The sequence below is a fragment of the Pinus tabuliformis genome, chromosome 8 (genome assembly GCF_031772625.1).
Source record: "Pinus tabuliformis cultivar Carrire ecotype Pingquan chromosome 8, CPIR1, whole genome shotgun sequence".
Taxonomy (NCBI): domain Eukaryota; kingdom Viridiplantae; phylum Streptophyta; class Pinopsida; order Pinales; family Pinaceae; genus Pinus; species Pinus tabuliformis.
The window spans coordinates 1,897,203,734-1,897,275,822 of NC_142294.1; the positions used below are offsets into that span (position 1 = coordinate 1,897,203,734).

Genomic DNA, 72,089 nt, shown 5'->3' on the forward strand with positions numbered 1-72,089 from the left:
CCCAACTTGGCCTCTTGGTCTTATCCCTATGACCTACCTCCTTGATATGAGGGCCTAATCCTATCTTTGGAGAGATCCTAACTCCCTTTCCCAGCCTATATATTCATCCTCTCCCATTCCCAAATGATTGGTCTATGTCTGTTTGCACCCTTATGCTAAGATTGTGCCTATATGCTACTCATTTGGCTTGGAGAATGAGTGCTTGGGGAGCTTAGCTTGGACTTGGATATTCATTCAAGGAGAGCCTATCAACATCAAGGCTTGGTTGTATGCTTCCCTTTATTTTCTATTAATATACAACTGCTAGTTCATTTTCCCTAAATGTGTATGCTCATGTATCATTTAACTTAACATTCCTTGATCAATTAAGTAGGTTACTTTTGAATATGATATTTGTATTTACATGCCTTGTTGTGCCTTGATCTCTTGTGCAGATGCATAAATGTTGTGAATAGTAGGAACGAGCCTGTGATGTAGGTGATTCAAGATCTTCAATAAAGGAGATCGAGATAGCATCAGAATGAGGTAGGCCATCTTCTTCGTTTCTCTTTTCAATTGTAACTTAGGAAAGTGTCTGGTAGATTGTCACTTCGGTTGCTAGACCCACTCATTGGGCTAGAGGGATCATCTATGTCCGTAGAGAGGATTTACCTAGACAACAAAATGGTGACTCCATTGGGGAAACTATAACCCTTTCCATTCAATCCTTCATCCTTCTTCGTGTTGAGTTTGACCAACTGTTCGTTTTCAAGTTTGTTTGTTTTTTTGTAACCTTTTCACTTACTGGTAATTGCTTGAAGGTTCTTTGTTTTTTGCTAATCTTGAAGATTTTTTGTTTTTATCTCATCTTTCTTGACCATCGTAGTTTTCTCTCTGACAGTCGTGATGACATCGTGGATGTTTTAATTATAGTCACGATTATCGCTAGTTTTTCCTTGACAGGTGCGATGATCCCAGAATTTAAAAAAAAAAAAGGTTTTTCTTCTTGATTTCAATATTTTTTTTAGGTCCCTATACTACTAGTGTAACCCCTTATTTTTATTAGTGCAACCACATTATTGTATTGTTGTGCCCATGTAGTCCCCATATTGTTATTATTGTACCTCATAGAAGCCCACTATTTTCATTGTTGAGCCCTTAAATTATTATTGTTATGTCGGCTCTGATTATATTATGACCCTTTAGACTCCTATATATAGAAAGGAGGTCTTGTCATTTCTATCATCCAAGAATTTTTCATTTGTGTAATGTAAAGGAGGTTGTCCCCTCGAAGAGGCAGATTTTTAAGTCATTGATATATCTTTTCTATCTTTTTGTGAGTTGGTTTCATAACATTTAGTATCAAAGCTTTGGATTCTAAGGTTTTGCTGCTCCAAACAAGTCATCGTGGAAGTTTCGCTATAACTTTTTTCTACAACGTTGCAAAAGCTAAAAGAAAACCCATTTGAGCCGAAATCTTGGTGATGCTTGAGCCTGAATTTCAGATCTTGGTTCGCTATATTTTTAGAGATATAGTCCAAGGCATTTAGGGATTTTGCAGGTTCCCGAATTACATCCCAAACATGTGAGCTTGGGAAAATCGTCATAACTTTTTCTCTGAGCATCAGATTGAAATTTCATCAGAAGTTTCAGAAAGAGGACGGATTGTATTTTTCTATGTATTGTTTTTAGGTTCGAAAGTCGAAACAGTCACACGTGGCACTTCGTACAAGTTCACTCTACTGAAAAAGTATATAATCAGATCATATTGGGAGATTGGGCATAACCCTTTCTTGGAGAATCCAATTTCGATCAGACTAGTGGCATTGGAAAGAGGACGCAAAGGCCTACTATAGGTCGCAATTTCCGACCTTCTAGATCTAAAATTTCATATATACAATAAATTCAAGATTGAGCTATGAAAATAAAGAAAAAGAATGACTTGAATCAAGAAAATAGAAACACCTAGTAAGCAAAATTGGATGGATGATTTGAAGAATGTGATCGAAGATAAGATAAATAGTTTTATCTATGCCATGGAAGCTGATATCGATGGTATGGAATCATATTGGAAGAAAGGCATGGAAGATTTGAAGAAATACATGGAAGGTTTGAAGGAAGGTGGGACAAAGCTACTATAGGAAAGACCTCCTAACGGCAAAAAGGTAGTAGAGGAAAATCATGATGAGAAAAAAATTCATATTAATCATGATTTCATAGAATATAACGTTGGATTGAAGGCCCGACATATTACAAATATAGATATGATCAAGTTTGATGGCAAGGGTCCAGTAACATGGATACGACATATGGAGAAATATTTTGATCTACATAATGTGCAAAACACACAAAGGGTACATATTGCATCTTTATATTTAGAAACGAATCAATTTGTATGGTATAGAGGGATTTGTTCTCGTAAACAACTTGTCACCTAGTTAATTTTCATGGAGGAAATGATAGCACATTATGAGGATACAAAGAGAAACACCTTCTTTAGCCAATTGATAAATCTCAAACAAAAGGGTTCAATGGCAAAGCATATTAAGGACTTCCAAACATTGAATATAAGGGTAAATGATATTCCAAAGAAGCATAGGATTAAAGTCTACATAGGCACTTTAAATGATAACATCTAACATGAGGTTTGCCTTTGGGAACCTGATTCATTGGAGAAGGCATATAGGTTGGCAAGAAAAATTGAAAGCAAAATTATGGCAACAAGGAAGCCTACCACTCATAAGTATAAAGATGGAACTTTTGTCGCTCCTAGCCTTTCACCAACTATAAGGTTGACACCAAAAGAATTGGAAGAAAAATAAAAAAAGGGCTTTGTTACAATTGTGATAGAAAATACATAAAGGTCGTAAGTGTGTTGAGAAGAAATCAATTTACAGATATGGGGAAGATGAGCAAGAAAAGGGACAAGAGACGTCAATAGAAGAGGATATACACTAGGAACCAATCCCAGAGAAAGATGAAATGAATCTAACCATATCTTATAATGCATTGAAAGGAATTACCACTCCTCAAACTCTCAAGATAGAAGGGCATATCAAGAAGAAAAAGGTAATAGTGTTGATTGATTCGGGTAGTACCCATAATTTTATTCATTGTAAGATAGCCAAGGAATTGAATTTCTTCCTATATCCAGCACCAGAGTGTCAAGTAATGGTTGCAAATGGAGGAACCATAAATTGCTCTGGAAAGTTCCATAATATCAAGTTATCCATGGGAGAATATGTCTTGAATAGTCCAATGCTTTCCATTCCAATGGGTGGTGCAGATGTTGTACTAGGAGTCCAATGGCTACAATCTTTGGGTACGATAGCTTTTAATTTTCAAGAACTTTTCTTGAATTTTTTTTGGGAAGGAAAGGAAGTTGAATTAAGGGGTACCGCAAGGTAACCAAGAAATATAATCAGCTCTAACAGCATGAAAAAGATTTTAAATAAAGAACAACATGGTGTAATTGCACAATTATGTTCATTAGAGGTTCGCACATCGAAATCATTTATTTCTCTAGATCTCCAAAACAATTTGGACAATAATTCCAAGGTATTTGAGACTCCCAAAGGCCTCCCACCTATTCGTGATCATGATCATGCTATTCATTTGATTCCAGAAAATGTTCCCCCAAACATCAGGCCTTATAGATATCCATATGCCCAAAAGAGTGAAATTGAACGTATGGTTGCAAAAATGTTAGAGGTTGGTATAATTCAACCTAGTCAAAGTTATTTCTCTACTCCAGTGGTATTGGTACACAAGAAGGATGGATCATGGTGCATGTGTCCAGATTATAGGGAGCTCAACAAGCTTACTATTAAAGATAAATTTCCCATTCCTATCATTGATGAATTATTGGATGAATTACATGGAGCAATTTACTTTACCAAGTCGGATCTTCGTTCAAGATATCATCAAATCAGAATGAAGATTGAAGACATTCCAAAAACAACATTTAGAACTCATGAGGGTCATTATGAATTTTTGGTCAAGCCTTTTGGCCTTATCAATGCACCTTCTACATTTCAAGGTTGGATGAATTCCATTTTCAAACCCTTCCTTAGAAAATTTGTGTTAGTATTTTTTGATGATATACCAATCTACAACAAGTCTTGGAGGGATCATGTTCAACATGTTGACAGGGTGCTCAAACTATTGGAGGAGAAAAAATTATATGCAAAAATCTCCAAATGAAGACTAAAGACATTCTGAAAACGACATTTAGAACTCATGAGGGTCATTATGAATTTTTGGTCATGCCTTTTGGCTTTATCAATGCACCTTCTACATTTCAAGGTTTGATGAATTCCATTTTCAAACCCTTCCTTAGAAAATTTGTGTTAGTATTTTTTGATGATATACTAATCTACAACAAGTCTTGGAAGGATCATGTTCAACATGTTGACAAGGTGCTCAAACTATTGGAGGAGAAACAATTATATGCAAAAAGCTCCAAATGTTTCTTTGGAGTACAAGAGGTGGAATATTTGGGTACTTAGTTAGCTCATAGCTCATCTTATCATCCTCAATCTGATGGGAAAACTGAGATAGTGAACAAATGTTTGGAAGGATATCTTCGTTTCTTTGTATCTGATAAACAAACATAATGGTTCAAGTGGTTGTCTCTGGCTGAATGGTGGTATAACACTTCCTTCCATACTGCAGTAAAAATGACCCCATTTATGGCACTTTATGGATATCATCCACTGTCCATCACATCATCTTTAAAAGAAAATTCTAAGGTTCAAGAAGTGGAAGATCACATCGAGAATCAACAACAAGTTCTCAAAGTCTTAAAGCATAACCTCACTTTGGCACAAAATATAATGAAACAACAGGCAGATCAACATCGCAGCAAAAGAAGTTTTCATGTAGGTGACTAGGTATTTCTACGACTACAACCATACAAACAAATGTCCCTAAAGCAAGCTAAGAAGGATGACAAATTATCACCAAAATATTATGGTTCCTACAAGGTGTTACAAGAGATTGGTACTATGGCATACAAACTGGAGCTTCCTGCATCTTCCCGAGTGCACCCAGTTTTCCATGTTTCATGCTTAAAGAAGGTTATAGGTGAGAAGATTCCAGTTCAAACAATATTGCCAAAACTTGACGAGGAAGGAAATCATATTGTAACTTCAAGCAGTCATGGAAACAAAACCTGATAGCTACGAAATCGATCAATTTCAGAGTATCTCGTCAAGTGGAAGAACTTACCCAATAAAGATTCCACATGGGAGGACGAGAATTCTATACAGAAGCATCAAGAACTACTCAAGTGTTGAGGACAACACTTTTTGAAGGAGAGGGGCACGTTAGGTCCCTATACTACTAGTGTAACCCCTTATTGTTATTAGTGCAACCCCCTTATTATATTGTTGTGCCCATGTAGTCCCCATATTGTTATTATTGTGCCCCATAGAACCCCACTATTGTTATTGTTGTGCCCTTACATTATTGTTGTTATGTCAGATCTGATTATATTATGACCCCTTAGACTCCTATATATAGAAAGGATGTATTGTCATTTGTATCATCCAATAATTGTTCATTTGTGTAAAGTAAAGGAGGTTTCCCCCTCAAAGAGGATGATTTTTCTGTTGTTGATCTATCTTTTCTATCTTTTTGTGAGTTGGTTTCATAACAATTTTGCCTCCTAGAAGTGGTTTGTCAGTGTGATTATAGTGTCATTTTCTTGGTTGACATGTTTGTCTGATTACAATTGCCTCTTGATTTGGTTTAAGTGTGTTTGGAGCTTGTTTTGCTTCCTAGGGTTCCTAGGGTTTCTAGGTCACCCTTCATTCACTCATTGGTCCACTCTTCAGAGATCAATTATCTTTGTTCAAAGAGTTATTTTGCATCTGGACATCTTTTGCAAGTCACTTTTGGTTCTTTGGTATAAAGTTATTTTCATTAGTGTCGAATTGAGTAGATGCTTTGAAAGTCACTTTAGTTCCATTAGCAAGAAATAGATTACAAAATTGTTTGTCTTTTGATTGAATCGAAAGGAAGTGTTTGTTGTTATTCTTGTGTTTCGGAAAGTGAAAGTGTATATCATTGAAGTATTTTCGAAACATTTCTTGCATTCAAATTGGAAAGTGAAAGAGATTTTCATGATTAGTGAATTGTTTGCATTTTATTTTGCTCTTTTGCACTAGTTTGCATTGATTGCATCTTTAGTGAAAAGGAAAATATTTTCATCTTTATGGCATTGCATTTGTTAGTAGAATGAAAGATTAGTTTTCATTTTATTGCATTGAAAAGTTTGTATTGATGTTTTTTTATTGTTTGATGCATTGATTGGTTGTTCCTCTTCCTTTGTTAGAATAGCCTTCATCAAATGGAAAGTTTCATTTTCATCATTTAGTTGCATTCTAGGAGCAGGTGACATCTTTGAGCCCTCAAAATTGAAACTTAATTCAAAGATTAACTTTAAAATTTACCTCAATAAATCTAAGGAGCATTTGAAACATTAACGTTCATACTTAGTGGTCTAGGCAAGAGACGTATTCTGACGTCTATAAAAATTAACAGTTGTCGTTTGCAATACTCTTGCATTAGACAAGTGCTAGCACAGACTTGTGCTCCCCGTACCGTCGAGTATATGAAGGGAGACCCTCATAGGTTGCAAAGCTTTATCTATAGGAAGCCGAGTATGCAGCCCTGTAAACGTGATGCACCAAACACAACATTCGGGGAGATTGCCTGCACATACGTCAAGTCCTTGGTAAATTTATTTGCTAAGGTGTATATTGCAGTTCACGGTTACTTGGTACTCCTTTTTTCCTAGAGTTACCTGAGTAGTCATTTCAATCTTTTCTAACTCCTTAAATTTGAAAAGATCATCGAGCACTTGTCCTTTCAACCTTGCTAAACCATCGAAAGCGATTAGAGTCACCTTTTCATCTTGTTCTCAACTCTTAAAAGATGAAAAGACAAGGTTTCTGTTTCTAAAAATAACTACCTGTGATAACATGTCGAACCCATGCAGTTGCTTCTTGGCCCGATCTTGAGTAAATCATTGTAAATTTTATTTTTAACTAGCCCTCAATGAATCTCCTTTCCTTTTCTTCTCTTGAGAGAAAGTCATCGTGGCTAAACCATTGAGTTCACCCCAAATTTCCCTTTCATTGTCTGATACTGAAGGGTCCTCCCAAGGAGTTCATCCAGAGCTTCCTCAGTCACTTGAAGATCAAGGTTTTGAACTTGGGATTATTCCAAGTATCTAACCCCTGTCTTCTCATCCACCACCATCAGATTCCTAGTCACCCCAAGAATCTGATCCTGAGACCCTTGACAATCCTATACATGTTGAAATGTGGCAACAAGAATATTCCAATTTTAATTTGTCCTTGAATTAAAATTCGAATTTAGTCTCACCAACTGCTTCAAAAATAATTAATTAATTCATCTTGAGTTAATTAGTTGGAGAAATTCAAGCTAGAAGTCTTTGTGAATTCATGCAATAGTTATCCCTTAAATTAAGGAGATTATCCCTTAATTAAGGAGATAAGGATGAGTTGTAATTAGTTAGCTCAGTTAACTAAGTTAAGTCCAGTTAAATTAGTTCCAAACAATTTGAGGAACTAAATGTGAGTTTAGTCAGTTAATGCATGCAACTAGTGTACTCTAGATAACTGAAGATTATCTCATAAATAACTCATGCATGTCTATTTAGACAAAAACCAAGTTGAGATTAAAGACAGGGACAATGTACTATCAGTTGAAAGAATTTTCCTATAAGAAAATCTCTTGCATGCAGAAGGAATTCATTCCTTGAGATTTGCGCAGTTTTACAATGTGTTGGAGCAGTGTGTGAGATCAGTGTCACACAAGGTTACAGCTGGATCACCCAGGGAAAACTGCGCAAGGAAATAGGAGGCTTGGAGGGTAGAGGAGAAGGCATATGAGCAGTCTATTATGTCTATGAGCAGCAGTGAGGGATTGTACTGAGAGCTGGATAGATGTGAGAGCTAAAGCTTTGTGTAATCTTGAGATATTTCCACTTGTATGATAATACAGATAGCGGGGTTTTTAGTTGAGGCTTTCCCTAGAGTATTCTTTTGTGTTTCATGTGTATTGATTCTTCTTCTCTGTTATATGTGTTCTGCTTGATCTTGCTCAAATCGATTAAGTTTCTGCAAGTTTGATTATAGAAGTAGATTAAGTATTTTTCTTTATTTATATTGCATAATCATGTTAATCTACAATCAAAATTTCTACAATATAGTCCCCTAAGAGTCTGCAAACCCCTGAGAGTTCGCAGAGGCTTGTTGTTTATCTACCAAATCTGTTATTCAATCCTATTGTGATATCTCCTCAGCGTCCTTACAGTCCTTACGACCGAACTAGTATTCCTTTGGAGTTATCTCCTCATACATCTTGGATTCCTCCTCGCCAGTTGTTTCCACCCATGGATTCAGAAGGTGAGATCCCAACCTCTTCTCTGGGTCATTTAGAAGTTTTCGCTACTCATACTCCTCATGTCGATGATGAACAAGGGTATGAATTTCCTCCAGAAGGTTTTCCTTTTATAGGAAGAGTCCCATCTCACACACTTCCTGAAACTAGTGGACCCATGTTTCCACCTGGTTATACAACCCTAGCCCAGTTAGTTTCAGGAACTCCTAGTGCTTCATCTTTGTATCAATATTCCATTTGGTCTTCCAATGTCATGCCTACTTCTGGTCTGTTTATTCCAAATGCGACCTCTCAAATTTATGTACAAACTGTTGTCACGTTAGTTCTTGTTCAACCTACGATTCCATCACAGCCTGTACCGTCGTTTCAACCATCTATTCTGGTACAACCGACTATTTTAGGTCAGGTTTCAGTTAGTTCTTCCACCCCTTCGTCAAGTGGACAAAATGTGCCACCGCCTAGGGGGAAAATCTGAATATTCCTCTTGTGTCAGGTGAAACCAATGTGAGTGGATTACAAACTCACATGGTTGGAGTCAATCAACCTTATTATGGTAGCATTCCTAACCCTATTGGTCTATTTGGGTCGGGTAATATCTAGTATCAGCAGTCTTATACGGCTCAGATTCAACTCCAACAAGTTTACATCCCATATGGTTCGCAAGCCTTGGTCAATACATATTACACTCCACAAGCAAGAGCTTATGTCCAGCCTGGCCAATCCACTATTCCAGGTGGATATGGTCAGATTCAATTCAGAAATTTCCAATACCCACAGGTATATCCCAAGGAACTATCCAACAACCCTTGCAGCAGCAAGGGAAACCATTAGAGCAACAAGGGAAACCTTTGTAACAGCAAGGGAAACCTCTGCAGCAGTCTCAGTAGCCTTTGCAGCAGCAAACTCAGTTTATTTAGTAGCCTACTCAACCTTTGTATCTGCAAGGCCAACCTTTGCAGCAGCAAGGTCAACCTTTATAGCAGCAAAGTCAACCTTTGCAGCAACAAGGTCAACCTCTGCAGCAAGCTCAATATGTATATCAACAAGGTCAGCCCTTGCAAGCACAAGGTCAACCCCTGCAGCAGCAGGGCCAATCTCTTCAGGTCCAGGGTCAACAGGTCCAACAACCTTACAACCCATATGCCGCATATAATGCTTATCAACGACCTATGGTAGGTCAATATCAAACCTACCCTAGACCAAATCCACCTTATGGTCAAGGTAACCCTCAGTGGGGGCAAAATCAAATCCCGTATGGTCAAAATCCTCCACTGTGGGGGAAAAATCCTTACTAGCAAGGTTGGAACCCGTAGTTTGGGCCTCCTCAAAGGCCCTACATGTCATTCAATCCGCAATTTCCATTCTTGGCTACGTTGGAACTGCCTGATGTCTTGAGGCTCATAAATGATCTTATCTTTCATTCACCTTAATTGCCTTCGTTCCAACTAAAATTCCAAGCGATTTCCCTAAGTTTGAAGGAAAGATCTAAAAAGGACTCGCAAGCCCATGTGATGACATATCACTTATGGTCCTCTTCAAATTTATATGTTGACGATTTTATTCGTCTCCGCCTCTTTCAGAGATACTTAAGAGGTGTTACCGCAAAATGGTATATCGAGTTGCCTCGAGATACCTATGTTGACTTTAAATCTTTAGCTATGGCCTTCCTCACCCATTTCCAATTGTCAGTTCGGTATGAAATTGGCACTCATTTTCTCACATCCCTTAAGCAAGATACTGCGACCCATATTTTTGATCATATCTATGAATGGAGACATCGATATCGCCTCATAAAATTCAAGATTCCTGATGAGTTGTTAATTGAATGGTTCACGAAATCATTTGTAAACAAAATTGTTGCAGATATATCAATGGGTGGATGTGTCAAGGAGGACCAAGCTGTTGCAAGTGCTAAGTATCTAGACTTAGTCTATTCCCAATTTGGCACGTTATATGAGATGTTGCCTGATGCTCCAAGGCCATCTTCGGATCCGATAGCCTCAAAGTCTCCCGATGTACCACCTATTGATGGTGTCATTAGTTTAGTGTCTCAGACTTCCACTAAGACTTCTTCAAAGCAAAAATCTATTTCAGGCACTGGTTCCAATAATCCTTTTAAGACCTACTCCAAGGGGGGATGGAGGTCTCGCGCTCTAGCCGTAAGGGTTTCGGTTAACCCTCAGCTGCAGGCTCGAGGGAACTAGGGCATCCAGTTTTTGGACAGCGCAGTGAGGTTTTTATCTTTTCAGCGGTTTCGAACCTGACAGCGACGGAATTTTCAACAGTTGGCTAGAATGGAGTATAGCGAGGAGACCGAGATGGTCGACTATTCCGCCGACCCGTTGGAAGGTTTTGACATATTTGGTTATTCTTCTCATGCCGTTACCGGGTGCTCCACCGACTTTTCTGCTGTTTCAAGGGTTCCCATACTTTCATCCATCCCCCCGTTCTTACCTGAAGCTCCGCCTACATCCCCGGATCCCGCTGCCCTGCTTCAATCCTTTTCGTCTGCCGCCTTCACTATTGATTTTTCTCCCCACCAGAATGGTTCTCCTGAACAGCATATCCCTCATGATCCTCTCCCCGTCATCTCCGTAGGGATATCCCCTGCATCGAATCCCTCTATCCCCTCTTCGGATGCCCCGGATCTGCGGCCAAACCCTCCCGTCTCGTTGACAATCAAATCATCGGGCAGCTTCAGCACGTCGGCCCTCATCCCACAAGCTTTAATCCGCTCTCCCAGGGTTTCTGGCTCACACCCCCTTGCAGATCATCCTACTGCCCCGAGATCGAAGAAAACGAAGTGTGTCAGGGAAACGGCTAAGGATATCTCGGTTCAACTCGGTGATCCAACAAATTTTGAAGAATCCATGGCATTGGCTCGCACGACCTTAGTAGGGCACGTTCGTGGGCGATCTTTCTCGGCGGAAAGATTAAAGGCTTGGGCAAATGAAATCTGGGGAGAAATGTTCACAGTCATGCCAGAGGTTATTGAACTTCCGAGGGGATGGTTTTCAATTCATTTTGCTGAAGAAGAACACACCAATACTGTCCTGGCGCAATATTGGCATATTGAAGCAGCTCCTGTACTTCTGAAAAGATGGAGCCCTCTCTTCGACCCTGAGCGTGAGCAGATAGGGGCGGGCCCTATTTGGGTTTGCTTTCCGGGCCTTCCGATTCAATATTGGTCGGAAGAAGCTTTTATCAAAATCGGGAATGCATTGGGGACCTATTTAGACCATGATCGATCTTACATGAATTCAAATAAAAAGATCATGGCTAGGATACTGGTATATTTGGATACCAGAGAGGGTTTGGAGGGCAAGATGACATTGCGATGGGGAAGTTTCAGTAATGCACAGCTCTTGGATTACGAAGGGGTACCCTTCAGATGCAACAAATGCCGCCAAATTGGGCATGTTTATAAGGACTGCCCTCTGATTATCGGTCAGGAAGGGAGGCCGAAACAGTCAAGACCATCTGCTGGAGGGGACTCTGCACCTGCTCCTACTCCACCAAGAACCTCGGGGCGTACTATTGGAGCGCGATCGTCTGTTCATCAATCTACTCCCATTCCGCCAGCATCTGAGCACGTGCATCATCGGCCTGCGTCGTCGCCTCCATTGACCAGAGCTCGGGCAGCTGCAGCGGCCGCAAATATTTCGGGTACTCATCCTATCTCTCTCCCTATCACATCTGATTTATCATATGCGCATTTCTCATCTTCTGCATGCACTATGATACAATGTGATATCCCCATCCCGCCTCCTTCAATATCTTCTGGTTCGCCCTCACTTCCCTTCACCTCTCCGCCCTCCTCGCCGTCATCTTCTAGATCATTATCATCTTATCCATACTCCCTTCGTCCCCGTGCGCATCGACCGGATCCTCCCCCACCTGCGGGATTGGGTATTGTTTCTCTGGATCCTGGTTTCTCATCATCTCGTGGTCGCAAATCAAACCTTTCAAAAGCCATCAAAAATGCTAGCGCAGAAGTTGCCGCTGGGCGTCAAGCCACCATCACTGGGGTCCTTAGAGCCGATTACCCCCCTAAATCTGGTCCTCCATGAAAATTATCTCTTTCAATTGTAGGGGACTGGCTAGCACCCCAAAAAGGCTGGCCCTAAAACGACTTTTTGAAGTCGAGAACCCGGACATCATCCTCTTACAAGAAACACTTGGATCCTCAGAAGATTGTGTTCGGGCTCTATCCATGGTTGGAACAAAATGGAATTATATTGCTTTGGATGCTATGGGCAGGTCTGGAGGCCTGGCCCTCGGCATCAATCCTATATCTATCAAATTGGAATCTTCTTGGGGTGGTCAGGGATTCCTTGGTGCTGATATATTCTGTCGTGACCTTGGATGTTCTCTGAGAATCATTAACATCTACGGACCCTGTCACCACAGAGAACCCTATTGGAGCGACCTCCTTAGTAGAAACATCTTTGCATCGGATCGCATCATTATAGGAGGGGATCTGAACTTTTCCATAGGATTCTCCGAATCTTGGGGAGAGGCTGCTCAGAGAGACCCCATCTCAGACTACATTAGTGGACTATTGGAACAGCATGACCTCATTGATGTCCCTGTACAGAAGAAGCAGCCCACATGGCGAAACAGAAGAATAGGGAATGCAGCACTTGCTAGAAGGTTGGATCGTTTTCTGATGAAAGGACCCCTGATTCATCGGCTGCAATCTTTCAAACAATGGGTCTGTACTGGGGGTATTTCAGATCATCACCCTATTGCTTTGGAAATCCTTGGGTCCCATCAGAAGCCCAAAGCCCCTTTCAAATTTAACCATCAGTGGCTTCTTGATCCCAGTTTCAATGGATTGATCACATCATATTGGAATGCTCACCCCATAGACAGAGAATCTTCTTTTGCCAGGGGTTTTGTCAAAAACCTTACTGAATTAAAACATCTTGTGATAAACTGGGCAAAGGAGAAAAAGAAAGGGGAGGACGAAAGCCTATCTAAGATCGAATTGGAATTGGAAAATCTATTGGATGATAGAAACTTAGGTTTCATATCCCAGGAGGACAAGAATAAGCTGGTGGACCTGGAGAAACAAAGGAATATCATCCTAAAAGGGAGGGATGAATCTCTCAGGCTACGGAGTCGAGCCATCTGGCTGAAAGCGGGAGATGAAAATTCAAGATTTTTTCACAATTTTGCGAAGGGGAGGAAGGTGGCAAACACCATTTGGAATCTTCCTATGCCTGAGGGGGGCATAGCAGATACATTCAACAAACTCTCGAACCTGGGGACATCTCATTTCAGGAACCTTTACAAATCTCCGGCAGGCACAAACCTAGCAGAAATTATCAATGTGGCTGGTCACTTCCCTCGGTTCACTGAGGAGGATGATGCTGATGACCTAGCAGCACCAGTTACTATGGCTGAACTAGAAAGCACGATTAAATGGTTCAAAAAGGAGAAGAGCCCAGGCCCGGATGGATGGACAATCGAATTCTATGCTGCTTTCTTCGAACTTCTTGGCGAGGACATTCTTAAGGTGGTTGAAGAAAGCCGTTCTACCGGAAGTATATATCATGCCATCAACTCCACCTTCATTGCTCTTATTCCCAAAACAGATCACCCATCCTCTTTTGATGAATTTCGCCCCATATCCCTCTGTAATGTGCTCTACAAGATCATCTCTAAGATTATTGCAAATAGGATCAAACCCATTCTATCTCGGCATATATCTCCTCAACAATTTGCATTCTTAGAAAACCGGCAAATTCATGAAGCCATTGGATCTGCTCAAGAAGCTATTCACTCCATTTGGACCAAACGCCTCCGATGTATCCTGCTAAAGATTGATCTATCCAAAGCCTTTGATCGGGTTAGCTGGCTGTATATCAAAATGATCCTCATTCATACTGGTTTTCCCATCCCTTTCATCGATTGGATTATGGCTTGCATTACTTCCCCTACTTTTAGCATTCTGATTAATGGTTCTGCATCCCATTTCTTCCACTCTGAGCGGGGGCTTCGTCAGGGATGTCCTCTCTCTCCTTTACTTTTCCTCTTGGTCATTGAAGCTCTCAGCAGACTTCTCATCTCGGCCAAAAGGGAAGGAGACATCCGAGGTCTGAAGATAACTGATATCTGCTACCTTACCCATCTCCTCTTTGTTGATGATGTTCTCATACTGCTGGATGGCAGTATCCATGATTCTACTGCTTTCGCACGCATTTTATCTCTTTTTTCCAAGGCCACGGGTATGGAAGTAAACGCTGCAAAATCCACTATCACTCTGACTGGTACTTCTGTAAATGAATCTCACATTGCTAGAATGGCTTTCCCTTTCAATACTCAGCCATTGGATCGGGGGCTCAAATACTTGGGATATTGGCTTAAGCCGACCTGTCAAAAGATTGCGGATTGGGTCTGGTTAGTATCAAAGATTGAGAAGAGGCTGTCTTGCTAGAGCCACAGATACCTCTCCAGGGCGGGAAGATTAATCCTCATTAAATCTGTCCTCGAAGCTACCCCTGTATTCTGGATGGCCATGGCATGGATCCCCCGCAACATTCTAGCAAAACTGCAGCAACTCTGTAATAGATATCTTTGGGCTGGGAGTCAAGATAAACGTACATTTGCTTGGATTGGATGGCACAAGATTGCTATTCCAAAAAAATGGGGCGGCTGGGGATTAAAGGAGCTCTCGTCTTTTGCCATGGCTCTTGCTGCAAAAATGGGATGGGCACTTCTAACCTCTCATAGTCTATGGGCCTCGATCTCTTATCATAAATACATCTGGCCTATTTCCAAACTAGATTGGGCTCGACTACCAAATTGGAATAAATCTGGCATATCCTCGGTTTGGAAGGCTCTACTCCACTCTCTTCCCCTCATCAGAGATAACTTGGTATGGAGAATTAAGGCTGGAAACAGAATCAGAATTGGACTAGACCCCTGGTCCGGATGTGGTGGTCGTCACTTGCTTCCACAAGAACTCATCGACTATCTCTCGACCCTCGACATTAAGGTCTTAGCCCAGATCGCGGATCCGGAACATTCTGATATGTTTCGGCAGGCATGGAAAACCGCGAATCAATTGAACATCCCTCTGAGATGGCATGAGACGTGGGACAACTACAGAGAGGCATTATTGGAAGCACATATTCATATCACAGAGGGCTCGGATGAACTCATGTGGCACATAGCAGATCACGGTGTATATACACCCAAGGAAGGTTACCTACACCTTATTGAGGGCAAAAAACCACCCGACTGCGCTGGTTGGTGGCAGCTCATTTGGAAATTATCCGCATCTCCTAGATCTAGACTGTTCTCATGGTGCATATTGCGGCGCAAAGTCCCCACGGGTGACCAGCTCATGAAACGGGGGTTTCATGGCCCCAGCTGGTGCGTAATGTGTAACGCTGAATCTGAAACCATTGACCATTTATTCTTACAGTGTAGAGCGACCAGATCCGTTTGGAGCAACATTAAAGCGCACATTCAATTTGCAGGCGATTGGAATGGTCAGGATGTGATTCATGCTTGGACGGAATGGACTAAGATAAATGGTGGGACGAAACTGATAAACCTGCCTATCATTATAAATTGGGCTTTATGGAAATCCCGCAACTCCTGCATTTTCGAAAACAAGCCCATTCATTGGCCCTTGTTGGAAGCTCACATCATAGCTGCGTTTTCTGAACTGCCCGATCCACCTCCTCAGTGACACCGTATGCCTGGACCACCTCCTACCATAGACTCCACAATACCCTGGGCTTTCTTTGATGGTGCGGCAAACTCAAACAGCTGTGGTGGAGGGTTTATTATCCACATAAATGAACATCATCAGTATAGTATCAAAGCTGGGCTTGGGGCAGGGACAAACAACTTTGCAGAGCTCATCACCCTACGCCACCTTCTCCATTTCGCCCTGAGACACCACTGCACAAATATCAACATTTATGGGGACTCACAGCTCATCATCAGTTGGATAAATGGCAATGCATTGTGTCACATGCACACACTCAGCACTATCTTACAAGATGCACTTGAACTTAAATCAGCATTTAACCATATATCCATCTCTCACATATACAGGGAGCATAACAGGAGTGCCGACAAGCTTTCCAAGGAGGCGGCGTTGATGGACAGCGGCACATGGGAAATCAAAGAGAAAAAAGATCTACAAGTGCAGTCTTTTTACCATCGGCCTTATATAGATCCAAAGTATCCAACTCTGGATCAGCGGGCAGCATCATAGTTACTTTATTTTTATTATTTGTATAGACAGCATACAGACATAGACTGATATTTTTTTGTAAATTTTTGATGAAAACTCACTGATAGTATACAGATATGCAGACCCTGCGTGGTAGTGCAACTGAATGGTACTGAACATCATGATAAACTGACTCTCATGTAATTACTGATAATCAATGAAATATACTGATTTTTCCAGGGGAAAAAAATCCTTTTAAAAAAATCGTCAAATCTAGGTAAAACCTCCAAGGTACATGTTGTTCAGTCTACCGCATCAAATAAGGCCTCAAAAGGTAAGAAAAAGGGTAAAGGTAAAGCCAAAACTGATACCCCAAAATAGGATCCACCCAAATCATCTGTTGATGATGCTTGTAAACAAAAGGTGAAATATCCTTGCCTCATCTGTGAGGAAGACCATTATACCAAGTATCGTCCCAATGTACCGAGGTTAACCATTTATTGAAAGGGATGCCTAATGTTTTGAAATAAGCTTTTCCATATCAGTTGACACAGTTGGTAGACCAACCGCAATCCTCTACCTCTTCTGGTTCCCAAGTTTTCATTATGCAAGGTTCATCACCTATTTTGATTGCTACTCGAACAAAGAACTATTAAACCCTACAAAAGAAAACGGTGGAGAAAGAACTCACCGATATACCTTCTACTTCCACTCCATCCAATTTTGGTTTGCTCCATATTGAGTGTCCTAACAATGAATCCGTAACCTGACCACCTCCTAAAGGTGTACTTCAGAAGTCATCTTATAATCCAAATACTAGAGTTGCACAGCATTATAATATTATTGAAGATTTATCTCAAGCGCCTTCAGCAATGTCTACTTTGGAAGTTCTCCAAACATGTCCAACGCAGTGGAAATCATTATTGTCTGCTATAGGTGTTGTTGATCCTGTCGATTTGAGTTTAATTACCTTTGATCTTGAAACCATGTTCCTCGTCTTCCTTCTCAAATTGCTTTTCTAATTCAAGTTATCATTAAAGGAAAAACGATCCATCAAATTGTTATTGATGAAGGCGCTTCCACCTGCATCATGTTTGTTTCATGCTGGAAGGCCATTGGCTCTCCTCCTCTCAATCAGTCCCCAAACCCTTTGGAGACCTTTGATGGCAGAGTCTCCAGTTCATATGGTATTCTCACAAACTTTCCTATCACGTTGGAAGGAAAAACCGTTGAGCTAGAAGTGGAAGTTGTAGACGTGAGTCTCAATTACAACCTTCTTCTCGGGCAAAGTTGGACCCACACTATGTTTTTTGTGGTTTCTTCTTTGTTCTAAGTGCTTTGTTTTCCTCACGAAAGAAAAATTGTCACCGTCGACCAACTGTCTTTTTTCTCTTCTGGTTCATCGAACGACAATGTCCCATATGTGGGAAATACCAAAATTCCTTATGAGAGTGTGGGGGCAGGTCTTTTCAAAGACTCTACTTTAATGGGTACTTTTACTCTCCCACCTCCAAATGTCACTTCGGTCAATATGATCTCAGTATCTAAAGATCCTTGGATTATTCTTACCCCAGATCAAATTGATCCATTTGGTGATTCTATGTCGTTGATTTTTTTAGAGCAAGACTATCAAGAAATTTTCTTGGCTTCAACGGCCGCTTCAGAAAGTCATGTTGTTTTCAGTATGAACCTGGATACTTATGTGCCAACTCCTTGGCTTGTTTCATGGGATTCGCCAGATCCTTTGGACGAGACATTCCCCACTAACGAGAGTATCATTGAGGTTATGTCTCTGGATGAAACTCCTTGGAACGATCTACATCATGATTCTTCATTTCTTCCCAGCCTCAGTGAGATGTCGTCATGTCTTGAAGCGTTCCTTTCTCATTGCCCAACACATCAACTTCAAACACCTATTTTGGTGCACGAAGTCCTGCCTGAGGGTAATATGGGAATCATTACTGCAACTCTACCCATTGAAATTTCAGTTCAACCTGAAATTGTCAAAATCTTTCAATTGGGGGCACCTTTTTCTCGTCATGAGATTAATTTTTTCATGCCTCCTTTTACGAGATTGTTTCATCGAGTCTCTACCATTTTCCCATTATCGCAATGGGGTTTTCATCTTATGACTCGTAACCCTCACTCGCCCAGGGGGCATGGGGGCATAGCCTTCTATGAGTTTTACTCTATTATTTGGCTGAGTCGATGCTTACACGTCATGTCAACGGTGAAACTCTAGTTTTATTCTTTGTTGATCGATTACCCGAATCTGAAAATGGACTCCATCTGTGCTTTTTACGCGAGGTCATTCATGTAATAACTTTTTGTACATTAGTGTGTGAATTCATTAGTGTGCGCTTTTTTATTCTTGGTGTGTTTATTTGCTTTGCAGACATGTGTTTTTTCTACTTACCTTGTGTTCCAATCAGTTTGCAAATGTCGTCAAGTCATTATCTCGGTTTTGCTAATGGTGCTTGTCATAGCACACGGAATTCATATTTCGTATCTTGGGCACTCTTTGCCCCTGATGGCGAGTTGATTGACTTATAAGGTATATGCCTTAGTCGAAAACCTACTAATATTGTTGAATACATTGCAGTCATTGAACTATTGTCAGAAGCAATTTCTCTTGGCATTAGAGATTTAGTTGTTGTAGAAATTTCACCTGTAGAACAAACCGATATATGCAATGCCCTAAAGCATAATACTTGTTATACTTCTACAAAACATTAAGCGGAAGCATAATTGAATTCATGAGCAACATCAAGTAGAAACATGCATAACTGATCAAGAGAAATAATCACACATAACACAAGATATATCCAGGGGAAACCACCAACATAAAACCCCAACCATGCATTATCAATCAAGTGGAAATCCTCTTCACAATACAAAAATAATCAGCTCTCAAGCTATTCAGTTCTCTATGAAGATATGAAGATATGTCTCATGAACCAACCAAGCCCTGTATATAAAGGCTTTACCTATGGTCCAATCCCTATTTCCTTGTGCAGTTTGCTTGGGAAATAATAGCAAAAGGATATGCAATTAATTCCAAACATGCCAAGTCAACCTATGGTCCAACTACGCAATCCTTGAGGACACTAGTTCCTCAACCATGCAAAAACTGCTTACTAGAAATAGTCAAGCATATGATAGTACACTATCCCACATCTGATCTCAACTGGGTCTCTGACAAAACTGACATGCAACAATTATCCATGAATGAATTCTCAGTTATCTGAAATAATAGTTGTCACATGCATGCAAGCATTAACAAACTATATTTTATTATTTTAACAACTTGTTAAAATAATCTAACTGGACTTGACCAGTTAGAACTAAGTCAACTGATTCTCTCATTATAGAACTCATACTTATTCCCTCAATCAGTGGAGGAAATTAAGGATAAATTCCTCAATCAGTGGGACAACTCATGTGCATGCTCACAAAGACTTCAAATTCGAATTTCCTTAACTAATTAACTCAACTGAATTAATTAATTAATATTTCCAACTGCTGTTAAGACCAAAATTAATTTTACTTCCTATAGATAGACTAAGGACTGCTATAAATAGGAAGGGACCCAAAAATGTTATTTTTAGAACTTTCTATTTTTAGTAGTTTCACCTCTCACCCAATGTGGCCAATGACCTCACTGGCCAAACTGCTATTTTTAGCAGGTCTATTTTTAGCACATTCTAAATTTAGCATTTCTTGTTGCACACTTTTCAACACTCCCTCTCAACAAGAAAGGCTTCCTCTCGAACCCGATCCTATAACTCTGGAATGTTCTGCATGCAACACACCTACCCGGTCCACTTGCTCCAACAACACTTGGAACAAAAACACTCCCAACTAACCACTCTGTTGAGCTAGGAACATACTCTGATGTTGAAGCTCTACCTGCTTCTGACAAGTGCTCCCTCTCTAACATTTGCGCTACTGCAACATCTCCATGCATCTCACACCATTGCACACCTCTCTATGCTACCTAGCACTGTGCAAAACACTTGTTCCTCTCACATTGCTGCAACTTGCTAGCTATGCGCTGTCCTGGGATTCCCTGCACTGTCGCTCTCTCTGCCGCTCCATCCGCATCTGTCTCTACCAAATTAGTCAGTTTCTGTTACTCCATATCGGGGCTCTTGTAGCAAGGTCTCATCCAAGAGGTTGGGTACCTCAAGGATCCTGCCCCTCCTCCTTGGGACAATCACTCTACATCACCCCACCTCCTACCTGGAGGTATGGCTGCATGCAATCCCTCTTCCCACCTGGCTCAAAGTTTCCTCCTACTAGAGGTCTCTGCATGGGTAGATGTCTCTACTCGATCTCCTCTAAGCTTCCCTTGTTGTGGCTGCTCCACAACCTCCTGAAGCTGTTGCACCAATCGTGGCTCCTCCACAATTGTCTGAGACTTCTTCTAGCTCTACATGTTGAGAGGTAATATACGCTCCCTCTCAACCATCAAGTCTCCATCAGTTGCCTTGCTGCTCAAGGCTTTGCATGCATCTTGAACCTCAAGAGCATATAGGTTCTTGACCCATGAACCAATCTACTTCACCTGTCTAATGATGATATGTCTAAGGAAAACCTTTCCCTTACTGAAGACTACATCATAGCCTCTGTCTTCCAGTATTGTGATCGACACCAAGTTTCTCTTTAGTCCTGGTACATACTTGACATTGGTCAAGGTAAGGCGAGCTCCATTCTCCCTCTGAAAAATAACCGTGCCTACACCTGAGACATTATACTTCTCATCATTACCCATCTCTATGAGTATCTAGAGATCTTTCTCCTCCAAAGTATTGAACAAACTCTTGTCGCCGGTCATGTGGAAAGAAGCTCCACTATCAAGAAACCAACCACTTCCCACCATGGATGAAACCATGCATGCGAAGAGTGTGAAATCCAACTCAAACTGTGAAGCAAGTGCCTCACCTTTAGATCCTTCCCTGGATCCCTTCTTGGATTTCCTCCGTGGACAATTTGCAACATAATGCCCCACTTCATGACAACGAAAGCATCGCACTTTTGATTTGTCAACCTTCTTCCCATCATTGGAAGAACTAGATTCAGAAAGAGAAACCTTCTCCTTCCCCTTCTTCATCTTACTCGCTAAGGCATAGTTCTCCTCATCATGCATAGATGAAGAATTGTCTCTAGTGCTCCATCTGATCTCCTTCTGCATCAAATCCAACCATAGTTGTTCCCAATCTGGCAGTTTCTCCCTTCCATTCACCGAGTCCTGGTAGTTATGCCAACTCTTAGGAAGGCCAAGGAGTGCTAGACTCACCATATCCTCATCCGATGTCATGATCCCTACACTTGCAAGCTCATCCCTGCATGCGATGAGCTTGGTCAGATACATAGAGATCGTCTCATCCCTTTCACACTTGATATTTTGAAGTTTGTCCTTCAGTGCCAGCTTCCTCTGATCATTGTTATTCTTATATAAATCTTTCAATGTTTTCCACATTGCATGCAGAGTCTCCTTCCCATGGAGGCTCGAGACAATGTGATCTCGCACTCCCTCCAAGAGAATTCGCCTAGTTGTAGCCACACACTTCCTCCATTCCACCTGCTCAGTCTTGTCAGTAGGCTTAGGGATTTCTTGATCAATGAAATCCTTAAGGCCATTATCTTCCAAAACTGCCTCCATGTGATCCTTCCAAGCTATATAGTTTGACTTGCCATCAAGGGCATACTCAAGCCTCAAACCGTAGAATGCCATCGATGAAATAGATGTGATAAGAACTTGAGATCTATATCAAGAATAAGAAACTTTGAATTCCTCCTGCTAGTATATTGTTCTTGCTTGATCACCTATGCTCTGATACCATGTAGAAATTTCACCTGTAGAACAAACCGATATATGCAATGTCCTAAAGCATAATACTTGTTCTACTTCTACAAAACATTAAGCGGAAGCATAATCGAATTCATGAGCAACATCAAGTAGAAACATGCATAACTGATCAAGAGAAATAATCACACATAACACAAGATATATCTAGGGGAAAGCACCAGCATAAAACCCCAACCATGTATTATCAATCAAGTGGAAATCCTCTTCACAATACAAAAAGAATCATCTCTCAAGCTATTCAGTTCTCAATGAACTATGAAGATATGAAGATATGTCTCATGAACCAACCAAGCCCTGTATATAAAGGCTTTACCTATGGTCCAATCCCTATTTCCTTGCACAGTTTGCTTAGGAAATAATAGCAAAAGCATATGCAATTAATTCCAAACATACCAAGTCAACCTATGGTCCAACTATGCAATCCTTGAGGACACTAGTTCCTCAACCATGCAAAAACTACTTACTAGAAATAGTCAAGCATCTGATAGTACACTATCCCACATCTGATCTCAACTGGGTCTCTGACAGAACTGACATGCAACAGTTATCCATGAGTGAATTCTCAATTATCTAAAATAATAGTTGTCACATGCATGCAAGCATTAACAAACTATATTTTATTATTTTAACAACTTGTTAAAATAATCTAACTGGACTTGACTAGTTAGAACTAAGTCAACTGATTCTCTCATTATAGAACTCATACTTATTCCCTCAATCAGTGGAGGAAATTAAGGATAAATTCCTCAATCAATGGGACAACTCATGTGCATGCTCACAAAGACTTCAAATTCGAATTTCCTTAACTAATTAACTCAACTGAATTAATTAATTAATATTTCCAAGTGCTGTTAAGACAAAAATTAATTTTACTTCCTATATATAGACTAGGGACTGCTATAAATAGGAAGGGACCCAGAAATGTTATTTTTAGTAGTTTCACCTATCACCCAATGTGGCCAATGACCTCACTGGCCAAAGTGCTATTTTTAGACATGTTATTTTTAGCAGGTTTATTTTTAGCACATTCTAAATTTAGCATTCCTTGTTGCACACTTTTCAACAGTTGTCAAGTTAGATTTGCAAATCGTTGTGTTATGGTTAAACAATCATTATTCGGTAAGAAATCCATATATATTGCATATGTATCTATGTGTTCGATTATTGGAAAGAAATTCTGATTTTATCACATATCAACATATTCCACGCAATTTGAATGCATTAATAGATGCATTTGCGTAATTTATTACACCAATCACATCATCATGTATATCGTGTCTATCAGAGTGTTTACTTCAAAATCTCAAAAAATAAAGTGTTCTGAGACACTTGGCTTTCAAAGCCTACAAAATGTGCAAAAATAACTAGGAAGGCTATCATCCCACACGATGCTCATGGTAGCATGCGACTGCTCTGATCACTCGGCCCAACAGCCGACGCAGTCTCGCTGATACTCCTACAGTGTGCCTTTGCCATCGTAGTGGCACCTCGTCTATGGTAGCATACTCTAGAATCCCTTGGGTAATCATGTCCAGGTTACGCTCCATCTCTACCAAGGGGTCCGCCCCTTCCTCGTAATTGGCACCTTCTATCTGATGGGTTGCTCGTCATGGAATTGGCGACATGCCAGACGGTCTTTCTAGTCCAACACCTGCACATTTATCACAAGTTGCATCTCAGTTACGCTTTTACAAAAAATCATAAAACTTGAAAAAATCAAAAAACAAGTTTTACCTACGTCAGTCCACTGTTCTCCCAGTGGCAGAGGTAGATCCCATCTGAAATATGTGTCGGCATAAGCATAATCATCCACAACAATTAGTTGGTGAAGTAGCCAACCAGAAAACTGTGGAGGGAAATGCATATGTTTGCCCCCTCCTCCTCGAGGCATGAGTTGACTCCACCACACTAGCCGTGGATCTTGGGGGAGAGGATATAGTACCTCTGCAAATTGGTTCCAAAACACGGGCATCCACTCTAGGAAGAAAGTAACCAGTATTGAACTGAAACCAAATTGTTTCAAGTTCCCTCGTTTACCTTTGGTTAGTTGCCTCTTCATATTATCCAGCAGTCCTCCACACCAGTTGAAGACTGTGGGAGTCAAGCAATCTACTACATAACAGAATTGCGACTGGGAGGCTTCATGGAGAGCTTGCGTGCCAGATACACGAGCTATGGTGAAAAATATAGTTCTCAAGGGAAGTTTAGTGACTGTTGTTGTCTTTACTTTCCTGCCCATGGTCATATCTGAACCTGGGAAATGTCTCCTGACGAGACTACTAGTACTTTCACCTCCTGGGCAAGATCCAAAGAGTTGGACTCTCTCTCCCCTCCTAGACAATCCGGTAATGAAATAGATGTTTGTTTCTTCCAACACTAGTTCCTGGTCTTTTATTATGAAGAGTTCTCGATCAACATCCCATAAGCTGATCAAATACAGCAACAGCTCCATCTAAGCTCTCAATCTTGTGGTCCTGAAGAACTTCAACAACCCACAATTTCTTAAAGCATTGATGCATTCTGGATCCTGGGCTGCCTAGTGGTCTTCGGCCTCATGGCCTCTTTCTTTCCATTCTAGAACCACGATTTCCTACAAAACATCATTAAACACAAGTTAAAGCCTTTTTCATGGGTCAAAACTGAGAATTTTTTCTTGAAAGAAGAGATTTTCTTAAAAAAAAAATATGACTCAACTCCATCGCGCCTGTTTTTATTAACAGAGGGACATCATTGCGAGGGCCTTTGGCCTGGGAGCAATCATCGCAGGTCCGATGAGGAAACCCGCGATGATCACCGACATTTTAAAATCCTTCCTTTTAGCATACAAAATTCCGTTAAAAATGCATAAAAGTATGATGAATTGCAAGAGCAAGGATAGACCTCTTACCTACTACAAATGGTTCGCAAAATGATGCCTAGGGTCTCCCACACTGGTCACCTGAAAATCGAGCAAATTAGGGCACAAATGCACTCTCAAAATTTACTTGGGTGGAATGGTAAAAATATTTTTACTTTTGGTCTATTTATAAGTTTTGAAGTAATTTTTTGTCAATATTTTATTAATATTTTAATATTTTTCTCAATATCAGTGATGGCTGAATCTCTTTGTGCATTTACAGGTAATTTTGATGGACAGTGATCATTTTTTACTAATTCACACAAGTTTTTGTTTTATCTCTTTTTCAGACTCGTTAAAAATAAACAAAAAAGGAACCCCCTTGGAGTCATCTTTAAGCCCTTTTTTGACTCTCGAAACATGAAAAGATCGTCGAGCACTTGTCATTTCGAACTCGTTAAATTAAATGAATTGACGTCGTCTCAGTATACATTTACCCCTTTTTTGAGCTGAGATTGACTATTTATGAAAAAGTTACACCTTGGTCGATATGGTCAAGAAGTTCTCTCAAATATTATTTTATACCTTTTCGGGTTCGAGGGAAAAATTACAAAAAGTGACATGATGGAGTTTTCTTTTTCGTCTCTTTTTCAAACTCTTTAAATATGAAAAAGATACGGATTTATTCTTACGTCGGACTCGTTAAAATTTTATGACGAAAGACTTGTCACCGTGATGAGATCGAGTTTCTCCTTCCTAGGACTCATAAAACTTATTAGGATGGATTCATTCGAAGAATGAACTTACATGACAAGAATATGTTATCCCCTTCAAGCTTGTGATTAAAAATATTTGGGGTACTCGCTAGAAATAGCGGGGGGGAAATGAAAATGAAACATCCTTTGTATAGGCAGCATGTCGCCCTTGAACATGACACTCTTCTACTTGCGTGTCAAGTTTGGGAAATCCTCACTCAGTCTCTTGTCCTCCTGAGTTTGGGTGATCCATTTTTTCCTCTCATTTGACTATTCCATTTTGTCATCGTGACCTTTAGTCCTATGTTGAGCGAAATGCTGCCACACTTTAGACTCGTGTCGCCAGCGTTCAAGAGAAGCCCTATCTGCAGTTATTTACCTGTACATTGTCTGACCCATTGATACATTCTTGGATCTTATTCATTTCATTCCACTTTATTCCTTGTTTCGTTTTGATGATGGGGGACTCATCATTTCCCTCCTTCGACAGGTTGCTTCTTGTTGACTTCAGTTCCTTATCCAGGAAGATGATTTAGAAACTCCCTTTTATTACCTTAGAGCTTGCATGCCTTAATTGCAAGTTCTTCACACCTAACGACAGGTTTTCATCATTGGCCTTCGATCGGATGATTCCACGTGTGTCCGACTTCAACCTCATTATCACATTCACGGATTGTATCATTGTACCTTGAGAGCCATTATCATTATTGGTGGTTTCTCTCATACATGTTAACGATCCACATCATTGGCTGGTAATCAGGTGGTTTTCTAGCATGTTTGACTTCAACACATTCATTCACATGTTATAATTTGTACTTTGATCGGGTTGGGATGGAGCGCAAGACCCTGAGTCTTGTCTGATGACTCAGGTTGCATGGAGTTATATGTGATTCATGATTGTACTTGTGTTTCTTCTATACGGATGTTTGTGATCATACCATGGGAGTTTACATTTATAATGATCCTTCTATATCAGATGGTTGTGACCATACCTTGGATCTTAGATTCATAGATGATCCTTCTCGTTTGGATGGTTGTGCCCATACCATGGATCCTTTCATATAGTCCTTATCATTCGGATGGCTACGTCCATACCGTGGATTCATGTTTTTGATATCATATATGTATATGTATATGAGTCTTTGATTTGCAAGTCTCCTGGCAGTGTTTGTCCTCATCCTTGCAAAAGCTCGTAAAGCGTCTCAACCATCACTCCTCATTCTGCCTTCATGATTTAGGGGGAATCTGTTACACAGTATTTTGTCACACCTCTTGCACTTCCCCGTGACATACCTCAAAGTGCCCAAAACATGACCATTATGCAGTGTACTCATTCATATATGTAGCTCAGATCCTTCCTAAGACATTGATTGGAAAATTCCTTGAGCTTCCCCTGAAGGAAATAGCTCTAAAACCCTAATTTGAGAATCATCGCCCTTATGAGACTAAAAAAATGATGATCGCCTGTTGCACTGTACTTGACCCGTGATGGCATCGCTCTGTTCACTTGTATACCCGTGATGATCCCAAAAAGACAATTTTCCCAAAGAGGATGAGAAGCTTCATGATCTAGAAGCTTCCAGAGCAGCGAGATGGAGGTTGTTTGGCATAGATGAGGTCGAATTCTCCCAACTTGGCCTCTTGGTCTTATCCCTATGACCTACCTCCTTGAGATGAGGGCCTACTCCTATCTTTGGAGAGATCCTAACTCCCTTTCCCAGCCTATATATTCATCTTCTCCCATTCCCAAATGGTTGGTCTATGTCTATTTGCACCCTTATGCTAAGATTGTGCCTATATGCTACTCATTTGGCTTGGAGAAGGAGTGCTTAGAGAGCTTATCTTGGACTTGGATATTCATTCAAGGAGATCATATCAACATCAAGGCTTGGTTGTATGCTTCCCTTTATTTTTTATTAATATACAACTGCTGGTTCATTTTCCCTAAATGTGTATGCTCATGTATCATTTAGCTTAACATTCCTTAATCAATTAAGTAGGTTACTTTTGAATATGATATTTGTATTTGCATGCCTTGTTGTGTCTTGATCTCTTGTGCAGGTGCATAAACACTATGAACAGTAGGAATGAGCCCATGATGCAAGTGATTCAAGATCTTCAACAAAGGAGATCGAGATAGCATCAGAACGAGGTAGGCCATCTTCTTTGTTTCTCTTTTCAATTGTAACTTAGGAAAGTTTTTGGTAGATTGCCACTTTGGTTGCTAGACCCACTCATTGGGTTAGAGGGATCGTCTCTGTCCGTAGAGAGGATTTACCTAGACAGCAGTAGCAGGTATGTTGGAGGGACAAGACTACTAGTTGCTTCGAGTTCCCGTCCCCCATCCCAAAATAAGAGTAGATGGAAAGTCCAGGGAGGAGAGGAGAAGTTGACAGTCCGAGGAAGAAGTATGGCATGAGAAAAGGGGGAAAGAAACAATGGATCTGGGAATAGAAGTCGCGAGAGGTAGAGGAAGAGCACTTAGGCTCAGGGTAGCATGCCCAGTTCTTCTAGCAGGGCGGCAGGGAGGGGCAATGGGTGTAAAGCGGTAACGAGCATCATCGATGAAGTCGCTCAAGCCTATCATGCTGACATCTCGAACCCGGTAAAAAAATTAATTGCAAATTGGGAGGAGGAAATTCGCCAGGTAGGGGAAGAGGAGATGGACCTGGACGAGTGGCAGGAGGTTTCACCAGACCTTGGGTACATGAGGGGGAGAGTAACCCAGTATCAATAGGCAATTCGTCTATTTTGGATTATGAAAAGCATACTAATGAAGGCCATAGAACAGTATCCTCTGGATCAGCGTGCACAGACCCATTCAGAGCAGCATGAAGGCCCTAGGGGAAACTTAGAGAAGTCAGATCTCATGAGGGAATTGGAAAAAATTCAGTTTCAATTATAGCAGCAGAGCGGAAGATTAGGCTGGATCAAACAACAACATCCCATTCATTCCACACTCGGAACTTCCCGGTTCCACTGTGAAGGACCCCTCTCCAGTTGACTCAGATGATGAGGATTAGTGATAGCCTACCCCAGTTCTCTTTTTTGAATGTTTTTAAATAGATATATATGTTGAGAATGCAACAAGATGATGGAGCTTAGTGGAAAGGAGTCGCCTTCACTAAGTGGGCCCGCAGGCAAATTATGGTGCAAAGTCTATTTTTAGACATATGGATCATGGTTTATGAGTTGCAGGATGTTGTTTATGGATGATTGGTCATGTTGGGAAAAATAGATGGACGTCTATTTCTGGTTCACAGCGGAGTGATCAAAGTCTATTTTTAGACTTCCAGGCTAAAAATAGAAAAGTCAAATATTATTGTCTCATAATAATTTCTAGACTATAAACTTTATCTTATCCTCTTGGAGCACTTCAGTTTGAGCTACAGATGTGGCACATGCAGCTGTCAGAAGGAAATACGCTTTCTTTGTGGGTCAGTTGAGATATTGCATGTAGGACTTCAGTTAGAACTCATGTGGTTGAGTTTGGTGGAGTTGGATGTGGAGTTGATGGAGTTGTGTTCAGTTTGACTTGGTTAAACTAGTTGTACTTAGTCTAACTACAAATAGACTAATGATGAGTTGTTTCACTAATTACTAGCAATTGTCCCAAAAGGTACAAAGAGAGGCCGATAGGATTATTAAATTAGAAATGTTGAATTTCTCTTAAAGAGATGTTGGTTCAAGCCTCGAAGGAGCAAAGAGATTTCATGTTTGGAGTTCTATTTTTTTTGGACACCATATTCCTTTAAATACAACTTAATTTTTTAGAAAATTTCAAGCCCAATGCAGTTTGCCATGCAGACATACACTTAAATCACTACTGGGCTTATGATATTTACTAATTCAAAGTAAACTGGTATACAAGAGAATGTATCAAGCTAAACCACAAGTTACACATCTTCAGACCTGAAAAAGTACATAACAATGGTTTGGCAAATCAATAGCGATATCATAATTGCTTTTCCTTCTACATACATACTATTGCTCCAAAGGGGAGTGCAAAAGCAATCTCCTATAAAAATGGACCTATATATCTAAAAACAAGATCTTAGCCATGAGGAAAAAGAATAGAAAGGTCTAAGGACCATAAAGGCACAGCCATGAGGATATCATAGCCCACTGGTGCTGTCTGATGAATGAACCATGAAGGGGGAAAGCTCTGGTCCGTGACAACTGCTTTCTTTCACACAACTACCGAAGGGAGAAGAGAAGCAAACAGGACATCTAGAATAAGGCTGGATAGAAGAACTCAGATCAGCTCTGTGTATTAAGACAGCAGCAAAATCTTACCACCAAAACCTGCTAACAGAGCCTTTTGATATCTCAAATCCCGATAACAGAGTAAACATGGGTCCTCGTCCAGGAAGAACTGAGATCAGTTGTGTACTCAATGGAAATTGGTAAGGGCCCCAGGCCTGTTGGTTTCCCTATTGATTTCTACCAAAAGCTGTGGCACATTATTAGTAGGGACCTTTTAGCAGCTGCTGACTAAACATGGGTCCTCGTCCAGGAAGAACTGAGATCAGTTGTGTACTCAATGGAAATTGGTAAGGGCCCCAGGCCTGTTGGTTTCCCTATTGATTTCTACCAAAAACTGTGGCACATTATTAGTAGGGACCTTTTAGCAGCTGTTGAGGAATCTAGGGTGTCTGGAAAGATACTGAAGGATATCAATTCACCTTTTTCTACACACTCAAAAGTAGAAAGTAGAAATGGGAAAATATTTTATTTAGGTTCATCCAAAAATAAAATAACAAAGGGGATTCAAGCAAGAACCCTCCATACAAAATAGTACCCAGAAGAACAAATGTGTAAGGAAAACAGTCAAGGTTTTGAATTCAGTTTCAAATTTTAGAATAGAGAAAACAAAATAACTTATGAGTTCACTTGACCTTCACTGCCAATTTTGGTTAAGAAGTAATTCAGCGCCCAAAGATCATCCAATTGTACACAGTCTCTCGTATAATTGTCTACAACCTCTAAAGTTCTCCTAATTGGATAGTGGTACCAGTGTCTAAGAAGAGTGACACCCTTACATTTCTCATGAAAATGATCAAGCTGTCCTAACACACAGAAAAACTACAAAACAACCATCATGTGACTTGCTTAACAGACATGAAACTTACATCAGAGATTAATGGGTTTTCACATATCACTTTCACTGAAATAGAGAAGAGACGGTGAGAAAGACTTGATATTATGTATTTTTTTTTTTTCAATAAGTATGATCAGCCTTTTTTTCCTTAGTTAATGTCCATGTGGATAACAATACTAAACTTCACTGTGGCTATCCTATTATGTATCCTTTTTTTACTTCATTTCATGTTATTTTAGATTGAACTTTAGCATTTTCTAAGAGTTGCATTTGCACTCCCACATTGTACTCATATTAATTGTATCCTTCAGTCTCATTGACCTATGCAGAGACCTAATTCCCAAACGGGTTAACCATCACATACATTATCCAGCTGCGAACTTCGGCAGGGCATATCACCAACAGAAACCCATTGGGCAATGTACAGCAATATCTTGTTGGCATCTAGTGTTATAACCATGGAGTAATTTTATGATCAAATATAGGTTTTTTTCCCATCTGAAAAATTAAAAAATGGCGAATGAGAATTCTTTCGTATTCAGATGAGTTGAATACCAGAGTCTCTCAAGCCATTAATGAGGGACTTAACCTTCCTGTGGTATTTCTGTTCCCTCTTCATGAAGACTGAGACTGCGGGGATGTCCTAGAAGAGGAGACGCTGCCCCAATATTTTTCCGAAACCTCTGCATGTGCAGTGGGATCCATGTTCTTGAGAACCATGTTGTGACAACTCGCGATAATATCATCATTACGAACCACTTCCCGTGGTATTTCTGTTCCCTCTTCATGCAGACTGAGACTGCGGGGATGTCCTAGAAGAGGAGACGCTGCCCCAATATTTTTCCGAAACCTCTGCATGTGCAGTGGGATCCATGTTCTTGAGAACCATGTTGTGACAACTCGCAATAACCTCATCATTACGAACCACGATCGCACCAAAAGGCCCACCATGGCCACAATTAACTGCATTGTGTGCTTCTTCAACAGCCTTGGTCAAGAATTTCATATCTCTGTCTTGAACAGCTGAGCAACAACAATGAAAAACAGGAAATTCAGGAAGCAGATACGAGACACATTTGAAGAGCTGCTAAAAAATTTGTCCACTTGAAAAGCTGCTAAATAATTTTCCCCATCCATGCCTCGTGGCTTTTTCTATTGTGGATTAGATTTCAAATCGCAGAATTCATCTTTGAAAAACAAAAGTTTGTCTAAAAATCCGTAAAAGAACATCACTCTGCAAATTATATGCAGATTTCTTCACCGATCTTCATGATCCCAAATAGAACAAATCCATTGAAAAGTAGCATAAAATATTGTTATCAAGCATAACCTAGCAAAATCTGACCTTCATGATGACCTGTATATGCCGATGCTGCAGAAATGGTCCCATCCTTGGATTCTACAACTGCATCAGAAAACATATGATAAATTGTAATAACTAAGTCCTCCTATTTCCTCATTTCTTGTATTGAAACACACTGTTTTCAGTTTAATGCAGAAATGGTCCCATCCTTGGATTCTACAACTGCATCAGAAAACATATGATAAATTGTAATAACTAAGTCCTCCTATTTCCTCATTTCTTGTATTGAAACACACTGTTTTCAGTTTAAAGAATGGGTATTTGCATATTATATGTGTTTGGGTTTGTACGTATATCTCGTCTAATAAGGCGCTGATGGGTGTGTGCACACATGCCCATCACATAAACAAGCTCGAAAACCAGAAACGAAAAATTATGTCGGAATAAATTAACTTTCAGCTAAATAAAAAGGCAAGAACCAGAATGCTTGCTTACCATTGGCTTCTTCCATATCAATGATCCAGGTGACCAAGAAATCATATTGAACTATAGATTCCAAACAAAATAAAAACTGGGTCGCTAGATTATCAATGCAGGAAGCCCAAAAAGCTATACTGCAACAACGCTTTAGTCTTCCACATTTACCCAAATCTGCACACTCACAGACACCCAAAACAGTTTGATCCCCCCACAACTTGTGTAGAGTCTCCACTTTACACTTGGTTATCCATCATTTTTCACAGTTTTCCCTCATTCATCTCTCCCTTTTGCTCCATTTTGCTGCATAAACTCACCCAGATCATTACATATGATGGCATTAAGCATGATTTAGGGATTTTGCTAATGTGTGACTGTTTTGTTTAGATTTTGATGTATGTACAGGCATTCCGCAGCCATCTACTGATTCCGCAGCCATCTGCTGATTCCGCAGCCATCTGATGATCCCGCAGCCTTTTTGTTAAACTAAAGGTTCCACGTGTCATTTTGCCAAATGAGCCACATGGGCACTTAGGAATCAAGGTGCTCGAGGTTCCTGTGCTATCCGTTCAGCCATCCACGTCATCTGTACCTCCGGTCAACGAGGGTCAAGTTACGGTCAATAAAGGCAGCTCAACGGTGATACGTAAGCTGATAGGTCACGTCAGTTTAAAAGGTGACTTGTCCGTCTTATGCAGGCCGTGGGGGACATAATCCAACTCTGGATTCAATGCCCATATCGACCAGAACCTCCAGCTCATCCACGCAGCATTATGACGTGTTTTGTTCCTTAATTACGCATGACAATTAGTTAGTTTTCCAGTTTTAGCTGTACGCATTAGGCCATCTTCCAGATGCCTATAAAACTAGCGTTTGCATACGCTGAACTTTACTTTTTAGTTGCTGCATTTTTATAAACTTGTTGTTATTTTAGAGCATTTGAAGACTCTGTTTTTATAGTGCTGTTCTAGCACTCTGAACTGTATTTTTCTGCACATGGAGTAATAGAAACAGTGCTGTTTTGAAGTTTCCAATTCCTTGAGTCTCTTTTGGATGATATGAATGGAGGGCCCATGTTCATGTTAGCCTTGTAAAGTATTTTATATGCAGCATTTCCTTATTTCTATTCAGCATTTCTCTTATTTGAAACATGTACAGCGTAATTTCCTTTCTTGTTATTTCATTTCCAGCCTTTCTTTTTAGCTGATCAGCATTATTCTTTTGCAGGTTTTTAAGCCCGGGATTGATTTTGTGTTTGTGTATTTGCTTAAATATCTAGTGGTAGTTTTAGTTGACAGATTCAAGTTGCTGCCTTTACTTTATTTTCATAGCTGATTTTTTTAGTTTTATTTCTCAAAGTGGTTTGCTAACATATGAATGATCTCTTTTATCATTGTCTATCTCTTAGAGATCAGAATACTAATAACTTGCAGCTGGCTTTGGGTGCTTTTTAGACTAATCTTTAACTACTCTCTAATGGTGTCTTACACAGTACTATGTGTTAGAGGCAGAGAGTTAGAGAGAGCTGAACATTATAACTAGTCTTTAAAGTAGATTTTTCTTATTTTTATCATTTCTTAGACTTATCTTTAGCTACTTCCTAATCGTGTCTTACACAGTACTATGTGTTAGAGGCAGAGAGTTAGGAAGACATAAACTTTATCATTGGTCTTTTAAGTGATTTTCTTACCTTTTATTTGCAGCAGCATGAATGGTGTTTAATGCCATTAGAAAGTGGTTCTTTGCTTTCAAGTTATTTATTTCATTCAAGTTTTTCCTTTTCAGCAAGTAGTTAAAAATCACTAAGCACACACTCTCACTCATCTAGAATTCACTTTACACACACCATCACTCATCTGTTTATAAATCACCACTCCATTTTAGGAAGATAAATCACCCACAAACAACACCCCCAAACGACAAAAACTCTAAGAGGTTGCTTAAGTACATATAGTACACCTTCACTTCATCAGCTTACGAGCCCCGGGTTGACAATTAATGACATCAATTTAGGAACACTAAATTGACTAAACAACTTGCACTCGCATTCCTTATAGATGTATTAGCCGTCTTCTCTACCTACCCCAATTGGCAAAATTGCGTTCAGAAACACAGAGGATAATGCATAGTAAAAAATAGGATTGTAATGGGTCCACCGGATCCCAGTTTCAGATACGACCCACTGAAAATAAAATGGAAAAGCTCCTGAAAACAAGTGTCCCACTAATAAAACTTATATGAAATATGAGAATGGGATCAGAGAATCTTACCTACCAAAATCAACAGAGGGACCTGAAACATGAATTGAATTGATGGTCTAATACGGACTGAGTCTGTCATGTATAAAAAGTTCGCGTGGAATTAAAGCGACTCGCAAGGAGGACAGTACAAGATGAGAAGAAGATTGGAACTTTTTTCCTTCTACGATATGTCTTGTCCTGTCCTCACCTCTCAGCTGCTCCTATATAGTGGGTATGGAACCCCAACGACCATCACCGACCAAGGGTGACCACCTCTTTTTCCCTTAGTAGTAAACAACGGGTGCGCCCAATTCCAATCGCAATTCCAAGGCTTGCACCGCTTCTGCTGCATGAAGCCCATGGAGATCTAACTTCCAAATGTCCTTATGTTTTTCATTTCTAATTTGAAGAATATCTGCAGCTGCCTTAGCATTTAGTTTATCTGCAGCCAAATGTTCCTCTTTTGATTTTTCCTCCCATTCTGGCTCAGGGGGAGCAGTTGGCATGTGTCCTCTTGAAACTGTCACATGTAAATTTTCAAAACCCAAGGACTCAGGCAATAGAGGGCCACTTCCTTCAGAACTCTGATCAGGTAGAGAATTCTCAACAGCTTCAGATACATCAGAGGGATCTGAATTCTCCGGCAATGTCATCACAGCCATAGACTCCAGGGAAGCAGAGGCTTGTTCAAGCTCATAATTAACAGCCACTAAAACATCCTCTATCAGGCTCTCATCAGCCCAACCATACAAGGCCTTCAGTTTCTCTACTGCAACCTTTTTCTGATTTGCATCATCTGTCGCACCCTGCAGCATAACAGTGCTAGCCAGGGTTGTATTAGGATAAGGATCAATAAATTTCTCTGGCCTAACAGCAACTTTTTCTATTAATTGAGAAAATCCTTTCCAGGGTTTGCCTCTAGAATCTCTCAAGCCATCAATGAGGGACTTAACCTTCCCGTGGTATTTCTGTTCCCTCTTCATGAAGACTGAGACTGCGGGGATGTCCTAGAAGAGGAGACGCTGCCCCAATATTTTTCCGAAACCTCTGCATGTGCCACGTGTCAAAACAATAAACTTAACACCCTCATCTAGCAATATACTGATGGCTGGTTTGAAAATTTCATAGATTGCTTCAACATTCATTTTCTTGCCATCATTCTCCAGGATTTGAAGAGACTGAGACAAATTTAAAGAAGATATTGACTCTGCCATAGCAATAAGTTCAGACTCATTAGGTGAAACAAAAGTGACCTGCACAGCAATTCAAGCAATGAGTTAGGGCATACTAAATATTTCCTCGAAGATGCAAATCTGCAGGAGGCACAAAAGGAAAATAGATGGGCTGCAACAACCTCAATGAAAGACAATTTGCAATACATAAAATTACTCATTACTTACTAAATATTTCCTCGAAGATGCAAATCTGCAGCAGGCACAAAAGGAAAATAGATGGGCTGCAACAACCTCAACGAAACAGAATTTGCAATACATAAAATTACTCATTACTTACATATTTTACAATACTTCTGACTCTAGCTGATTTGGCAAATGATACAGGCTCAAACCAAACAGGTGTATTTGATTCCTTGGCCACTGCAAATCAAGAGAAATCTGATGCATAAGATCACTGTTGCCCATATAGATGTAAGTACAACAGCATCAAAGTCTGTAAACTTACAATTGCAAGCTGCCTCAAGGGCCAGAGGATGTAAATTTGCATCAATCATCAACAAAGGTGCAGAGCCAAAATAGCTCCTAAACTGATTTATCCATTCTGCTGTCAAGGATTCTTCCTGTCATCTCAAACGGTCATGAAAAACATGAATTATGAAATTTAACAGTACACTCTTTCTGGCATTCTCCCAAACCGCTTTAGAGAGGATGTCTACGAAAAGAATTATTTTCCATGGTCAGTTGTAACTTACAACTGCCTGCACGTCTGCAACAGCGGATGCTATTTCTCCTGCACTGTCAAATATGTTTGATACAACAGGGGTTGCTACATTCTTACACTTGCGGATTCCTGAAATTCCAATACAAAATAACATGTTTGGACTACTACTTGCAGTGCCAAAAGTGATCGCATAAATGAAAATGACCGTAGTAGCAACTTGTTATTCTTAATGTGAATACGTATAACGAAATCAAAAAACTCTTGGGTTCAATTCCCATGATCTTAAGTAACTAATATAATACACAAATAGATACAAGAAAGATGCAGCTATTGACGTAGAAATGCATCCTCGACCAAATGCATACCAGTTTGTGAACTTAACGCAACTAAGCAAATTAAGGATGAGAGTTAGTTTGAACTTACCATCTATGGACAAACCAAGGGACTTACAGTTTTCAAGCAATGTTTTTCCTGCACAAGACAATACAGACAGAATCCATAGAACATCTCGAATAAATCGACAAGTTACCAGATAGATGACTAAGCAATACGGAACCATACCTGCCATGTCTTCTCCAACAACACTGATGATAAAGGGCTTAACTCCGAGTCTTTGCATACACTCAGCGACATTTCTGGATACTCCCCCGCTTAAATGTGACCTGCAACATATGCCTGAGACTATTGCTGATTCAAACTTCGACAAAACATTCAGAAATGGGCATTACATAAATTTGAAGCTAACTCATTTCTTACAACATATTTTCAGAGAATAATTCAATTTTTTGTCTACTGATTTGAACAAAGTAGGGAAATGCTAAAATTCAAGAAACAGTTTTTTGAAATAAGTGCTTCCTTTAAACTTGAGAAGTATTACAGGTAACTCAGATATGTTAAGCAGCACAAGCAATGTGCATTTTCATAACCATTAATTATAAGAACTTTCCTTCAGCTAAGCTGCCAAAAAATCATACCTGTGTATGATTTCAAGTCAATGAAGATTCAAGAAAGATGGTTTCTAATTTTTGCAGGTTGTTTCCCCATCCATGAATCAATCATGTTCCTTTACTCTGTTTCTCAGTTGCATATCCTCATTTGTTGAAGTTTTTCTTCCTGGGCAAACTACTATCATACTTAAAGCATGCAACATAAAAATAACTGTAGGCCTTTAGAAGGAGATCATACTTCTTGGCTCAGAAGCTGAAAAAAACAAACATTCATGTATTTGAGTAGGGTTTTTTCAACTCTAGCAAGAAGAATGCATTTTAACACATGATATCTCTCAGCTTTCAAAAAGAGTTAAAACCAATTTAAACTGCAGATTGTACAACCCAAGCAGGACACTTGGCATGAAAAAGCGAGCTATAACTCATGGAATTAGACTGTGTCTACATACCATATTCAAGTGTTCTTGCCTGTATGCTCAATTATGTGCATGGATAAATCACAAAGTGCTTTTCAGTTCTCCTGTCTGAATCAAAAAGCCTTGAAAAAATTTAGGCTGATGAGATATAACATTATAAGAATAAGGCGCTTCCCAACATAGCGCCACTTCTAGAATATATTTAGTTATTTCCAGTGGTAAGATTTAAAAGATTTCCAAGAACTCCTATAATGCTCACAACCAATGCCATGACAAGCATAGGCCACGGGAGAATCTTCTTCCTTAATCCTAAGCTTTCCTCTCGTTGGTTGGGGTGAGACCTCAGGGCTATCAAAGCAGGAAATATGAAACCTAAAGATAGACCTCTGGTTGCTCCTGTGAACTGAAAAGCTACCCAAATATTGGGAATCAAAGTAGATCCCATGTAAAGAAAAACCAAAACAGTGATAGTCAAGATGACAAACCTCCTGTTGCTCTCAGAGAGGGGCTTCGATCCCTTGAAGAACATGCAATCCATTGTCTGCCGAAGTGAAAAATGGATCACAGGAAAAACAAGCATCAAATGGAGCACATATCCAACCCTAATAATGTTATCAAGAATGGAACTGAAAGGAATTTCAAGGTCTTTGTCAAAATTTGACAAAATATATGAATTTGTAGATTGCCCAAATAGAAGATAACCTGATATTGCAGTAGATTCGTACACCAACACACACAGCACTGTGGTGATCCTTCCAACCCTGTTCATCTTAGCAGGCGTTCTATCCTGCATTTCGTTATAGATCGGCTGTACATTGAAATGACATATGTATGCATTGGTCATGATTGGGATTACCACGAGAAGATCCAAAATTGCCCTTTTGGACCCAACATCAGGAAGCAGCCGAGGCCTCTCGATCTTGCCTTCTATAAGCCTAACAAAGGCAATAATTGATGACAAAACAAAAAAAACAACTGCAAGTGCAACAGATGCAGCAGATGTGAATTTCAATGAATCTATCTTCTTAAGAGCACAGAGAGGTGCCAGAACAAATACCATTGTGATGAAAACTATCAGTCTCCGATCGCTCCACCACCCTTCCTTTCTTGTCCATTGATCAAAACGCCCCTGGTGATGCGAAGATCCGGGCATCACATCTCCCATGATAATTAAATAAACAATCATAATCCCTGCATTGTTTACAATAATACAAATCTCTGATAAAACCCTGGCAGAGTGCCCACAAACAGATTCAACAGTTTCACCATAATTAGAAGCTTTCAGGCGAACAGAAAACTCGACCAGCAACTCAATGCTTATTTCCGAGAGAATACCCATCAGCATTATTGTTGGGGGGGAAAGTATCCAACTCGGAATGACCCTAACCCACTCTAAGGGTGACAGTTCCTTAGCAACAGCTGAAAGCAAAGCTATCTAAAGTTACTTCTTTATGACATGCAAGAGATAAAAGGAAGAGATCCACTTACCGATGTCTTGCGCAAATGGTCGATCCAATCTCCTCTATTTGTCGCTTGCTCCCAGCTCCAAGTCTTTTCACGGGCCCAGCTACGCGAGATCCTGCAAACAAGACAAAGAAAGGAAACTACAAGAAGCATGCATTCATAACTGATTTAAGGATTAGCATAAATCAAATACGCAAGTAAGACAATACATCATTGAAACACATGCGAATAGAAGAACCTCAAATGCTTTATTAATATATGGAAGTAAGGTTCAGGCGGTGATACAACCATGAAAGGTCCAATCCAGCATCACCTTCCCGACGGAGAGAAATCTCTTCTTCACCTCCCTCAAGCAATCACCCAATGCTTACAACTGTAAACCAACAGCAATTCTTCGCACTAAATTCCACCCTCTAGATCCCATGGGATGAGATCCTTATATAGAGTTTTGGAGTGAAGATAAGTCAGCTTGATGTGTGACTTGTTGTCCTCTTCAACTCCAATTGTTCTTCAGTCCTTGAGTCCACTCGGAGTTTCTACCTTCCACTTGGAGTTTTAGAACCTCTTTACTCATCATTAGGCGAATCTTCTGATCCAAGTGTCATTTTGGAAGCTTCCTGGGCACTGGCACATTGAGAAAAGATTCCTCCACATGTCAAAGTACGCCCAACGCAGGTAGCCTTTGTTGCACTTGCTATGCAGCGCAGGTACACCATAGAGCTTTTGACATTCAGCGCAGATGCTTAGTGGAGCAGCTTCTTTGATCCAAAATTGACCTGTTTTTGAGTGTTTTTCAGTGGAGAACTGATTTGCAGTGCTGTGGTTTGCTGACCTTGTTCCTCTAAGGGTAAGAACAACATGTTTAGGGACTTTGGATCCCTTAGATTATTGACATTTCATGCTCTATGCTGTAAGGCACAAAAATGTCTATAACAGTTGCCCCCTAAAGTATGAGGTCGTTTATCGGGTGAAATGCTTTATTAGGAGGATCCGAAGTTCATTCAATCGTTGGGAGGTGACCTGTAACAAAATACAATACAATACATTATCTTTTCATACTTTCTTTTCATGATCTAGCTGATGCGGGCATTTCCCATGCTCAGCTTTATAAATACATTTGCTGTACATAAACAGACGATCGTCTGATAATAGACTGATAATTCTCTGCTTTTAATTATCATCCTTTTAGTAGGATGATCATCTGCTGCACACGTCTATGTTTTTATCTCCTGAATATATATCGCAGCCCGGATGGATGAAACTAGATCCGGGGTCTTCAAACTTGTCCGATCTTCACTCTAGTACAAGTCGATCCATGTGAGAATTTCTTGAAGTCGAACATGGAAAGACATCGCTTGATTACCAGTCAATAATGTAAACTGTTAACAAGCGCGAGAGGAATCACCGATAATGATGATGACCCTCAAGGTACTGCAGCACAATTCACGTGGCGTGAATATAGGATCTGACGTCGAACACCACGCAAAGTCTCCTGGTCGAAGGTCGTTAATGTATACCTATCGCCGGAAGTGAGAAACTTGCCATTGAGGCATGCAAGCTTCAAAGTACTGAGGGGGTGTTCCTAGATCAACTTCTTGGATAATGAGCTGATGTCGACAAGAAGTGATCCGTCAAAGGAGGGCCTTAAAGAATCCCACATCAGTGACACGGAACGGAGCTAGTGATGATGGTGAAAACGATCTGTGACATATGATTCAGGGTGGCGGTCATGGAAGGATGAAAGATGATGTATGGCAGTGGACGGTACCCGGTTGACACTTTCTGAATGACATCTCTTGAACATATAACGACATTGATGTCATGGATCGGTAGCATTACCCCATGTATGGATGGTATGGAGAGACCATGGTGAAGGGACCGGTGAATGATAATAACCCAACCCGATATTTACGGAGGCAAAAGTGTCATGTTCAAGAGCGACTTGCTACCATTAAGCTTTGAGGTTCTCCCAATTTTTCCCCAGTCATTTATGACTAGTACCTCTTTATTTTTGTCAAGCTTGAGGAGGATAACATATGCTTGTTCTATAACCTGCCCTTTGGGCAAGCCCATCGCTATTTTTTAACGAGCCTAGCGATAGGGAAACTCGTTCTCGTCTAAAGACAAGTTTGTCGCTATCTAATATTTTTAACGAGCCCAGCGACAAAGACAACTCGGTCCTTTTCATTTTTAGAGAGTCTGAAAAGGGTACATAAAGTGGACTCCAGGGGTCCTTTTTCGTCATCTAATCCCTTAAGTCCGAAAAAGTATAAAACAATACAAAAGGGATGAATGTTCGATATCTTTATCGAGCCGAACTTAGACAAGCGCTCGATCTTTTTGTGCAATAATCCTTCAGGTCCAAAAAGATTAAAATCTAGAGGAGGGATAGCTCTTCCGGTCCTTTTAACGAGCTGGAAGGCCAAAACTCGGCAAACTTTTCATTTTTTACGAGTCAGTGAAAAGAGCTCAAAGAAGACTCGTATTTTGAGGAACGAGTGATAAACAGGGATAGCAGCAGATTCCAGGTACAGGTTGGAATTTTCCAATCACGGCAGTATTACAAGGATGGCTAGGTGGGATCACTCTTCGCAGCTGTTCCTCAAAATAGGTAAACAATCAAGTGGATGTGAATGATCGGCCAAATGAAAAGTGGAGGTGACGGTGCACAAACACGACCAAGGCTTTTGAGGCTGATGAATTTACGGTCTCAAATGGTTATTTACCGGTTCATTTTTTCTGCATGAGCTTGAACTCTGGGGGAAGCTTGCTCACATGCTTATGTTTATTTTTTAACGAGCATGAATTTCCGCATCAAAACTGCTCGGATCTTGCGTTTATTTTTTAACGAGCATGAACTTTGCCAAAACTGCTCGTTTTTACCAGTCATAAAGCAGGAAGGTCTCATGGAAGATCGCTATTTTTTAAAGAGCTTCATCTCCCTACGTATTGCTCCATATCCTCTCTTTGTGCAAGCCGGGTATCGACTTATCTACGGGTTAGCGGGGTTAGTCCTACCTAAAACTAAAAAGCCGCCCGCGCTTGCATTCCAAGAGGTTTGCATGCCCCCAGGTGTAAGTCTAATTTCAAGGCTGCCCCTACTTGTCCGTCAAAAACCCTTGTTTTCAACGGGTGAGGCTTACCTCTTTCTGGTTACCCAAAGAATGGTTTCGTTTGCTACCGCAAATGAAACTCTTTCTTCGGCGATGTCTATCATTAGGATACACAAAGATGGTTACAATTTGTTGCAGCAATAGAATCTCTTTCTTTGGAGGCTGCCCCTACTTATCCTTTAAAACATTTGTTTTAATGGGTGAGGCTTGCCTTTAATCCAAAGATGGTTACTACTTGCTGCCGCAAACGGATCCCCTTCTTTGGCAGAGCCTACTTATTTGGACAAAGGTGAGTAACGGGCCCCCGTCCTCCCACATAACTTTAACAAAAGAATCTTTTTCCAGAACAACCCCATTCCTAACTGCCCCTTCTTCTGCATGAGAGCTCTTGCCGGCCCTTCTGTTTTACGAAGATGAAGGGGGGGACGGGGTACGGACTAGTCATATTCTCCCGTGGAAATTCTACTTTACACCCAAGGTTTTTTCTGCCTCCAGAGCAGACCAGGATGCATGCCCCCTGGGTTCCAGCCTTTCTTTCCCGAATCACTCGCACTCATCAGGAAGAAAAACCGGAGGTAGAGACCTTTCTTGATCAAATAGACCATTCAGGATAGGTATGTGACTACTTGCAATGCGTGATCCCGGAAGTGAAAGCTGGTCTACGAGCTTGACCATTCTTCCTTCGTATGGAAAACACATTATTCGAAAGAGTGAGGAGACTATTGCTTCCATGCAATATATGTAGTCTCGTCCAAGGAGTAGGTTATAATCCAAGGGTCCTTGGATGACCATCAAGTTCATCTTGACAGCCTTCCCTTTCAAGGTAATAGGCACATTAGGTAGAATCCCTAATGGTCGACTGGTTCCTTTGTCAAAACCCGAGAGATTCCTTGTCTCGGGCAAAAGCGCCGGGCAACCCAGTGCTTTCCAAGCAATAGAGGACAGGATACTCACAGATGCCCCTTCATCAATGATAGTTCCAGCCATCACCATTTTGTATATTTGGACTATAATTCTAAATGGTATACTGGCTGGTAACTGGGGTCTGCCCAGTTGGTTCCAATCAAAGGACACAACTAGGTTGCTTGGTGGTGGGACCGAATATACGGCCGGATATGATCCTGACGATGCTCCTTCCTGCGGTAAAGGAGTGGGCGCATTGCCCAGATGCTCATCAGAATCGGTGTTGATAAAAAGAATCTGGACGGTGTCATCCTTACTCTCTTCGGTAGGGGTGTCAGCTGAAGATGAATCCTCAGTGACTGTGGTATTTGAAGATGAAACTTCTAAAGGGAGAACCGGGTCAACTGTCGTTTCGACCTTTGGACTTTCGTCCGGTCCGGATTCAGTAGGTTCACTTTCAGTGACTGACACTTCAGCTGGCCCTATGAGCGGGGCAGCTGTATTTTCAACCAACGAAGGACTTGGCGCGAGTTTTTGATATCCAGGAGGAAGTAGCAACGGTGCAACCGGTTGATCTTCCAAAACTCTCTTTGCTTCGTCTAAAAAGGGACAACGGCGGAGGGCGTGTTTTCCTTCACACAGTTCGCAGGGGAGTCTCATTCCCCTTCGTTGTCTAGAACCTTCACTTTCGTTGGTCGACGGTAAGCATTCAACCTGATTGTCAAAGGTTGACGCTTCCGAACCGTGCAAACGAGGGGACCAGTCCCTTAGTATCCGGGGAATACTGGGACAATCACGGTGGAGGTGGTTCCCTCTACATATGACACATGGCGATTTGGGCCAGGTCCGTGCTGTGTGTGGATTTTTGTCAGGTGCCTTTTGCTTGCCCCCAGGCGCCTTTGGCTCCTTCTGCTTCTTTTCTTTCTTCTTCTTTTCCTTCTTCTTTTCTATGGGAGCTCCGCTTTCGGCGGCTTGACCTTTCGAAGAAGAAGGATCGGAGGAAGGCTTATAAGAAGTGGAAGGCTGGAGGGCAGCTCTAGACTGGTCTAACTGTTGACTCGACTGTTCAGGAACCGTGGTGTTCTGAACTACAGCGGTTGAGAATAGCCAAACTGGCAGGCCAATTGTCAGTCCTGGAAGCGACAATGTGGCCATGTGGGGCGCACCAACTTCTCCCCAAGAGGAGAAAGGGCTAGAGGTCCCATCATGCGGAATCCCTTGGTTGGTGCGTTCCATGTTCTCAACCTAAAGATCAACGTAGGAATAAGGGGTGATTATGTTCCGCTTAGAATGAATTTTATATGACAACGCTTTTAGACACAACTTGCTTTTTCACTTTTTAAGAGTCGAGAAAAAGCTAAAGATGACTCTAGTCTCCTTCGATGTATTAACGAGCCGGAAGTGACAAATGCTCGGATGGACTTTTTCAGTTATAGAGTTTGAAAAAGGCCAAAGAAACTACTCTAGAGTTCTAGGCAGAGGGTGTGCCAAACCTTTCGCGAAACCACAGCATACGTTTTACGGTACGAGTGGTCGATCTTCGTGAATGCTGTGTTCACTGCATCGCGATCAGCAGGGCGGCCGACACGGCTTCCTATGGATAAAGGCTTTGTTCCTATAGGGGTCCCCCAATATACGCGACGGTACGCGGGGGCACAAGTCCGTATTAGTGCTATCGTCCCTCAGGAGGAATCACCCACCTTCGTAGAGATCGACAGTCACTATGTTTAACGACGCCGGTTCACGTCTCTACCTAGACCTCTACTGTGTTTCGTTATGTTTCAAAGCGTTGTTAGATAAATTCAGTTCTTTTTAGGTTGATCTTGCTTAGCAATTTTCCTTTATGGATCACCACGTGATGTATGATACAACTCCTAAATGCAGTCTAAGAATGATAAGCAAGCTTTTTTCAATTCTTTCAACTTATGAAAATCTTAACTACTGAAGGAAAAGAAAGACATCATCTTTTCAAACAGATCATAGAGCACACACTGATGCAATTTTCCTAAATCGACATGCAAACTGTCAAAATGCACATGCACAATGCAAGTATTTCTTTTCTTCTTCCTTAATGTTGATGTATTACAAAAAGAAAGCTGTTGTATAATTTCGAATTCAATTTCAAGCGAAAGCAAACAAGTTTTGTCCAATAATCAAAAGAACACCTTAAGATTCACTCGTTTCAACACAAGAAATACTGAAATTCGAACCATATAACGAAAGCAAATGCTCAAGCAGCTATGAACAGCAATAAACTAGCTCTTAGAATCACAACGACACTTTCTCATAGGTCTAGATCTAAGAGGTCATAGCAAGACTAGTTCACTTTCGCTATGGGAAACTGTGAATGAAAGCAAGAAATACAATAAGAACAATCACGGTTTCTTCATACAACTGAGGCGGAATGAAGGCAAAGAGAAGTAGTTTCAGCTGGGTATACAGGTTGACAACAGGCTGCAAAAACAATACTGAAAACTGGGCAACAGACAGTAGGGAATCCCAGTTGCACAAGGCAAAACTGGATCAGCGCAGGTGCTGCACTGTCAATCTGACATGCAGCGCAGGTAGCCCCTTCGGGACCTGCGTTGCAGCGCAGGTAGCCTTTGCTGCAGCTGCACTGAAGAGACAACTCTCGTCTCTCTCAGATTCCGGGTCACAGTTTGCTCAAAAATCAATGGTTTTTGGCCAAATCATAGGCTATCAGTCAAGTATACACTAGAGGATGATTAAAGGAAGATGAACACTATCACAAAGAGCTAAAAAGAGTCCTTGTGGATCAGCTCTTCAAATCATAAACATGCCCAGCACTGGACTAGAGTAGCTGCCCTCTACTTTGCATTCGAAGGACTCGAATGCAGTTTGATTCGGTACTCCTTTTGTTTAAGAAATGAATAGCAAGAAACACAAGCTACCAACAAGACACGATCCCCAGTGGAGTCGCCAGTCTGTTGGGGGGGAAAGTATCCAACTCGGAATGACCCTAACCCACTCTAAGGGTGACAGTTCCTTAGCAACAGCTGAAAGCAAAGCTATCTAAAGTTACTTCTTTATGACATGCAAGAGATAAAAGGAAGAGATCCACTTACCGATGTCTTGCGCAAATGGTCGATCCAATCTCCTCTATTTGCCGCTTGCTCCCAGCTCCAAGTCTTTTCACGGGCCCAGCTACACGAGATCCTGCAAACAAGACAAAGAAAGGAAACTACAAGAAGCATGCATTCATAACTGATTTAAGGATTAGCATAAATCAAATACGCAAGTAAGACAATACATCATTGAAACACATGCGAATAGAAGAACCTCAAATGCTTTATTAATATATGGAAGTAAGGTTCAGGCGGTGATACAACCATGAAAGGTCCAATCCAGCATCACCTTCCTGACGGAGAGAAATCTCTTCTTCACCTCCCTCAAGCAATCACCCAATGCTTACAACTGTAAACCAACAGCAATTCTTCGCACTAAATTCCGCCCTCTAGATCCCATGGGATGAGATCCTTATATAGAGTTTTGGAGTGAAGATAAGTCAGCTTGATGTGTGACTTGTTGTCCTCTTCAACTCCAATTTTTCTTCAGTCCTTGAGTCCACTCGGAGTTTCTACCTTCCACTTGGAGTTTTAGAACCTCTTTACTCATCATTAGGCGAATCTTCTGATCCAAGTGTCATTTTGGAAGCTTCCTGGGCACTGGCACATTGAGAAAAGATTCCTCCACATGTCAAAGTACGCCCAGCGCAGGTAGCCTTTGTTGCACTTGCTATGCAGCGCAGGTACACCATAGAGCTTTTGACATTCAGCGCAGATGCTTAGTGGAGCAGCTGCTTTGATCCAAAATTGACCTGTTTTTGAGTGTTTTTCAGTGGAGAACTGATTTGCAGTGCTGTGGTTTGCTGACCTTGTTCCTCTAAGGGTAAGAACAACATGTTTAGGGACTTTGGATCCCTTAGATTATTGACATTTCATGCTCTATGCTGTAAGGCACAAAAATGTCTATAACAATTATCACTGCAAAGCATAATGGCAGACCCAAAACTTTCATTGTTGCAGGCAGTGCCATAATTCCTGCACCAATTACAGTCATCGCCAGATTGAAAACTGCACTAGGGATACCAGATCCAGATGCCACCTCTGCTATCCCTGATTTTTCTGTTGACAATAGGGGTAAAGCATCACTGTCTTCCGAATGCAATGCCTTTGAGGTAACCCCATTGACAGACTTCTTGATCTCTGCCTCGTTGTCCAACGATATGTCCTGCGTTTGCAGCTCGATGAACGAGTGCTTTATTCGGCCCTGCATTGTGTACCTGGTGGAATTGCGAATGAGAGAGGGCAGCAAAGGCTCTGTTGGCGAGAGGTTTGGAGAATGCGCCATTACTACCCTACTCTAACCGCAGAACAGTTAATGAATAAGGTGGAAGATAACTGCAGGAAGTTAACACGACCCGCCATTCCCTCGCAGAATCCGATGCCACGTGTCAGTATGAGGAACAAAGAAACTATTCAGAATCTGATGCCACGTGTCAGCACGAGAGCCAAAGGAACGACGAAAGTCTGTTCCAAAGCAAGGCCTATCGGCCTAATTAACTCATAAAGCAACTAAAGAATACATCAGTTAACTCAGTTGCATGTCAGTGCATGTACAATTCAGTGGAGATAAGTGTTAGAGGTTGAGATTGCTATCAATTGTGACTATAGTTGTGCATGAGATCTTGCACAATCAACGGGATTGAGTTATGCCAATGAAGACTGCGTAGTGTGGGCCAATACCAAGTATTATAGCCTGTGCTCATGTGATTTCCAGAGTGAGTGATTCTCAAGCATTGTGTAGTGGAGGCAGGCAAAGTAGCGGAGGAGATTTGAACCCGTGACTTGTTCGGATCTGAGCTAGTTTTGTGTGTAACAGGTGGAGATAGTGTTGGATATTTGTGAGGAGTATTGTACTATGTAATGTTACATGTTCCCAATCATTAATATACAGATAGTGTGGGGTTTTCAGCTGTAAGCTTTCCCCGGGTTACATACTGTGTTAATGTGTGCATGCTATTGATGTTTCATTGTTTTCATTGCTGCTAAATTGTTGATCAAAGTAGAGGAGGTTATGTATTATGCATGTGTTCCGCAATAGTGTATAATCAGGATAATCTCTGTGAATAAGTTTTTATTATTCAAAATTTCTACAATATACTTATTTACAATTATGTTTACATTTATCTAGCACATAGGAAGTTCAAAGACTCTCATGTGTACATGGCATGGTTGAACAAACTTATAATTTTGTGTTTATGGATGGATTATTTTGCAGATAGTTGGCCAACAGACCTGGTTTCTCACTGGGCAAGTTGAGGCCACCTAACTCATGGATATATGGACGCAACCTGCCTTACCTAGAGTGTACTTGGTTTGGCCTGGGAGTGCATATTTGTTCTGACTGTGATCATTGGTAGATATGATCAATTGTTATTCTGACAAAATTGGATTTCAATGTATAACATTTCCTTTATGAAAATGACTATGCGATGTTGCATAAAATGGTTTTATATTTAGGTTTGAATGATCATTATCGCACATTCAATTAAGTACAGGTCCTGGTGTGCATTTAATTTAATGGACACAAACCTTGATTTTAACCCTAAGAAATCGATCCAATTTGGCATATTCTGGCACAACATAAATTTCTATGTGAAAAAATAATGTTAATTATGAGAAAAAAAAAGTACTCTTTGTAGAAATTTTGAATAATATGACACTTATTCACAGAGATTATCCTAATTATACACTATTGCGGAATGCATGCATAATACATAACCCCCTCTACATTGATCATCAATTTTGCGGAATTAAAAACAATGAAACATAAATCGCATGCACACATTAACACAATATGTAACCCGGGGAAAGCATACAGCTGAAAACCCCACACTATCTGTATATTATAATGATTGAGAACATGTAACAATACATAGTAAAATACTCCTCACAACTACTCAGTACTATCTCCACCTGTTATACACAAACTAGCTCAGATATGAATCAATCACATGTTCAAATCTCTTCAACTGCTTGCCTGCCTCCACTACGCAATCCTGCATGAGAATTGAAGAGTATGGCTGATCCAAACTCGCATTTCCCCTGGCTAAACCACACAATCATTGGCAATACTCAATCCATTGATTGTGCAAATCTCATGCACAACTATTGTCACAACTGACAGCTGTCTTTCCCTTTCACTCACCTCTAACCCTTGTCTCCACTGAACTGTCCATGCACTGAGTTAACTGATGTATTCTTTAGTTGCTTTATGAGTTAATAATTAGTGAATTAATTAATAATTAATTCACATCACTCATCACTAGTGTATTGTGCAGTAAATACAACTAGTTCAACTAAGTCAAACTGAACACAATTCCATCAACTCCTCAATCAACTCCACCAAAACTCAACCACTTGAGTTCTAACTGAAGTCCATCATGCAATAGCTCAACTGACCCATAAGAAAAGCATATTTCCTTCTGACAGTTGCATGTGCCACATCCGTAGCTCGAACTGAAGTGCTCCAAGAGGATAAGATAATGTTTATAGTCCAAATATTATTAAGAGCTAATAATATTCGACTGTTTTATTTTTAGCCTGGCAGTCTAAAAATAGATTCCACCCATATGTCTAAAAATAGAAGTCCATCTATTTTTACCAACATGACCAATCATCCACAAATAGCATCCTCCAACTCATAGACCATGATCCATATGTCTAAAAATAGACATAGTCTAAAAATAGACTTTGTACCAAAAATAGGCTGCGGGCCCACTTAGTGAAGGCAACTTCTTTTCACTAAGCTCCATCATCTTGTTACATTTTCAACACTCCCTCTCAACAAGATATGGATTATCTGCAACCCCTATCCTGCAACTCTGGAATGTTCTGCATGCAAAACATTTGCCCGGTCCACTTGCTCCAACAACACTTGGAATAAAAACACTCCCAACTGACCACTTTGTTGGGCTAGGAACATCCTCTAATGCTGAAGCTCTACCTGCTGCTGACAAGTGCTCCCTCTCTGACATCTGTGCTACTGCAACATCTTCATGCATCTAGCACCATTGCACACCTCTCTATGCCACCTAGCACTGTGCAAAACACTTGTGCCTCTCGCATTGCTGCAGCCTGCTAGCTATGCGTTGTCCTAGGATTCCCTACACTATCGCTCTCTCTGCCGCTCCATCCGCATCTGTCTCTACCCAATTAGTCAGTTCCTACTACTCCACATTGGGGCTCCCGTAGCAAGGTCTAATCCAAGAGGTTGGGTACCTCAAGGATCCTGCCCCTCCTCCTTGGGACGATCACTCTATATCGCCCCACCTCCTACCTGGAGGTATGGGTGCATGTGATCCCTCAGCCCACCTAGCTCGAAGTTTCCCCCTACTGGAGGTCTCTACATGAGTAGATGTCTCTACTCGATCTCCTCTCAGCTTCCCTTGTTGTGGCTGCTCCACAACTGTCACACGGAATCTGTCAAGGGTGCGGACACGACTGACCTTCCTAGAAGTCTAAGACATTCTAATGACAAACAAGACAAAAAGGAGTGATCTTTCTCTAAATACACCTTTTATAACATGAAAACTACAAGTGTTTAGGCTTACCTTATTCCAAAACGCTGTTGTTGAAGTCCGTTCTTGACGATCCGGATGAGCTCCTCCTTCAAGTCAATTCCTGCAACCACAAACAATCAAACAATTACCAAGCACTTGCATTTCATATAATAAAACATATATCCAACATGCAGACCAAGGAACACATGAAATAACTCATTAACATAAGCTATTGAGAAAAATAAACCAGTTTGTATTAATAACGAAACAAAGAAACTCTTACAACCTGGCCTTGGTGTTGTGCAAGTTCCTCCCAGGGTCCATCAAGGGTTTTCCTCTACTTTGACAAAGCTCACCCTCTCCCAAGTAGAATCTAGTGAAGACAATCTCTCCTCACAAAGGCTCTAATGGAAGACCTAAATCCTGCAGCATTTACCCAAAGAAAATGTATAGCTCCAACCTCTCCTCCTTCTGGCTCAATGCCTTTATTTATAGTGCTGTAAAGAGGTTATTCTGGTCCACCATCAATGGGATCATCCCCCTCTTTGGGTGGGATAGCTCCCTTATTGATGGGATAAGCTTCCCCTTAATAGAGATACATGAACCAACTGGAGGCGCATCCATTTCATCAAACCGACCTCTAGAATGTTCTAGAAGTAACCACAAGTAACTTTTTCAAGATAAAACTCGCGCATTTTGTCTTTTACAGAGGGACGCACCTGTCCCTTTACATACAGAGCGTCCATGGACGCAGTTTTTGTGAACAAGGTCCGCGTCCCCGCAGGTAAGACTAGAGAGAACCTGCGACCCCAGAGATAAACATGATTTTTACAAGACTTTCTCTCTTCTTTGAGTTTGAGATGGATAACAGAGGCATAGACTTGCCTAAGAGGGTAGCATGACTGTTGATTTGAGCCATACTAACTGTAAGTAGTCAAGGTGACATTTTTTAGTGTAACAGATTGCCCCCTAAAGTGCGAAGCCTGGAATAGAATAGGGTTTTGTAATTCTAGGAAGGGTGAAGCGCTTTATCATTTCAAGGATTGCCTTGTGGATGGCCTGGTTGGAACCTGCAATTTTCAACACAAAATACATGGATAAGATTATATCATCACTGAGGTAGGCATTCCCATACTCAGATTCAAAACTTTAACTAATGGACTAACTATTCTGATACAGGAATGATCTTGCAGTACATCATTTTTATAGACTTTTGTAGACACAGTATGGACGCAGCCATCTGTTTATGATTAGTCTACATAGATAATGAATACAAAACTCCTCGCAGCCTGGATGGTAGAAACTAGATCCAGGGTCTTCACTTCTACTTCCCGAATTGGTACGATTCTAGCCATGTGATTAAATGATTCGATGTCGAACATGGTAGAAACCACTTGATTACCAGTCAATGATGTAAACTGTTAACAAGCGTGAGAGAAACCACCAGTAATGTCAATGGTCCTCAAAGTACCAAGCACAACCCGTGAAATGTGAATAGATGTTTTGATGTCGAACACTTCACGGAATCCTTTGATCGAAAGTCAATGATGTAAACTGACGTCAAAGGCGAGAAACCTGCCATTGATGCATGCAGACTTCAAGGTACTGTCGATTCCTAAGTCATCTTTCTAGATAATGTGTCGATGTCGATAGAAAGCGACCCGTTGCAGGCAAGCCCGCAACACGAAATCATTGTTCAAGTTGAAGAAATGTTGCTGTAAGGACTGACTCAGGGATGGTCAAATGGATGACAAGTATTTTGCAGATGAAAGTTTTTGCTTGCAGACCTCTTGAACACATAACGACACAACAGATGGCTTGGTGACGAATAACTCAAAGTTAATCCCCGAAACCCGGTTAAAGACTTTCAAAGTGATTTGGTCAACTGTGAGGTAAAAGATTTCCCAACCCAGGTGAATGAAAAGTGTCGTGTTCAAGAGCGGTAATAAAGTTTCTTCTGAGACAAAAGGTGACAAATAGGTTCATTCTTCTCTTTTTTCCCCCACCATTTCTGGCAAGTACCTCTTTATTTTTAACAAGCTTGAGGAGGATAACATATGCTTGATTATAAGCTCATCCTTCGGACGAGTCCAACCTAGTTTAAATTCGAACCCTAGGAAGGAGTGGTTCGTTCCTGTTTGTAATTGAACAGGTCCTCTACTGTAAAAATTTAACGAGCCCAGTATAGGAGAAACTCGGCGTTTTTCATTTTTAGAGAGTCTGAAAAAACTAAAGAAGACTCCACGTTGAACTTTTTCGTATATTTGTGTCCCTCAAGCCCGAAAAAGTATAAAATAATACCTGGGGGAACCGCTTGATCTTGCGACCAAGGAGTACTTTCATAATAGTGTCGTTAACCTGAAAAGTAAAAAGCGATCAAGGACACGTCGTTTTATTTCCTTATCGAGTTCGAAACGACAAAAACCCGGCAATCTTTTCCTGATTTTGCGGTCAGAAAAGAGCTAAAAGGGGACCGTCTTTTAATTCCGTTTTAACGAGTGAAAAAGAAACACTCGGCGATCTTTTCATGTTTTAGGAGTCAGAAAAGGGCTTAAAAGATGACTCTGAAATTTTGTTTGTGAAAAATTACAATTTCCCTCGAAATCCCTTTGTCCTGCACAAAAGCGACACATTACTCATACCTGTTTAAAATAGGCAAAAATACATTCAAAAACATCTTTTCATGGTAAAAAATGAACTAATTCATCCAAAAAACCTATAAAAAGACCTTTTACCATGTCATTTTTACCGTTTCACTGTTGAGGTTGAAAAAAGGGCTTTTGACAAGAAACTTCCCGTGGTTGCTGCGGAAAATCTGACCGTTGGAATCGAACGCCGTCTCATCCAGGTATTTTACACATCCTACTCTGCATTTCTATCCGTTTAGAATCAATTTTTAGGTTTTAGTTTCATTTTTTGGGGGGGTTTTGGTTTTGGAATGCGCCTCTCGGCGGACGCAGGTGCCCTTCGGGTGACCTGCGTCCCCCGACTTTTTCTCATACGGGAAAACGGTCGGAAGACGCAGCCCGCCTTCAGGCCAGCTGCGTCCGGGCGCCCTGTGCTACAAAGCCGGGGTGCGTCCTCCGAGAAACGCGCATTTCAAAACCCCAACTCTCTCAAAAAACCACCAAAAATTCCCAAATTAATTTCTAATGCTATTTTTGATATGCAGGTCATTAATCATGTTAGACTGGAGAGAAAGAGAGCATGTAGAGGAAGATGAAGCTGCAATAAATCATCAACCTTCTCTGGATGCCCTAAGAGCATGCGGATTGTACAAATATTGGACCATACCGGGCATGAGGGGCCAGGTAAGATTCTTGGAATGGCTGGTTGAGCGATGGAACGTACAAGAACAATGCTTTTACATAGGAGGGCACCAGCTCGAGATAGAGCCCTCGGATGTATACTTTCTCACTGGCTTGCCAAACAGAGGTGAGCAACTCAACCTTGCGGGGACTAGGCCGGGTGGCCAATCCCTTGATAGTCTCCGCGAGACTTGGTGCACACCTGGAGCTCACCATTCAAAAGGCATAGAGATAAAACACATCACTCTGCCGGAACTCAAAGTCATAGCGTTCACGGTTACCAGAATTTGCGGCGCGGCCGCTTTACACATTGCTTCCGGATCCCAAATGCGGATGGCAATTGACTGTTACCAAGGCACCATTTTCAACTGGTGTGAAGCTGTGTCGGCTCATATGAAGAGCCAACTGACCAAGGCAAAGAACGGACGACTAAAGACTTTTGGATATGGGCCTATAGTCGTGAGCTTTGCCTTGGAGAGAATTCCAATGCTGATCCCTCAGCAACTCACTGTTGATATCTTGGGTCCTCAGCAGCCAAAGCTGATACGATGGGTTGCGGTGATGGCCCGGCATCCTGACGAGGGCGCGACAGTAGTTCGATTCTCAGATAGTTATTTTGACTGGTTAGAGGGCCAGCTTTTTGTGATACAGGATTTTCCGTATGCCGGAATGGATTTCAGAGGTGATCCGGACATGGTTCTTCCACAGGGAGAACAATGGGACGACAGAGGTACTTTTTATTTTCACAAGTTTTCTAGTTATGTATTTTTTTGTATTTTTTATATATATCGTCTCAAAACTAATAGTAAATCTTTCAAAATGCAGATGTTGGTCCACAGCGTCCAGCCAACCTCCGGCCTTATGATAGACTACATCCAGCTGCACCGGTACCGGCCCCACAGGATGCGACAGCAGAAGTACTAGCTGATTTGGAGCATGATCTAGAGCGTCTCACGGCAGATATACCTGAGACTACTATGGATGACATTCCTATGAGGCTTCAGCGCTTCGTAGTCGCGGTCCCTGGACCGTTTAGGAGATTTTTGCGTAAGGTAGCCCGCGCAGTGGTGTCGTACAGAGAGCACCACCAGTGATTGACTAGTCACTTTTGTAGTCACATGTGACATTTTGACTTTTTGTACTATCATTTTGCCGATCATAAGGTGTTTTAAACCTATGATCGAAGACGATGTATATATTTTTTGACACACTTCTATCTATATATATCACTATTACCGGCTTATCTTGTTTAACATATGTGATGAAATGTTTTTAAATTTACTTGCATGATTATCGTAAATGTCTGTCCAACATTCGAGAAGCAATTGCATCTGCTAATGTATTCAAAGACCTTGGAATATGTTGATATTCAATGTAATCAAATTCACGTTCCAAGAGACGCACTCTCAAAAACAACCTTAATAACACAGGATTTCTAATGGCATAAACTCTATTAAGCTGTAATACAACAAGTTCAGAATCTAACCTCACTATCAAACGTCGAATTCCAAATGAAATAGATTCGGATAATAATTCAACCACTGCACTGTATTCTGCAATGTTATTCGTTGTTTGACCGAGGCTTACCCCATGCATAGAAACTAACTCGTCAGAGGGCGAATAGATAACCCAAGCTGCGGAAGAGATATTCCGTGTACTACGACAAGCACCATCAGCAAATCCAATGTATGTTTGGAGAGGCGTCGACATCTACAATATCAAGAGTAAAACCAAGATGAGCCAAAATAATGACGAAAAACCACACTTGCTAAGCTAAGCACACTGACTAAACTAACACACTTGCTAGCTAGAAAGAAAATCTAACCTATCTAAAAATTTCTCCATACCCATCATTTTAAGCATAATACCTCTTTAGGTAAAGTCCATTTCTGGGTTTACCCAAAGAGTCCCCATCAAAATCAACTAACTCATAAGCCCCTTTTGCTAGCTTTCGCTTTACAATGTAGGGCCCATGCCACATGGGAACGAATTTTCCGGCACCTAGCTTATCGTTAGCTTGATCATATAATAGTACTAGGTCTCCTTCCGAAAAACTTCGAGGGGTTACATTTTTATCGTACTGAGCTTTCATTCGTTTCGCGTGAGTCTCGATAGCTAAAGTAGCGTCACGTCGAGTCTCATCTAATTTAGCCAAGTATAATAACCGTTTCTCCTCTTCGGAAGTAGCTGGAAGTAATTCGACAGCCATTTGAAGTGATGGGATTTCGCATTCAATAGGTAACACAGCTTCTAAGCCATAAACTAGCTGAAAAGGGGTGAAACCTGTTGAATTTTTCACTGAAGTTCGATATGCCCATAGCGCCGAAAATAACATGTTATGCCAATTCGTTCGATGGATACCAATGATCCGTCGAATCATGACGACTAGAACTTTGTTGATTGACTCAACCAAACCGTTGGCTTGCGGATAATAAGGAGTAGAGCTATCGTGGCGCAAACCAAGCTGGCTTGTAAGCTCAGTCATCATGACATTTCGAAAATGGCTCCCATGGTCAGTAATGATTGCTTGTGGGACACCAAACCTAGTTATGATATGATTGAATACGAAAACTGCAGCTGTCTTGCCGCTTGCGTCGAATGTAGGCATCGCCTCGGCCCATTTTGTAAAATAATCAACCGCGAGGATGATATACGCATGCCCCCCGGCCGAGTGAGGGTTACAAGTAATAAAGTCAATGCCCCATTTGGCGAATGGACCAGCGGCAATTATAGGGTGGAGAGGAGCAGGTGGAGCGCGCATCTTTCGATCAAACACTTGACAGTTGTGGCATGTTCTGACAGCAAGGATACAATCTTTAAACATAGACGGCCAGAAATAGCCAGCGCGCAACACCTTCTGAGCTGTGGCATACCCAGACATATGACCGCCACATGCTCCAGAGTGACAATCATTCAAAACTCTCTCAGCCTCTTCGTGAGTTAAACAACGTCGAAAAACTAAGTCTGCCCCCCGGCGATAAAGTGTATCTCCAATAATTCTGTATTGCTGGGATCGAAACCGAATTTTTCGACGGTCTTCCTTGGAAGCTTCAGGCCGAAAGGTTTGGGTTTGGAGATAGATGATTATATCCCCATACCACGGATCTAAAGTGCTAATAAGAAACAAAGATTCGTCCACAATGGACTCCTCTGCCACAGTCTCTGTGTCAGCACTCGGGAAATCACACATCAATTCCGCAAAAACTAAAGATTTCTTAGACTTGGACTTCTCGAACTCCAAGTCGAACTCTTGCAGGATAACAATCCATTTAGAGTACTTGCCCCCTAGCAGTTGTTTTGTCAAAATATAAATCATAGGGTTGCAATCCGAAATAACTGTAGTCTTGCGGAGAAGAATGTAGTGACGAAAACGCTGGACAGCTTGAACGGCTGCCAGGGCCAATTTCTCCACATGCGAATATTTTAACTCAGTTGGGTTTAAGGTTCTACTAAGATAATATATCACATGCTCTGCTTTGAATTCATCTTCTTGAACTAACACCATTCCAATGGTGGAATGCGAAGCTGCGAGGTATAAGAAGTAGTCCTGGTTGTAGTTGGGAGGATGCAATAACGGTGCATGGGTCAACGCGTGTTTCAGTGCATCAAAAGATTGTTGGGCAATCTCGTCCCAAAAGAATTGTGCGTTCTGTTTCAACAACCGTGTAAAACCTTTAGTGACCTCGGCGTAGTTTGGGATGAATCGGCGTAAAAAGTTCGCTTTCCCTTGCAAACTTTGGAGTTGGCGCAAACTCGAAGGAGGAGGCAATTTGATGATAGCCTCGACTTTCGAGGGATCGACGCGAATGCCGGTTTTTGAAACAACAAATCCCAGCAATCGACCTGTTTCTATACAGAAAACACACTTGTGGGGATTCAACCGAATTCGATAATGCCTACACCTCATAAAGATTGCTCGTAGGTGGACAAGGTGATCAGCTCGTTGTAAAGAATGAGCAGGCAAATCATCGAGATAGGGTTGCACAATGTGCTTGATGTCATGAAATGCATAAGACATGGCCCGTTGAAAAGTGGCCCCGGCATTCTTAAGTCCAAAAGGTAATTTGCAATAAGCAAATGTCCCCCATGGACAAATGAATGCCGTTTTTGGTTGATCGGCAGGTAGAATATTGATTTGATTATAGCCTGAGAAACCATCCATGAAGGAAAACATCTCACTTCCGGCACAATCATCAATGATTTGATCGATATAAGGCGTAGGATAGTTGTCTTTTGGACAAGCTCGATTGATATCCCTATAATCGATACAGATTCTTATTGTTCCTTGTTTTTTATTGACGGGAACAATATTCGATACCCAATCCGTTAACGGGATCGGATAAATGAAACCTGCTTTCAACAGCTTTTCGACTTCTGCTTTGATTGCAGCCGCTTTTCGAGGGTGAATCTGACGCAACCGTTGCCGAATGGGTTTAGCATCCGGGTAGGTTTTGATTTCATGAACAACAATGGCAGGATCAATTCCCGGCATTTCCTCGTAAGACCAGGCAAACACGTCGCGGAATTCTTGGAATAGGGCCTTGTAAGTTTGGATTTCTTTTCAGTACATGCGGCACCTATATGAATGTTCTCCTCGATTCCGGGCTTCACTGAAATATCAATGGGAATAGTACGAGAAATATTCCCTAAATTCAGCTCTGAATCAGAATGTTTCGTTGGATCCTGAGCGTCTTTGACATATTCAGCGGTAAAGATAGATGAAAAATCATTTTCAAATGCATCATCCTTAGGTAAAAACGAAGATCTGTGATGGAGATCTTCCCATGGTAGATCATCTACACTTAGGATTTCGCGAAGTTGTTCGTCAGATGACACTTCTTCGGGAAACGTTATCCGTTCTAAGGGTGAGGTGAAAAGTGACTCTTCACTGACCACATTCATTTGGTCGGTTGAATGAAAGTCGGTAAAAGACATAAGAGCTTCATAAGCAATCTCATACGGACTCAACGGCATAACATCACCGAGTGAGTCTAGCTCAGAGTCAGAGGGAACATACCAAGGATCATCATAAATAATGTTTTCTGACGTGATCATATGAATTGTTGCGAACGAAGGGTCTGCATTGAGTGGAGGGAGAGGAAAAGTTCCCAGTAAACCGGAATCCTTAACTAAACCTACACCAATGTCCCTATAAGGGATTGTCGTTTTACCAACATGCTGGATAGTTTCTAAAGAGGTTGGGTCGGATGAAAAGTATGTCAGCTGATCAATAGTCACGATCTTACCGTTATGTGGAAACTTAATGACTCTGAAGACCGATGAAACGACCGCTGTCATAGCATATGACCAACTTCGACCCAAAAGAAGGTTGTAGTCTAGAGGGGCATCAACCACTTCCACATCCAGACTAACGGTTTTACCTTCGACCCCTATAGGCAATTCTTGTAGAATACCAAACGGACGGAACCCACGGCCATCAAAGGCCTTAAGGATGGTGGGGGATTGGTTCAACGAAGGAGAACCAAGCGATCTCCAACATTGAATCGACATAATACACGTAGAAGCTCCCTCATCAATCACAGTCCGATGAATAGGCCTGTTTTTGACTATCACTGGAATTTGGAAAGCCATTTGATGGGGGAGACGCGGTGTACTATTTTCTAGATCAAAGATCATTAGGTTCGGGTCCTGAACATCGACAGCTCCAATAGCCGACAAAAGCAATTTTCGTTGCGCTGGACATGATTGCAGCACTTCGAGTGCCGACATTGCTGAAGGTGAAACAGCTAAGTCTTCAACAATGTTGTAATTCTGGGCTGCTCTCGCATGTGGATTGAAAGCAGACCTTCGAAGTACACCCTTGGCGGGCGGCTTAATCACTAAGTCTGGGTTAGGTTTTTCGATCTGTAGTGGATCGGAACCAGGAGCTGAGGTTGATGGGTTAGAGTGAGAAGATTCTGCTTCCTTACCATCAACAGGAGCCTTACTACCATAATCTTGCGATCGAGTCGCAATCCTGACATGAGACATCATCAAAATGGGTTCTTCACTGGCATTCGAAGAAGAACCTATCATCTTATTTTCCTGCTCTGGAAATGGATTCTTTAACACAGCAGGAGTCGGAGAACCTTTGACTATTTTCACTACCTCGGCCCGATGAGGGCAGTCTCTCGTAAAATGATCTTCTTCACAAATAAGACAAGGATATCGAGGTTTGCGTTTTTCGTCATTGGTTTCCGACTTTTCCGTTTTCTCCTTTGGAGCCTTGTCTGCTTTAGCCTTCTTCTTTCCTTTCTTCTTTCCACCGTTTTTGGATTTGGCCGTAGATGACTCTACAGCGTGAATGTCGGCGGTAAGTTCAGGAGGAGAAGACTCTCCTGTCGGAGAATCAGGCAAAGTGATAATTGGAGTATTGGAGGCCTTGGAAGACTTCTTCTTACTCTTCGTAGTCACGATACCGATCATACCATCAGCGGCATGAGATCCCGAAGGAGCAGCAGCGATTTGGTTTGACTTTGGAAGATCCGGAATTTTCTCGTGTAACGTACCCGACTGAGTGTAAACTAAGTCAAGGTATTGTGCCTGAGCAATGACTTGCTCCTCAGTAACTACTCCGGCCTTAGCTACATCTTCAGTAATTCTTGGTAATAATGATTTGACAAACCATTCAGCTAAGATTTGGTCCGGGATAAAAACTTTCACTAATCTTCTTCGACGTCTCCACTCATGGATGTGATCAGAAATGTACGTGGATGTCGATTGTTTTAGCGAAGTTAATAATTCTGTACCATTATCGTATCTGACTGGTAACTGAAAATGAGTTAAGAACGAGGTAGCTAACTGGCTAAAGTTGTAAAAAGAGGCCCGTGGTAACTCAATGTACCACTTGGCTGCGAGACCAATGAGTGTACGCTGGAAAAGACGTAAGCGGATGGAATCATCTGAGATGGAATTTGATGCACACCAGAGGTGGTAAGTCATCACGTGATTAGACGGATCCTCTCCAGACTTACCTTCGAACTTGGGTATATCGCTGGGCAACTTATTTGGCATTGGCGGCCAGAACGGAAGATATTGAATTGGATCGTTCGTTAGGCGCGTCAAGTCGGGTAAATCTAAAGTTGCAATAAATGGTAACTGCCGGTTAGGATCTCTAAAACTCTGAGTCACAATACCAGCCCCAGGAGGAGGATATCCAGGATAACTAGGAACAGGATTCGCATTGGGGATATTATATCCTCCTGGAAAACCAGGATTAACCGGACCGTACTGGGGTTGTTGAGGTGGTTGATAAGTGTACCCAGGATACGGTTGATACTGGTAAACCGGTTGTTGGGCAGCTTGCCCAGGTTGATACTGTCCCTGGTACGGAGGTTGAACAAATTGAGGTTGAGTAGTAACAACCGTACTTGTACCAGGTTGGCCTGCAGGCATCTGGACTGTGGTTTGAACCGTGGGTCCAGACAACGGTACAGATGTCTGAGGAGTGGTTACAGGGACAGTAGAAACCGGAGCTGCCGATACTCCAGAAGTAAGCATGGTAGATGAAGCGGTAGTTGCTGCAGCCGTGTGAGGTGGAGTACCAGGTGCAATTGGCGGCTGAGTAACTACAGAAGTTACAGGGGTCTGAACACTTGACTGGACAGGTTGCGGTTGCTGGGGTGGACCAGGAACTGCAGGTTGTCCTGCTTGAGGTACCGACTGTATACTTGGTTGCGACATCTGTTGACCCTGTGACGGATCCCATGTTAACATTCCAGGGTATTGACTCGTAACAGGTTGAGGATACTGAGATCCATAGCCGTATTGAGGATAGGGTTGATAACTGTAAGGTGCAGTCCCATATGATTGCCCTTGAGGTGGTTGATAACCTTGACCAGGGTATTGACCCGTAGGTTGATAACCTTGAGGTAAATACGAATACTGGGGTTGACCTTGACCTTGAGGTTGGTATCCTTGAGGTTGATACCCTTGGGGTTGATACCCTTGGGGTTGCCATCCTTGAGGTTGCCATCCTTGAGGTTGATACTGATACTGAGGTTGACTTTGGGGTACATATTGAGGCTGGGGTTGATACCCTTGGGGTTGATACCCTTGAGGTTGCCCCCCAGTCACGAATGAAGTACCTTGAGGTTGCCCCCCAGGCATTAACGAAGGTTGCCCCCCAGGCGGTAATTGGCCACCTTGAGGTTGGTTAATGGGAGTTGAACCTGACATCATATAAACGTCACCTATACTCAATGGTACATTACCACTGTTTCCAACTAATAACCCATGATCAACAGGTTGAGGAGATGCTCCCGCAAAGGTACCAGAAAGTGATTGATACCCAGTAGGAACAGAAGGACCGCCATGTAAAAATGATTCAGGACTTTGTGAAAACACAGATGACTGACCAGACATATTTACAGGAGAATGAATTCCTCTAGGTGGAACCGGAGTACGAGGTGTAGAAAAACCTACTGAGTTGTCTAAAAAATTGGTTAATGCAAGGTACCAAGATTCACTTCTAGGAGGACTGTAAAAGATGGATTCACGCTCCCTTAGATCAAGGGTAATTAGATCTTCAGAATCAGAAACGCCTATTTCTTCCTCTGGAACAAGTTCTTCTATAGCAATTAATCCAACAGGAAGATTTTCGGTGATAATTCTTTCTATTCTTGGTGAATCAGGAACACTAGGAGTTGGAGTAACAGGTTCTGAAATTTCAGGTTCTTCGCCTGTTTCACTGGCAGATGAAAAACTACCAGCAAGCTCGGAAACTGTAACAGCTTCGGGATTGTAACCTGTTTCTAAACTTTGGTAATCTGGATGGACTACCAAGGAAGATTCTCCTTCTTCAGGTGATCCTACTCTACTGCCACTAGGAGGAGTTACAAGGACCTTTAACCCTTCTAAATTACCTGGGTCGTCTCGAGGAGGGGATCCCCTAAGTCTACGGGATCTTCTCAACAATTCGGCCACAGACACAACTTCAGGAGACTGGCCCGCAATTCGACGGGACCTTCTCGGTAATTCCGCCACAATTAAAGATTTTAACTACAACACACGAAAACAAAGTAAAAAATTTCAAATCAAACCACCTAAAGTCTTCTAAAGAACCAATCAAATTTGAAGCACACGCCTAAATAATCTAGAGCGTCAAACCACACACAAACAGTAGTCTTCCGGACCAAAAACGCTAGTTGGTGATTAGGCCCAACCTCGCAGGATTCAGTACAGAAATAGTGGGTGGAACAGTTACCCCGGCAACCTGCTTAATGAATAGACTGGACCAAGTTCCTCCACTTTAACCGTCTCGAAGTGAAGCGAACCCCCCAGAAAATCCAAGTGAGTATAACCGACGTCTGCTCCAGGTACAGTGGGACCTTCCCTCCACCGTCACCTTGGGTAGAATCCTAGATATTATGGCCACTAAGGTTACCAATCACAACAATTACACCTGGGGGAACAGTCTAAACTCCGACAGCACGCAAGGGCAGAGTAGCAAGCTCCAATCCCCTTACCGGCTCCTTGACAACAATCCAAGGTTTACCGATAAGTGACCCCTGGCTCCTCGACAATGGTTAATCCGAGGTTTACCGTTTGTAATACGTACTGCCTGGCGTCGTTCCCAACGAGGGAGGAATGATCCCCTCACTGGTTCGGACACGAGCTCGTGCTTCTCCTTTAAGAGGAGCTTTCCCAGAATGTAACTGAAACAATTGGATTTGTTCTACTCAAGATAGACTATCTGTTTGGTTTTGTAGTCTTGGAGAGTTAAGTACTCACCTACTCCAAGACCCTAGCCTAAGCTATGTTGGTGCTTCAGAGCCCTAGAAAAATAAAGATTACTAGATTGATTTTAATTTAAGCGTTACTTTTAAGGTTGTTTCTTAAGTCAAAAGGTGATGGAAGTGAAACTAGTGGTGTGTTGACTCGACTCGAAACCACTACAAAATGCACCTAGAATGATTTATCCACTACTTTACTTTTTCGATGAATTGCTTAACTAAAAAGTTGAGAGAATGCAATCTTTATAAAAGCAACTTCTTAATTGAAGACAATCAAAGAAACAATTCGTTTGTCTTTTCCAAGCATAAAAACATAACTTCTCTTTACATGCACGAAAAAACTCTTTTCTTCTTTTGAAAACAAAAAGCTACTTGAAACAAGACTTTTAAGAAGATGTTTTTGTATTTTTCTTTTAATAAAGCAAGTAAATCTAATTTAAACAAAAATCAATCTTAACAACTCTTAAAATCTATGAAAATGCACTCATAAGCAAACTAAAGGTAAATTTACTCTAAGCAATCTTAACGAGGCCAAAACTAACAATGATTATTTCTAAGGTGTTTTACTTGATCACAATCAAATCAAGGACTAGCTTATTGCAGAATCAAAAACTAGCCAAAACAAAACTCTAATCTTTTTGTTCTTTTTGTAAAATGGAAATCAATACTTTATAAACAAGTAATTCGAAATTTGACCCAAAACAACTCAAATGGCAAGTTGCTCACAAAAGGAGACTTTACGACAGGCCAGACTTCTAAGAAGGTTGACTAACCAGAGATATCTAAGGCTGGACAACTTTCTACTATCAAAGTCACTACAAAGCCTTTCCAAAAATCAAACCCTAGGTCTAAACTTCGTTGAAAACCACTAAAACACTCAAAGCTCACAAAACTAGTTCAGGTGAAAATTCTTGACAGGGTACTAAAGGATCTGGGCAGAAAACACTAAGGAAAAACAAAATCTAAAAGCAATTTAAAGCAAAAATGGAATTTTCTTAAGTTTTACAGGAAGACGCAGGCAACCCGTTGTCACAGGTGCGGCCCCGCTCTGTGCAGACGGCAACAGCGCGTCCAAAGACGCACTGTGCAGTACTAAGAGGGTGCGTCCTTCTGGAAAAATGAAGAAAAACCAAATCTAACTAAATCTAAAGCTAAGCCACCCAAATACTAATTCTCACAGTCAAAAACCAGAAAATAAAAATGATTTTCTCAAAGCAAAGTTCATATAAAGGAAAAGACTCTCTCATTAATGGATTCCCCAGCGGAGTCGCCAATTTGTCACACGGAATCTGTCAAGGGTGCGGACACGACTGACCTTCCTAGAAGTCTAAGACATTCTAATGACAAACAAGACAAAATGGAGTGATCTTTCTCTAAATACACCTTTTACAACATGAAAACTACAAGTGTTTAGGCTTACCTTATTCCAAAACGCTGTTGTTGAAGTCCGTTCTTGACGATCCGGATGAGCTCCTCCTTCAAGTCAATTCCTGCAACCACAAACAATCAAACAATTACCAAGCACTTGCATTTCATATAATAAAACATATATTCAACATGCAGACCAAGGAACACATGAAATAACTCATTAACACAAGCTATTGAGAAAAATAAACCAGTTTGTATTAATAACGAAACAAAGAAACTCTTACAACCTGGCCTTGGTGTTGTGCAAGTTCCTCCCAGGGTCCATCAAGGGTTTTCCTCTACTTTGACAAAGCTCACCCTCTCCCAAGTAGAATCAAGTGAAGACAATCTCTCCTCACAAAGGCTCTAATGGAAGACCTAAATCCTGCAGCATTTACCCAAAGAAAATGTATAGCTCCAACCTCTCCTCCTTCTGGCTCAATGCCTTTATTTATAGTGCTGTAAAGAGGTTATTCTGGTCCACTATCAATGGGATCATCCCCCTCTTTGGGTGGGATAGCTCCCTTATTGATGGGATAAGTTCCCCTTAATAGAGATACATGAACCAACTGGAGGCGCATCCATTTCATCAAACCGACCTCTAGAATGTTCTAGAAGTAACCACAAGTAACTTTTTCAAGATAAAACTCGCGCATTTTGTCTTTTACAGAGGGACGCACCTGTCCCTTAACATACAGAGCGTCCATGGACGCAGTTTTTGTGAACAAGGTCCGCGTCCCCGCAGGTAAGACTAGAGAGAACCTGCGACCCCAGAGATAAACATGATTTTTACAAGACTTTCTCTCTTCTTTGAGTTTGAGATGGATAACAGAGGCATAGACTTGCCTAAGAGGGTAGCATGACTGTTGATTTGAGCCATACTAACTGTAAGTAGTCAAGGTGACATTTTTTAGTGTAACAACAACCTCCTAAAGTTGTTGCACCAATCGTGGCTCCTCCACAATCGTCTGAGACTTCTTCTAGCTCTGCATGTTGAGAGGTAATATACGCTCCCTCTCAACCACCAAGTCTCCATCAGTTGCCTCGCTGCTCAATGCTTTGCATGCATCTTGAACCTCAAGAGCATACAGGTTCTTGACCCGTAAGCCAATCTGCTTCACTTGTCTAGTGATGATGTGTCTAAGGAAAACCTTTCCCTTACTGAAGACTACATCATAGCCTCCATCTTCCGGCATCGCGATCGACACCAAGTTTCTCTTCAGTCCTGGTACATACTTGACATCGGTCAAGGTAAGGCGAGCTTCATGCTCCCTCTGAAAAATAATCGTGCCTACACCCGAGACACTATACTTCTCATCATTACCCATCACTATGAGTATCTGGAGATCTTTCTCCTCCAAAGTACTGAACAAACTCTTGTCACCGGTCATGTGGAAAGAAGCTCCACTGTCAAGAAACCAACCACTTCCCACCATGGATGAAACCATGCATGCGAAGAGTGTGAAGTCCAACTCAAACTGTGAAGCAAGTGCCTCACCTTCAGATCCTTCCCCGAATCCCTTCTTGGATTTCCTCCGTGGACAATTTGTAGCATAATGGCCCACCTCATGACAACGAAAGCATCGCACTTTCGATTTGTCAACCTTCTTCCCATCATTGGAAGAACTGGATTCGGAAAGAGAACCCTTCTCCTTCCCCTTCTTTTCTTTGGCAGCCAAAGCGCAATCTTCTTCATCAGATGCCTTTGATGAAGATCCGTCCCTGGTATTCCGCCTGATCTCCTCTTGCACAAGATCTGACCAAAGTCTCTCCCACCCTAGCAATTTCTCCTGACCATTGACAGAGTCATGATAAGAATGCCAACTCTTCGGAAGACCAAGGAGAGCCAAGCTCACCAAGTCCTCATCATCAACAGTCACACCCACACTTCCCAGCTCATCCCGGCATTGGGTGAACCTCGTGAGATACCTGGGCATGCTGTCTCCATTCTCACACTTAATGTTTCTAAGTTTATCCTTGAGCGCCAACTTCCTCTGGTCGCTCTTGCTTTGGAATAGATCTGTCAACGCTTTCCACATCAAGTATGGAGAATTCTTTCCATGCAGGCTGGATACAATGTGATCCTTCACGCCCTCTAACAGAATCCTTCGACACTTTGTTGTCTTCTTTTGCCAAACCTCAACGTGAGCAGTATCAGTAGGCTTTGGGACCTTAGCCTCTATGAACTCCTTCAGCCCATTATCATTTAACACCGCCTCCATCTTGTCTTTCCATGCAATATAATTCGAGCTGCCCTCAAGAGCATACTCCAATCGCAATCCGTTGAAAGACATTTCATCTTTGACACCAAGAAAACACTGCTGCAAATTCGAATTCCACCAGCTCAAAACTCAACCGCTTCTAATCTAAAATTCGTGAGAACAAAGTATTTCTCGTACAGAGATTGACTGTATGAGCTTTTACCGATTATCTCACCTTCCAAAGGAACGATGAATCCAAAGGCTACCTGGCCCCATTACAGACTCTGCCTGAAGAAATAAAATGTAAACACTTTCTGAATAATAGATCTGATGATCAACTCTGCTCCGATACCATGTAGAAATTTTGAATAATATGACACTTATTCACAGAGATTGTCCTTATTATACACTATTGTGGAATGCATGCATAATACATAACCTCCTCTACGTTGATCATCAATTTTGCGGAATTAAAAACAATGAAACATCAATCGCATGCACACATTAACACAGTATGTAACCCGGGGAAAGCATACAGCTGAAAACCCCACACTATCTGTATATTATAATGATTGAGAACATGTAACAATACATAGTACAATACTCCTCACAACTACTTAGTACTATCTCCACCTGTTATACACAAACTAGCTCAGATCTGAATCAATCACAGGTTCAAATCTCTTCCACTGCTTGCCTGCCTCCACTGCGCAATCCTACATGAGAATAGAAGAGTATGGCGGATCCAAACTCGTATTTCCCTTGGCTAAACCACGCAATCCTCATTGGCAATACTCAATCCATTGATTGTGCAAATCTCATGCACAACTATTGTCACAACTGACAGCTGTCTTTCCCTTTCACTCACCTCTAACACTTGTCTCCACTGAACTGTCCATGCATTGAGTTAACTGATGTGTTCTTTAGTTGCTTTATGAGTTAATAATTAGTGAATTAATTAATAATTAATTCACATCACTCATCACTAGTGTATTGTGCAGTAAATACAACTAGTTCAACTAAGTCAAACTGAACACAACTCCATCAACTCCTCAATCAACTCCACCAAAACTCAACCACTTGAGTTCTAACTGAAGTCCATCATGCAATAGCTCAACTGACCCATAAGAAAAGCATATTTCCTTCTGACAGCTGCATGTGCCACATCCATAGCTCGAACTGAAGTGCTCCAAGAGGATAAGATAATGTTTATAGTCCAAATATTATTAAGAGCTAATAATATTCGACTGTTCTATTTTTAGATTGGCAGTCTAAAAATAGACTCCGCCCATATGTCTAAAAATAGAAGTCCATCTATTTTTACCAACATGACCAATCATCCACAAATAGCATCCTGCAACTCATAGGCATGATCCATATGTCTAAAAATAGACTTTGCACCAAAAATAGCCTGCGGGCCCACTTAGTGAAGGCGACTTCTTTTCACTAAGCTCCATCATCTTGTTGCATTTTCAACACTCTTCAAGTTAAATCATTCAATTTGGCCTTGAAATGAAGGTTGGGTGTGCAATTTTGTGATGCGGGCCAAAACTTCCTTGCTTCACTAAAAGGCACACCCAGGCTTCAATTGTTGGCCAATTTGATTTTACACACTTTTTCATTGTTATACTTTACTTTGAGCTTAAATATTTATACTTCAAATTTCATACAACATTATAAGTTTTGCTTCGACTTGCCTTATGTGAAAGTTGTGTATAAGTGGGAAACATAGTTATGTAGGATATTTGTTAGACATGATGCAAGGTTATACCCTAAGGCTCGGAATTGTCCAATCATGTTCCATTTCAAATTTCATTACCAAGAGTATAATTGGTTTGGTCTGGGAGTGCATATTTGTTCCAATTGTGATCATTGCCAAATATGATCAATTGTTATTCTAACAGACTTGGATTTTAGTGTATAACATTTCCTTTATGAAAATGACTATGCTATGTTGCATAAAATGGTCTTATATTTAGGTTGGAATGATCATTATCACACAGTCAATTAAGTACAAGTCTTGGTGTGCTTTTATTTGAGGCACACAAACCTTGAATCTAACCCTTCGAAATCAATCCAATTTTGCATATTCTTCCACAACTGAAATTTCTCTGTGAAAAAATAATGTTAATTATGAGTAAAAAGGTATTCTCCAAGTTGAATCATTCAATTTTTGGCCTTGAAATGAAGGTTGGGCGTGCATTTTTGTGAAAGGGCCAAAATTTCTTTGCTTTACTAAAATGCACGCCCAAACTTCATTTATTAGCCAATCTAATTGATTCAAATTGTAGACTATACACACTTTTGAATTATTATATGTTTACTTTGACCCTTAAATAATTTTGCTTCAGATTTCATAAAACATTCCAAGTTTTGCTTCAACTTGCATTATGTTGCATAGGTTTTTCTTCAACTTGTTGTTGGACAAAACAATTGTCCTTTTAATTTAGAGCAATAGTTCCAACTCTTCACATTAATTTTCAATCTGGGTAGATTTTGTTATTTCAAGGCTATTATGCAAAATATATGCAAGGGGAAATGATGACTAATGCTCAATGAATCTCAAACTCAATCGTTGTAATCACACTCTCAGCAACTCTACACTCTAGTTGTTACACTCTCAAACCTTGTTCACACTCTCAAGAAATAAACACACAATTAAGAATAAAAGCATTTTGTCACATTGCCACTCTTCTTCAGAAAAGAAGAGCACTCCTAGAAACCATTCTCTCAACAAATGTTGAAATGCACATTCAAATGAAATGAACACACTATCAAACTGTAACGAGAATTAAATAACTGTCACACTAACAAAGGGACCAATACAGGACCTATTTTATTACATAATACAGAGGTTAGGATTCTGCAATCATTAAAGCATCAACAAGACTAATAATAACAATAACAACAATCACACATGAATTATAACTGAGAGGAAATAAATCAAATAGATACAGTACCTTCCTAACCAGTGATCCCTACTAAGAAGGAGGGCCCTTCCTTCCTAGCAGGGGCTGGTACACTACACAACACACAAGCTAGTCAATAGAAAGGTATGGCGCCATTCCATAATTTACTAACATTTATTAGAATTGTTGCATGTTTTAGATCATTGGAATGACATCTTAGTTGTAACTTAATTGAAATTGTATTATGGTATATATGTGCACTTTGATATGATGTAATATGATTATGGTTTTGTTTCATATGTTGTAATATTAGAAATATAACAAAAATATTAAATATTGCATGAAATAAATAATAACTTTTCAATTTGAATTTGATTTTTTGCAGAACACAAGTCTTTCAGAAGATCCAACTAATCAAAAATCCATCTATATTATGTTAGATATGGTTCGGACATTCGAGACAAAGGTGATGAGGCATATGGAGAGGACATTGAGGCATACGACAATGATGATTATCATGATGTCGATGATCATGATAGACATGATGATGACGATGATGAGCAATCTATAAGTAGTAGCCAATGACATTGATCATATAGACTCCATCATGGATCATTGTTGATAAATCATTATGATGCCTCTTTTCATGTTTATTATCATATGTATCATTTTCACCTGCAATACCATATTGAGTTGTATCATTTTGACTTATATCATTTGGACATGTATTATATGGGCCTGCATTATGTGTAGCTGGTCATGGACTAGCAACTTTGTTTATTAATAATATAAAAATGAAGGTTATAGTTTAAAAAAATGATGTTATTTTAATCCAATGTTATGGTATGGTTTGTAACTATAAGAAACCTAAAAGAGATTTTCTCTAGAAATCTCTATGATGTGAATTTGGGCTTGCATTATGTGTAGCTAGTCACGACCAGCAATTTTGTTTATTAATAATATAAAAATATTGGTTATAGTTAAAAAAAAAGTTGTTAGTTTGTATGGATGTC

At 41.0% G+C, this 72,089-nt stretch overlaps 5 protein-coding genes across 5 annotated transcripts; 1 reads left to right on the plus strand and 4 right to left on the minus strand.

Moving 5' to 3' along the window:
- Window positions 1-16,123: 16,123 nt before the first annotated feature.
- LOC149243968 (uncharacterized) lies at window positions 16,124-16,651 on the plus strand. The gene has a single exon (XM_089371361.1). The coding sequence runs from the start codon at window positions 16,124-16,126 to the stop codon at window positions 16,649-16,651; it is 528 nt and encodes a 175-aa protein (XP_089227487.1).
- Window positions 16,652-31,942: 15,291 nt separating this feature from the next.
- On the minus strand, window positions 31,943-33,134 carry LOC149243969 (guanosine deaminase-like). The gene is made up of 3 exons (XM_089367891.1): window positions 32,972-33,134; window positions 32,519-32,578; window positions 31,943-32,196 (listed from the first exon to the last, which is right to left on the minus strand). The coding sequence occupies exons 1-3, from the start codon at window positions 32,985-32,987 to the stop codon at window positions 31,958-31,960; spliced, it is 315 nt and encodes a 104-aa protein (XP_089224017.1). The 5' UTR covers window positions 32,988-33,134; the 3' UTR covers window positions 31,943-31,957.
- A 2,160-nt stretch (window positions 33,135-35,294) lies between these two features.
- Window positions 35,295-36,176, minus strand: LOC149243970 (uncharacterized). Its single transcript, XM_089367892.1, has one exon. It carries the CDS (start codon window positions 36,174-36,176, stop codon window positions 35,478-35,480), a length of 699 nt encoding a protein of 232 aa, XP_089224018.1. The 3' UTR covers window positions 35,295-35,477.
- On the minus strand, window positions 36,051-37,986 carry LOC149243971 (pseudouridine kinase-like). Its single transcript, XM_089367893.1, has 7 exons — window positions 37,967-37,986; window positions 37,651-37,751; window positions 37,513-37,560; window positions 37,121-37,218; window positions 36,874-36,988; window positions 36,706-36,788; window positions 36,051-36,446 (listed from the first exon to the last, which is right to left on the minus strand). Exons 2-7 carry the CDS (start codon window positions 37,706-37,708, stop codon window positions 36,201-36,203), a joined length of 648 nt encoding a protein of 215 aa, XP_089224019.1. The 5' UTR covers window positions 37,709-37,751; window positions 37,967-37,986; the 3' UTR covers window positions 36,051-36,200.
- Window positions 37,987-38,640: 654 nt separating this feature from the next.
- Window positions 38,641-39,791, minus strand: LOC149243972 (amino acid transporter AVT6E-like). Its single transcript, XM_089371362.1, has one exon. It carries the CDS (start codon window positions 39,789-39,791, stop codon window positions 38,655-38,657), a length of 1,137 nt encoding a protein of 378 aa, XP_089227488.1. The 3' UTR covers window positions 38,641-38,654.
- Between the last annotated feature and the right edge of the window lie 32,298 nt (window positions 39,792-72,089).

Bases quoted from the DNA above. Each gene is read 5' to 3' on its own strand.
- LOC149243968 (XM_089371361.1), top strand. From the start codon at position 16,124: ATGCCTGGACCACCTCCTACCATAGACTCCACAATACCCTGGGCTTTC.
- LOC149243969 (XM_089367891.1), bottom strand. The intron at 32,197-32,518 runs GTCAGATTTTGC...GTTGTTGCTCAG, and splicing joins ATATACAGGTCATCATGAAG to CTGTTCAAGACAGAGATATG.
- LOC149243970 (XM_089367892.1), bottom strand. From the start codon at position 36,176: ATGAAGAGGGAACAGAAATACCACGGGAAGGTTAAGTCCCTCATTGAT.
- LOC149243971 (XM_089367893.1), bottom strand. From the start codon at position 37,708: ATGCAAAGACTCGGAGTTAAGCCCTTTATCATCAGTGTTGTTGGAGAA. The intron at 36,989-37,120 runs GTAAGTTACAAC...TTGAGATGACAG, and splicing joins TTGCAGACGTGCAGGCAGTT to GAAGAATCCTTGACAGCAGA. The intron at 36,789-36,873 runs GTAAGTTTACAG...CTTGATTTGCAG, and splicing joins CCTTGAGGCAGCTTGCAATT to TGGCCAAGGAATCAAATACA.
- LOC149243972 (XM_089371362.1), bottom strand. From the start codon at position 39,791: ATGGGTATTCTCTCGGAAATAAGCATTGAGTTGCTGGTCGAGTTTTCT.